The sequence below is a fragment of the Syzygium oleosum genome, unplaced genomic scaffold (assembly GCF_021117445.2).
Source record: "Syzygium oleosum isolate NSW1041296 unplaced genomic scaffold, Sole_v2.1 Sole_v2.10, whole genome shotgun sequence".
In the NCBI taxonomy this organism is placed as follows: Eukaryota; Viridiplantae; Streptophyta; class Magnoliopsida; order Myrtales; family Myrtaceae; genus Syzygium; species Syzygium oleosum.
The window spans coordinates 8,755,325-8,827,413 of NW_026607494.1; the positions used below are offsets into that span (position 1 = coordinate 8,755,325).

The following is a 72,089-nucleotide window of genomic DNA, read 5'->3' on the forward strand; positions in this document are numbered from 1 at the left end:
GAATCTCGGAAGAAGATTTAATGGTTGCGCCAGGTATAGAGAAAGCTCGAAGTGCAAATATTTCAAATGGGTTGATGCGAAATTCTCCGATCGAGCGACAAAGGTGATCTTGGAGCTACTTGAAGGACGCCATCAACGCCCACCTACATTAATGGATGAATTGGAGGATGTGGACTCAATGCAAGCTGAAATGAAGGCGTTAGCATCTCTGGCCAATCATTTGAAGAAGGAAGTTTCAAGAATGAAAATTGAAAGGAAGTGTTATCGAGCATTGATTGTGTTGTTGTTATGTTGTGTATCCTATTTTATGCTCAAATGTAAAGTGAGTGATGAGAAGAAGTTTCTCAGTCTACCATAGTTGAAGATGAGTGGAATATGTACTTGTATTGGGTAATTTGTAAGTATAGTTGTATTAGCCTATTTTTGTATGGAACAAAAGTTTGCTGCAATCTATGGTGGAAATGGAAGGTTGAAATTCATTGGTTGTGACCATTGACAAGATCTCTTGCTTAGTTGTGTATTCTCAATTCTAATTTGCTTAGTTTTGCTTGAGATGTTTGGATTGGTGCAATGGTTTCTTGGTATTCTTTGGTAATTGTTTGCGCATTATTTCTTGGTAATGGGATCTTTGGTTTTTTGCGCAGTTGTTGCCGCAAACGCTTGTCAAATGAAGGAGTGGTACCAAGTTCAGAAGTCCTTATATCAGTGTCATACGTTGTAAATAACGATTGTTTAAGTGCCAAGTTTTTCTAAAACTGATCACTTAAGTGCCAATCGTGGTGAAAACTGATCACTTAAGTGCCAGTTATTGTTCAAAAGTGAGCACTTAAGTGCTAGTTGTTGATATGTTTGTTTCACCGATACTGCACCAGCAACAATCACATAGCTGGTGTGCTAGCGCACCAGCTGCTTGCACCTCGCACCAGCATATATAACTTCTGGTGCAAGCCCTGCACCAGCCACCAAGTACCACCATCACCACTGCACCACCAATGCGCCACCACCATCACCACTGCACCACCAATGCGCCACCACCATCACTAGTGCACCACCAGCATCACTAGTACACCAACACAGCCACAGCACCACCACCACCACTACCACTACCAGCCAAGCAACACCACCACCGCTGCACCACCACAACCACAGCACCACCACCACCTATACGAGCCAAGCAACATCACCACCACTGCAGCACCACCACAACCACCGCACCACCACCACCACTGCACCAGCAACACCATCACTGCACCACTACCACCACCACTGCACCACTACCACCACTGCACCACCACCACAACCACAGTACCATGACCATCACTGCACCACTACCACCACCACTGCAGCACCACCACAACCACAGCACCGCCACCACTGCAGCACCACCTCAACCACAGCAACACCAACACCACCACCACCACCACCACTGCACCACCACCACCACCACCACCACCATCACTGCACCACTACCACCACCACTGCAGCACCACCACAACCACAGCACCACCACCACTGCAGCACCACCACAACCACAGCAACACCAACACCACTGCCACCACCACCACTGCACCACCACCGCTGCACCAGCAAAACCATCACTGCACCACTACCACCACTGCACCACCAACACCACCACTGCACCAGCCAAGCACAACTAGCACAACTAGAACATCCAGCAGAACTAGCACACTAGTAGCACAACTAGCACAACCAAAAACAAAATATGAAAATTTCAAAAGCATAGACAAAATAAATATCGGTCCATTGACATTAAACTTAGTTTTTACATGTGGTCAATATGAATAACCAACTACAACATCCACATCCAGGGAATGGCTTCCCACCAAACAAAAACATTAAACTGACTGAACGCAGTACAATGTCAATTCCACGAGTCAATATGCACAACCTCCCAGCAAAAAACAAAAACTACCATATTTAGCACCCTCCCATTAGTTAATGTGAACAACCCCCCCAGTTCCTTTTCCTGAAAATAGATGTTTGACTTGATTCATGATCCTTGCACTCTTTCTAACTATCTGGCCCGATTCTTCAACTGGCCTTCTTGTCCCATGTACCTTCTTCTTAGTAGCTGCCATTTTCTTTATAGACAGTGTCATTTGATGAGAGCTCTGAGTAGGGTCAATGTTGGTGCTAGGATCATTTGGTTGAGATGCAACTGGTGTTGGGTTCCTTGTTGGTGGCTATTTTGGAGTTGCACCTGCTGTCTTCTTTTTTGGGGCAATGGTCTTTGGCGCCGTCCCCCTTGTCTTTCTTCTTGCCACTTGGGTTCCTATTTTCGGTGAAGCCGTTGACTCTTGAGTTGGGCCATCTTGAGAGATAAGCACTTCCGAACTTCTACCAGGCTACAACAACGTAACGATACTGTCAATAAAAAGGAAATACCATAAATAAATTAAATGCAGGAGTCCTACAAAACTTACATTCAAAATAGTCATTTCGGTGCGCTCGTCTGTAAAAAGGCCATAACCATATTGTCTTAGCCTTTTCCCGAGAGCCCCTCTTGTTCGCAGTGGCGCCTCACTCTCGGCAACTTTTGCAGTTGGTCTTCTTCTCACCTAATAAAGACATATCAGTGTTAAACTTCAGCCCAAAAAATAACACAAACACCAATTGTACAACTTACAGGATATTTGTTGCGGAAGCCAAGCGATCGAACAATAAAATTGACAGAATAAGAAAATAAATCGGACACCAGATTTACGTGGTTCGGTTGTAGTGACCTACGTCCACGGGGAGAGCAGCACGGAATTCCACTATAGATCAAGCGATACAACGGAGATTACAACCACACCCGAGTCACTCAAACACTCTAAGTATTTCCCAAGCCCAATTACACCCAATAACTCACACAGTGTTTAGCCCCACAATTCCTCACGAAATAATCTCTCAATCTCGCAAAAGAATTGTACACTAATCTTAACATAAGATTTAATCGCTACGAACACTTGAGCTCTTGGTGTAATTCCACGAACAAAATCCCAGGGAGATAAACCCACGCCAAGCATTCGACGTCAACCGCGGCGCTTCAATACTTCTCTTCTGTAACTTCTCGGAGCAACCCACCACTTTATATATAATTCACTGCCAAGGGATGTGGATAATCGTCTCGGTCAAAGAAGTCAACACCGAATTTGGATAAGGAAACAAGTCTAGCCGAACTTTCCTATTTCGTTGCCTTAGCGACTCGAGAAGAAATTTTATTTCCTTCTTTGTCGACATGTGTTGATCCCGAGTCGAAGTCCAATATTTCTAGTTTGAGAATATTGACTCCAACGTGCGTTAGGAAAGTAAATTCAGATATTTCCTTTTTGCTCGGTTTCGGAGATCCGCAAAATATCCAATTCGGAATATTCAGATTTTCGCTTCGGGCTCAAACTCGAGACATATTTTTTAACAATCTCCACCTTGGCTCGACGTTTGAGCTAAGTCACAATCGCTTTGATAAAATCCGAATTTCTCTACTACTCTCCCACAGCCCCCGATGGGCTCAACCGCCATAGATGTCTTTCAAGTCCAAGCCTTGCTTGAACTTCGCCATAGCCGTGGACCTCATCAGAATGCCAACTCCATATGCACCTTTAACTGCTCCACAAGGATTTTCCGACACAACCTCCTCAATCGCAGATAAAGCAAAACCATCATTGCATCCATATCTGTTCGGAGATCGAATACGCACCTTGTCAATATCAGCAGTTACAGCAACTGTTGGCTCAATAGGTTCCACCTCGCTACAAGCACCATCCGTGTCGATTATTTCACTAGCACCCGCTACCTCAGGAGTTTCTGGTTGCAACTCCACCTCAAGCTGAACACCGTTCAGATCCGTATAAATACTGCTATTAACACTCCTAGCCAGAAGTACTGGAGACTCATCAAACGTAACTTCTCTGCTGATAATAGGTGAATTTAATTCTGGGCACCACAACCGATAGCCCTGTTCACCTTGTGCATAACCTAGGAACATGCACTTCATTGCCCTTCCATCGAGCCTACCATCATTAACTCGAACATAACATGGGCAACCAAATATTCTAAGAATAGAATAATCAGCAACGTTACCTGACCACACTTTTTCGGGAGTCCGACATTCTATCGATCGATGGGGATCTATTCTTCGGTAGCTCGCCGTACTAAGCGCGCCGCCGAGAATCTCCTAGCCATACCAGCACTAGAGAGCATTTTATGGGCCGTCTCTAGTAATGTTCTGCTCATCAACTCTGCAACATGTTGTGGTTCATTGGTACTAGTGCGATGTCTCACTATGCCTTCCTTAATGCAGAATTCATTTAATAGCTCTGAGCAAAACTCCATACTACTATCAGTCTGCACCTGCTTGATCGTTTTACCAGTCTCCTTTTTGATCAAAGCTTTCAACTGCCTGATCCTGACAACAGCATCAAACTTGTACCTTAGCACAAACACCCAAGTCTTCCTCGAATAGTCATCAACAACTGTTAGCATAAATCTGGCACTCTTCTTCAAAGGAAATCGCGACAACCTGCGAACATCTAAGTGAATTAATTCTGCAATTTCCGTGGTTTCTTTGACAACCGTACTAAACTGCACTTTCCGCCATTGATCTATATCACAGCACCTGCATACATTCAGTTCGTTAGCTACATAACCACAAAGCAAATTTCTTTCACTTAGAACCTTTAGGCTTCTCTCGCTAATGTGCCCCAAACGCATATGCCACAATTCAGACTCTCGAACTGATGCATCCGACGTCTCCGCAGCAAATTCCGTCACTGTCTCACCTTGAAGCTCATACAGGCCACTATGCTTGATTCCTTTCATTATCACTATGGCACCTCGAAGAACTTTTAGAACTCCACCTTCTGAATAATATCGACACCCAGCTGAATCCAGGGCACTCAAGGAAATCAAATTTTTCTTCAACTCTGGAACATGCCTCACTCCAGTCAATGTCCACACGATACCATCATGCATTCTAATTCTAACATCACCAACACCAATAACATCGCATTCAGAATTGTTCCCCAACTGCACTTTACTACTATCCGTGCACTGATAAGTAGTAAACCAGTTCCTGTTTGGTGTAGCGTGAAAAGAACAACCAGAATCCATAATCCATCCGCCAAACGACGAATTATCAGTGACAGACAAGACAAAATCAGCATTATTCGAATTACCATCAGCTATAGCTGCAACATCATCCGCAAGATCAATTCTAATTTCCTTACCCTTGTCGTTTTTCAGCTTAAGGCAATCCCTTCTAAGATGCCCCCTCTTGCCACAACTCCAACAAACAATACCACCAGTCTTAGACTGACTTCGTCTATTCGAGTTCGTACTACTCCTGCTAATATGTATACCAGTTCTTCCTCTATTTTCACCTACTAAAGCAGCAGATACATGTTCGCCAGATTCTCTTCTACGGATGTCTTCACTCAAAATTAAATCTCGAACACCATCAAACGTCAAACTTGTCGACCTAGAGGAATTACTAACAGCAGTAACAGTAGTACTCCAACTATCAGGCAATGAGGATAATAGAATCAAAGCACGTACCTCATCTTCAAAGTCAATATCAACTGAACTCAATTGACTAACGATCACATTGAATTCATTGATATGATTTGCAACTGATGCACCTTCGCTCATCTTCAAATTAAACAGACGTCGCATCAAATAGACCTTGTTGATCGCAGAGGGCTTCTCGTATATGTCCGACAAGGCTTTCATCAAACCCGCAGTAGTCTTCTCATTCACGATGTTAAACGCGACGTTACGTGCCAACGTCAGCCGAATAACACCCAAAGCTCGTCTATCCAGCAATTCCCAATCAGCTTGCTTCATCGTCTCTGGCTTTTCCCCAGACAAGGGCAAGTGCAGTTTCATCTGATATAGATTATCCTCAATCTGCATCTTCCAGAAACCAAAATCTTTCCCATCAAATCTGTTGATTCTCACTTTTCCTTCTTCTATCGCCATCGATTCGCTTCAACTCAGCCAAGCCAGGCTCTGATACCAATTGTTGCGGAAGCCAAGCGATCGAACAATAAAATTGACAGAATAAGAAAATAAATTGGACACCAGATTTACGTGGTTTGGTCGTAGTGACCTACGTCCACGGGGAGAGCAGCACGGAATTCCACTATAGATCAAGCGATACAACGGAGATTACAACCACACCCGAGTCACTCAAACACTCTAAGTATTTCCCAAGCCCAATTACACCCAATAACTCACACAGTGTTTAGCCCCACAATTCCTCACGAAATAATCTCTCAATCTCGCAAAAGAATTGTACACTAATCTTAACATAAGATTTAATCGCTACGAACACTTGAGCTCTTGGTGTAATTCCACGAACAAAATCCCAGGGAGATAAACCCACGCCAAGCACTCGACGTCAACCGCGGCGCTTCAATACTTCTCTTCTGTAACTTCTCGGAGCAACCCACCACTTTATATATAATTCACCGCCAAGGGATGTGGATAATCGTCTCGGTCAAAGAAGTCAACACCGAATTTGGATAAGGAAACAAGTCTAGCCGAACTTTCCTATTTCGTTGCCTTAGCTGACTCCAGAAGAAATTTTATTTCCTTCTTTGTCTGACATGTGTTGATCCCAGTCGAAGTCCAATATTTCTAGTTTGAGAATATTGACTCCAACGTGCGTTAGGAAAGTAAATTCAGATATTTCCTTTTTGCTCGGTTTCGGAGATCCGCAAAATATCCAATTCGGAATATTCAGATTTTCGCTTCGGGCTCAAACTCGAGACATATTTTTTAACAATATTTTCTCCTCGACTGTTCAACAGTCGACTCAGTGGTTGGCCCTTGGGCTGGCCCTTCAGTTGGCGCTTGCGCTGACCCTGCAGTTTGCCCTTGAGCTGGCCCTCCGGCTCGCCATTCAACTGGCCCTGCATTAGCCCTTTCAGCTGGCCCTCCAGCTGGCCCTGCATCAGCTCCTACACCTGGCTCTACAGCAGTCCCTTCATTTAGCCCTTGGGCTGGCCCTGTATCAGCCCCTACATATGGCTGTTGTTGTTGTTGATGTTGTTTCTTCAATGCACAACCCTTTTTATTGTGCCCTTCCTTTTGGCAATAGGAGCACGTCATCTTTACACCAGTCCTGCTCATCCTCTGAGTTGAAATCTCTCCCTTCTGCATTTTTCATTTCTTTTTTGGCCTTCCAATTTTCTTCTTTAGTGGCAAAGGTGTAAGGGCTTCATGGTTTGTTGGCTCCCAGAATTTGCTACTTCTGATAGGCTGCATCATGAATTGGTATGAAGCAACATATGTGCTTTTCTTGTACCAATCATCTAAGTAATCCTCTGGGTTTAGTTGCTTCAACTAGATGGCACAAATGGCATGTGCACAAGGAATTCCAGTTAGCTGGACGACATACTTATCAGCATTGTTCATGATCTCATATCCATCATCTCCATTCCAAATTGGATGACAGAACCTACTAGCAGCTGTGTTCTCATCCAATCTCTTTGCAATCCTGGGACCACATTGTCTAGTCCACTTTGTAGACTCATCTATTTGTCTCTGGAGCCGAGTCATGACCATAACTCGTATGTCTTCAAGCATGCTGATGATGGGTTTGCACCTAGCCTCTAGTACTCTGCCATTGAAAGCTTCGCTGAGGTTGTTGTCAATGATATCGCACTTGAACTCTTCGCTGAAAAAGGCCCTGCACCAATGCTTAGGTTCTGTTTCGAACAATGCTTGAAAACCTTCATTTGACAACCGAAACAACTCCTGCTTGGCTATTCTAAAATCAGCCATGTTTGTGCTCTTTGCTATATGCCAAAATTGCTTTTGCAGCTTATCCCCTTTATAATTCTTTGCCCAGTTTACATATATGTGCCTTGCACACATTCTATGTTCAACATATGGCATCAACTCAGCTAATGCAGGAACAAGTCCCTACAATAATTCAAACCAAAAAATACTTGTAAGATCAAATATGTGATTAATATTAAAAAGTCAACAGTTTTAAATGGCATTACCTTTTGTTAGTCGCTCATGAATGCCCAACCTTCCCCATTGGTTATCTCAAGGTCAGCCATTATATTTTTTAGAAACCAGGACCAAGTGTCCTTGGTCTCTACTTTGACAACAGCCCAAGCTATTGGAAACATTTGGTTATTGGCATCTCTCCCAACAGCAGCTAACAACTCTCCATTGCATAAACCCTTCAAGAAACATCCATCCAATCCTACAATTTTTCTACAACCAACCAAAAATCCCCGTTTGCATGCATCAAAGCAAACATAAAACCTATCGAACTTAGTCCCACAATCAGGCAATGGCCTCTCAATAACCTCTACATATATTCTACTAGATGGGTTTTGAAGCATACATTCGCAAGCATACTCCCAAACCTGGCCATATTCTTCCTTGTACCGACCCATCAGTGTACTCATCACCTTCTGCTTGGCTCTTTTGCACTGATTCCTCGATACATTAACCCCTACCTGCTCCTTCACCAACTGCTTTAACTGAGGACTCTTAATCTCGGGCATCACTTTGATAGTATTGAAGAAGTGCTTCGACAACCATACACTTGTTACCCTTTTATTCTAAAAAAATAATGGAACAAGTATGTTCCTCCTGCAATGATCTAATCTGGAATGACCCGCTTTTCCTACTTAGTGCACCATAGATCTTTCATGAACAATTTGGTTGTGAACACTTAGCTCTCACAATTTTTTTCGTATTTCTAATAAATTCGACACTCCTTTGTTCAGCAATGGAATTCTTGACAATAGCTTCTTTAAACAGTTTCGCATTGTCAAATTTCATTCCTACAGACAAAACAGAACATGCAGCAGTCGGATCATAGGAAGGATACTTACTTTTCCTTCTACGGACAGGTACTTCATCATCTTCAAGCTCGTTCTCGGATCTAGCACTCTCATCTTCACCGCCACTCTGTTCATATTCAGTCTGATTACCATCAACTGGAGCTTCTTGGTGGCTATTCACTGGTTGTGGTTCATGCGATTCTCTCAATGAAGCAAATTTATTTCTCAGAAAGTCTCTCTCCTTTTGCCTTGATTCTGCAAGTTCTTCATCATCATCGTCATCACTTAGGAAATTTACATTCCCCAAAACTTCATCATCCGATTCACTAGATTGAGCAAATTCCCAATTTAATTCGGTCAATTCTTCATCAGGTATGTCTTCACTAGAAACTTGGGGACATCTTCCCGTTTGCTCAACTCTCTCTATATGACTTGCCAGTGTCTCCGGCCTCAGCTGTTGCCTTTCGTCCCCAACCTGAGTACATTGTCCTACTTCTCCTATTTCAGTGCTCTCATCACCTTCATCATCTTCAGAGTCACTGTAATACTCAAAATAGACTTTAGCTTCCTCACCATGAAGATAATGGTAAATAATGTCCTTGACACCATTATCATCATGCAAAAATCTCAATCCGTCCTTCAAGCCCTTCCCATGAACACAATAATGCAATTTATCTACTTTGCATCGTAAATAATGCACTATGTCCCTCATGAATTCAATATATGATGGCCTCCTTACATCCAAAAAAATAGTACCTTCATTTCCACCACCATATTCCCATTCCTCGGTGCCAACGATAAATTCCCCACCATAGCAAACAATGATGCCGACAACATTGTCCCCTATGCCCATGCTGCACCGAAAGTAAACAAAATAATCAGCTTTTGGGACCACAACGCACAAAAGCCAACAAGTTGCTCTAATTGTCTCGTTAGACTCAGTCAAACGAAGTAAAATAACCTCAGTCGATGTCGTATAGTACAAACGAAGCAACACAGCTGGCACCGAGCCTTACTTTTGCCTTCACAATGAGAACTTGAGGTCCCACAATCACTATTTCGCAATTCCTACAGACAAAATAGTCATGCCTAGTTTATCTCTCCCCCCAAGCCTTGGTTTTGCTCTCGGAGCCACAATTTAGCCCTCGAAGCCCTAATTGTCCCCTCGGAGCCCTAATTTTGCCATCCAATGGAGCCATGGAGAGAATATGACAAACCTGAATGACTGAGGGTAAGAGACGACACGCTAGCGGCAGCCGACGACGACGACGACGGCGAGGGAGGACGGCGACGACGGCGACGAAGTACAGCGACGGCGACGGCAACGGGAACTTCCTTCTCTTGAACGATGACCAGACGAGCCCTAATTTGGTCTTCTTCGTCCATGTCGTTCAATTATCAAGAGGGAAACGACGTCGCATTCTTCTCCCAAGCCATGTAGGCGATGCGACGTCGTTTTTGAAGTCCACGTGGACTTTATTTTTTTAAAAATTTGCCAAGTCATTTACAAGATTTAATTAAAAATGCCACGTATACATTTTGGCCGGAATATCTCGCCGTTGGCACTTAAGTGATCGTTTTTCCTCCGATTTGCCGCTTAAGTGAGCCGACGAAAACTTTTGGCACTAAAGTGAGCACCGTACACAAGTTTTGGCACTTCTACTGTTCTTCTCCCGTAATAAGCCACATAGGTAAGGTGATGTAGCCCAAAGTCGACTACTTGAACAATAGGATCGGGAGAGTAACTTGCACACACGGAAACTCCGTCACAAAATCGAGCAGAAATTTCAGTTCTGCGCTAGTTCAGGAAAATGGGCATAACTTTGTCGATACAAATTGGATTGACCTGATTCCAAATCTAAAATAATTACGACTCTTAGATCTATAACTTTTATGTTTTGAGTTTTCTCAGATAAGCACTGTAGAGCTGTCGATTTCAGAAGGAAGTGGGCGGTTGTGACTGGTCAGGATGCTGAAAAGGATGGGAACTTCAATGGTTGCTCTTCTAGGCCTCCAAGGAAGTTGAAATGTCATCAATTATTTTAGATTGATGGCTGCAACTCTTCAAGGATGCAGACTTCAAAAGCTCCGACTCTTCAAGGACAGAGCGAAATCTCTTCTAGATTTTCAAGGGGTTTCAACTCTTCGAGGTTCAAGAGAATTGCACTAAGCAAATTTCATTAATCAAATTCAGTCTATCTTCGTACATAAACTTGATGGTTTTTATAGTACAAGAAAAGTAAAAAGACTAAAAGCAAATCTAGAAACTAGAAGCTATTATTAAATGCACAATATTTCCAATGCTTGTGACCATCTCAAGGAGTTTTGATGCAAGCTTCGATGCATGGGAAATGACAAAATCTTTATGACAAAGTCAAAGATGAGGCTTTTCACTTATTGATGAAACTCTTGATGTTTGTCGATCTTGAATACGAGCCGATCTTTTTAGCTAAACGAGCTGGTCTTGAATACGAGCTGCATCATATGGGCAAGAGCCGGTAGCGATTGGGACACAAATGATCAATGACTGTCATGGAAACTTCATCTTTCGATTTGTCTTGCATGGAGATGAAGTTGGAATTAATACTAAGTGATAGTCTCAATATATAGTTCATCACAGTTCATCAACGCATACGGTAACTAATGCTTCTATTGCCATTTAAATAACAAAGAAGCATGCTCGTGCTCTGGGACGGTTCCATTTGGTCCCTAACCTGTTCTCAGGAGAGCACCTTTGCTCCTCTTCCCGAACATTTATAGTAGAACTAGGGCGAGCTCCCTAGCATGCCTTTTTAAGGATGGTACTCGTGGCCATCCCCAGTGGAGCATGAGGTGATTGGCTAGCTGCGTCCCAAGGGTTTTGGAAAATAGCTTAGTTAAATAAATGGATAAGTGTACTGGAAGTCTTAAAATTTATCATAAAAGTGTAATTAAATCCTAAAACTTTCAAAAAGTACAATCAAAACCTAAAACTTGTGTCTGCAATCAAAACATAAAACTTGACACAAGTTTTAGGTTTTAATTGCACTTTTTGAAAGTTTTAGGACTCGATTTTATTTTTTTTAAGTTTTATGACTTAAATGCACTTTCATGACAAGTTTTAGGAATTGATTGCACTTTTTGAAAGTTTTAGCAATTACACTTTTATAACAAGTTTTATGACTTCTAGTGCACTTATCCCTTTATTTGACCAAGCTATTTTCCAAAACCCTAGGGTGGTGAATAAGACTTGGAAATCATGTGAACAGGAACCTTCACTTGCTTCAACTTTATTGTAGTCTGCTGCAACCTTCATGGTATCAATATGCATTTATAGAGAAAAAAAAAGGCTTATGTTAATTGACGGCGTGGCCTTCGCTAGTCCTGAGTGAGGGTCACGGCCGTCGCTCAGATTTGGCAAGGGCCTCGAAGCCCTCGCCGACCCTCGCCTATGATCGGTGAGGGTCACCCGGTGACCCTTGTCGGACTTGGAAGAAGAAAAAGAAAAAGAAAAAGAAAAAGAAAAAGAAAAGGAAAAAAGAAAAAACTTGAAAATTCAAAATAATATTAAAATATGATTAAAAATTGTCCAAATTAGCACCGGTTGTATCTTGTAGGACGATTGTCCATGTCAGCAATTGCCAGCTAAAATTGGCTAGACGGACTCAATTAGCAAAAAGTGAAAATTTTTATGACTCAATTGGCAAATTAAATTAAAATATTTATGATTGAATTGGCAAAAGTGCAATAGGTTTAGAATTTTTTGAGCAATTTTCTTTGGAAGAGTGATATGACCAGTGAACAGTGTGTGTGTGTTTGACCTGAATAAAAGTCTAAAAGAGTTTGGTTAGAGTTTCGGTGAATACTATTCATTTCTTTCTTCCTCGAATTAAATAAGTACATAAATAAGTAGATTTATTTATTTATTTGAAATTTGGGGACTAAAAGTCGTCCCACTCTACCGGTGAACGCATTCAAGCATCGATATCTCCACAATGTTCTCTACGATTATCCAAATTACTAAATATTTAGAGATTTCTAGTTTTCTTTTTGTCTGTTCTACTCAAACTCTCAACTCACTTTCAGGCTTTTGCCTTGTCTCTTTGCAAATCGTGAGAATCGAAACCTACATCTTAAACTAAATGTTCCTACTCCTAGCCCTCCCTGAGAAGGTGGGGAATTGAACTCCCCGTCTCCCCCTTCCCAAGTAGGAAGGGTGGCTATTAGGGCAAACTCCAGTGGTTAGAGATTTCTAGTTGACTTGAACTTGTTTTTGTCTTCTCCACCGTATTTAAAAATTAGTGTGGAATTATTTGAGATTAGCTCACTAATTAAGGTCAAATTATTTGAGATTAGCTCGCTTGATTTGCTCTTAATTTTGTGGATGAGTGGAGGTGTGTGCTATTGAGCTGAGTGTTTAAATTGTATGATACGTTTTCGATTTTAATAAGCTTTGATTGAGTGTAAGATCACCAGCTGAAGTTAGGGACCCGTGGTGCCTCCCTAAATATATGGTTTTCCTGCATTTATGAAAAGTTAGACAAAATATTATACATCACCCTCCCCAAACCCAAGTTTCATCGACCACATGCCATTGCTTGGAATTGTTTGATTATGATAGCTGAGGAGACCTTAATAGTCAAACATATCTTATTGGGTTTAATCTCAACACTTATTAAATTACAATCAATTGAACATTGGTGCAGTTATATCCAACGTTAGAGAATTTTCAGATTAAGAATTGGAGGTCACTTGTTTAAATCCTACCAACTGTGTGTAAATTGGTCAGGACCAGGGCTGATGCACTAGCCAAAAGTATGAATTGGACTTAACCGGTTCACGGAGCTTGCAAAGTGTTCAATGGGCCTTCCGGTAATTGATCTCCACACTCGTTCCCCTGAATTATAAAAGCAAGCCACAGTGAGCTCGATTTGTGCCGAAATGGCAAGGATGAACCCAGAATCAAGACCCTGAGGCATGATGCATTCAATTCCCAACTTCAACATCAATCTCTCATATCCCAAATTTTTCTAAACCCGAGCTCTCAATTTGAGCTTGAGCATTGCATTTGAATCTGAGTTCAACTCTACTTTTTGAAGAACATGTTGCTAGAACCCGTACTAAACTTTTAGATAGAGTCTCAGCTGTTTATGCATTAGCTTGAATAGTTCAGAGAAGGCCCCTCGTTATTAACGACCATCCGATTCCGTTAGGGGACTTTGAAAAGTTGCCATGTTCTGCTGGAAATAGTCAATATGCATCCTTCATTTGCTATATGGTTAAGCTAGCAATCATATGACTTTTTGTTAAATTATTGGGCTAGGACCGGCAATTTTCAGCATGACCCCTTTTACATAAGACATAGTGAATCGTGTTTCCATTGCGCTTAAGCGTATTTGTGTCATGAGCGAGTCAGTCCATTTATATACGAAGAATCAACATGTTGTTTCACGGATTTGGTTTTTTCGCTACATTTGTGACACGTTTAGACACGTACCGATAAATATGTTAGCATATCACACGTATCGACACTAGACATTTGGATGCATTTAGACATGTTTGATTAAACAGATTTAGCACGTCACTTAGGATAGCACAACACATTCAGATACATTGGAAAATGTTTTGCGCCAAAAATTCCGTGACTTGAGAACCACGTAATTGATATATGGAGATACGACAAAACTAATAAAACGTATCGTGTTGTTGTCAAACCAAATGTTGACACGACACCATGAGGACACAAGAACACGAACTTCAAGTGCAATCACGACCTTGAAAGAAATTCCAAATACTTAAAGAATAGCGTGATCTCTACGTTTGAACACAAAGTAGTTTTGCCCTATATGTCTACATCTAGCACTACTCCTCATGCGATGGTGGAGAACACTCTTTTTCGTTGATCATTTACTTCAGGGATTGAGGTTTCGTTTTGCTCTTTAATGAAAGCCCAGCGGAAAGATTTTCTTCGGAGTGTTTACATGGAGATACATGACCGCGCAACTCACATTTCGAATGCTTCGATACGATGACTAATAAAAAAAAAACAGTAAAAACCAACTTACATGATCTGAAGCTGCAATATCATCTGGGCCGATGTGATGCGGGAGCATCGGGCTTTGTCGACCGATCAAGTTGGAGATGTCTATTATTCAAGAGGGTTATCGATTCAATTAACAAGTTGTCGATTTCAAGATTACCGATTACGGATTGGCTACCGAGATATCAATACACAAGTTTATTGTCGATTTCGAGACTCTCTATTGACTACCTAAAGACTGGAGGGTATTCTATCAATGTTTGGTGATCTCCTACGATGATTATTTGGCTCCCAACGATGACGACCAAATTTAGAGTCTAAGTTCAATCATTTTACATTTGATCAATTATAGTTACTCTTAGTTTTAGGAGTCTTAAGTGTGTTGTAGGATTCAAGAGTCCAAGTTTAGGTCTCTAGGTGTTTTAATACATTTTCTAGTTACTAGGTCTTTATTGTATTTTCAAGTTCCATGTTATTAATATTGGGTAGTTCCCATGTCTCCAATGCTTAAGCTATTTCATATGTAATAATCCCTCTATATAGCGAGGCGAATTCTCAAATATACGGAAGTGGAATTTGAAAATTAAGAATATATGAGACTTTCCTCTATGTGAGCGAATATCTTTGGAAAGTGAATAACTCCTATCTCGGCATCTGTAAATTTGAAAAGTGGATTCTTCCTTGGTGGTAAGCCAAAGAAATATTGTATCCTCGGCTAGTGATATTTTGTAGGCCTTGATGTGAGCTTTTCCTATCATGAAGTCCTGTATTCACGGATGGTGATTTTTTATAGGCCTTGGTGATAAACTTCATCAATCCCGATCGAGATCCTTGGTTAGTGGCATGTCCTATATACCTTGATTCTGGTCGTATTTTATCCTACTTCTATCCGTTCATCCATCAACACACATTCCAGAACACTCTTATTCCATTGACATCACTCAAAGCGACCTTGCCCACCCCCGCAATCGCATCACGATGCAAGAGGAGAAATACGTCAAAATGAAGTGGTGACAGGAAAGATACCTTTTTACTTGTGCCTAATAAACGCTTGCTGAAAAATTCTGATTCGTTCATATGATTGTGTGAAGACATACTTGTGACAAATTCAACATCGATTTTTTCCAAAGGTTACCTTCTCTTTTGTATTTATATCTCATAATCTAAATTTGAATAATAGAGAGCAGACTCATTTATCATAATTGAAATTCATAGATATGTATATCACTCTTGCCCAAGGAAAAAATTAAAAAGGCACTATTTATTAGTTGTGGTATGAACCCACAAAGGCATTACACAACCCAATTGTCTTGATTTAATTATTGAAAAGGAAAATTTTCAAACTTTAGCGCAATGGATAGGTCTTCTGGCAACCCCGAGAGCATGAATCCGCACAAGCTTCAACCTTCTTCGTGTCCAGTCTAGCTTTTTTGGTGTCTGTATGAGTTCAAATATGAAACAAGAAATTTAAAAAGTCACATCAAAATTGAAATTGAATTTTTTAGCAAAAGCATATGTTGAAGTCCAAGGAAATGAAATGATTTAGTACGCAACCAACCTCTCCTAATTAAAACATAATAATGAAACACTGATAAAGAAACAAGATTATACAATGACTTTCTTGGTTTTAGGGATCTCAAGAAGTTACGTTATATTTTTGATCTCGAAACAAAGATTATTACCTAGATGGTAGTTAAGGCAAGTAGATAAGAAACAACCAACATCGCAATGCTCTGATGCCAGGGATGTCAAAGACACTTTAGGGCATTTCTTGAGGCATTTGGGAATGCATACAAATGGCAAGGGATCGCCAGCACACAACAATGCACAGGTCGTTTTGCACGATGCGGATGCCACGTCGACATTGATGGATGACCACAGTCTCAGAGCTGTCACAAGCATCGTCGACCCCATTCTCTTGGATGCTGTTACCTCCATGGCTATTCCCACTTAAACTATTTGTAACCTCTCTCTCTCTCTCTCTCTCTCTCTCTCTCTCTCTCTCTCTCTCTCTCTCTCTCTCTCTCTCAATGATTCTTAACAGCTTTGTGAGCTAGTGCAGGATGCATTAAGATGAACAAGTCTGCCACCAATAAATACTCAGAGATGCATTCAAGTCATTGAATAAGTATATGACAGGTCGTCTTGCACGATGCGGATGCCACGTCGACATTGATGGATGACCACAGTCTCAGACCTGCCACAAGCATCGTCGACCCCATTCTCTTGGATGCTGTTACCTCCATGGCTATTCCCACTTAAACTATTTGTAACCTCTCTCTCTCTCTCTCTCTCTCTCTCTCTCTCTCTCTCTCTCTCTCTCTCTCTCTCTCTCTCAATGATTCTTAACAGCTTTGTGAGCTAGTGCAGGATGCATTAAGATGAACAAGTCTACCACCAATAAATACTCAGAGATGCATTCAAGTCATTGAATAAGTATATGACTATACGGTAAGAAGAGGAGAAATACTATCCTTTTCATTTATGAGAACATGCTTGATATGACATCTAATTCTTACCAAATTTCAGGTCCTGTAAAAAGGTGACGAGTTGCTATCTATTGCGAGAATTTCTTTATATGCGGGTACTTGTCAAATTTGATCTCATTAATAAGTTTCTTTCCAAAGGGTCCTAATTTTCTAAAATAAATTTAATTTAATCCTTGACAAATTATTTGATTCTAGTGTTATCATACCGATTGATACTGTGATCCTATATTCAATTTATTATTGCTCACATCAATTTCGTTGATGTTTTATTATCCGTGTTAAGTTGCGTGATAACTATGGTGATCACCCAATATTAAGATAACTGTCTTGATGGAAAAAGTTATCCAAAGGGGTGCGAATGGGAATATAAATAGGTCTAAGCCAAACTCCTTAGTATATAAAAAAGAAAAACTATCAACATTGAGAGGGCAATTGGCTATAAGTACCATTCACCGATCGTTCAAGTTTCTGTAAATCTAGTTTTAATCGAACTTCATTGATGGCTGGAGGTTAGTACAAAATTTTTCATGTTTCCACATTGGAATGTGTCCATCCATCAATAATCAGAATCTTCGGTCTTTCGCAAATTTGTACCATCTAGTCAAAGAGAGCTCCTTGAGGAAGTCACTTAAGTGAGAAAGGTGTTTTTTTTTTTTGGCTTTTTTGCTTTTGAGTCCTAGACACATCATCTTATCCTTTGAACACTATATAATTTGCATCAAGGACTAAATTGAATTGATTTTACAAAACTAGGACTTTATCGGTAGAGGCCTAGAAAATATCGTTGCATTTTGAAATGGGGTGCATCATTTTTTTTTGTTTTGTATTCACACTGTGAAAGTCTTATATTAAGTAAATTTTCATTATTTAATACAAAGTGAGGAGCCAGACAAGGTAGCATATCAGATCTGAAAATAGGGTAAGTGGATAGGTGGTTGCTATTACTGCCCTAATCAATGTGATCTTGTCTCTTCAACTATGGTAATAAGCCACATACGCAAGGGCAAAAGCCAGTAGTGATTGGGACACAAATGATCAATGACTGTCAGGGAAACTTCATCTTCGATCTGTGAAAGTTCCACCGCGAGAGGGGGTGGCTTGAAGAGAAACTCTTGCATGGAGATGAGGTTGGAATTAATGCCAAGTGATAGTCTCAACAAATAGCTCATCATAGTTCATCAACCAATACGGTAACTAATTGTCGCGACCTAAAAAAATCGGGTTTTCCGATCTTAGGCTAATGGATTACTAGATCAATTAAATTAACTAACCTAGCTCGAGTTCTCCCAAACTCTACCAATTCGCAACTTAGGTCCAATTATGAGCATGCAAATATTTTCAATGGGAGTCGCCACTAATCATTTAAGGTAGGTTGATTAGAAACCTAAATAAAATAGCGGGAGTACTATTTTATTTCTGTGAACCAGAAATTATGGATTCGGGGACTTGGTTACGCTAGATTCCCTAACGCCCTTTCGGTACCAATTTCAAGAAAAATACTTAATTTGACAATTTTGATAAATCCTGACTTAGAGTTCAAAGGTGCAGAAATTTTCTTTTTTGATTTTTTTTTATTTATTTAAATGAAATCTAACCTATATGTAATGGCGTGTAAAAAAATTGACATACGATTAATGCAACCTAACATGCAAACTATATCTCATGCGACGACGTGACCTATTTCTAATGACGGGCATATTATTTTTTTGTATTTTTTTTAATGAAATTCGGAATTAAAAATGCCAATTATCTAAACATGCAATTTTAAACTCAAGAAATTAACCTATTCTAGAGTAATATTTTTGGCATTTTTTTTATCAAAATTCGAAATTAAAATCAAGTAAAAAAAAATATAACCGTTAAATCTTTCGAATTAAGTTTCGATCTGAAGCCTGACAGATCGATCCTAAAATTCGAAATACCCGCTATGGAAATAACTCTATCTAAAGCCTGATAGATAGATTTATTCCCACGTGTGCGGTTGCGGATTAGGAAATTTTCCTAATCGGTCACATCTTGAAAAAATTTAGATATCTCAAATATCTTGGATATATTCAAAAGATTTTGAAAATTCTAAATTCTATCCAAATTTGAAAAGTAATAGATATCCAAGATTTCAAAAAAAGGAAATAAAATCCTAATTGGAATAATGCTTATTATCCAAATATGCAAAATTAGATATCAATAAGCACAAATTAGGCAACCAAATATTCGAATCAAATCGGGATATAATAATTACCTGATCTGCAGATTTCTTTCCTAATTTGAATCTGAAGCGGATCGGGATTGCGGATTGGCGGTGCGTCGGGAGCGGCGGCGTGACGTCAGGAATAGTGGTTGCTAGCGACGGTGACACGACGGGAACGGCGGCGCGGCGGGCGTCTCCGGGCAGCGGCCAACAGGCGGGGACGGGCAACTCTCCGGCGGTTGTGCGGCCCGAGCCCAGCGGCGGCCACGAGCGGTGGGCTAACGGCGGTGCGAGCGGCTACGGGCGCGGCGGCGGTGCGAAGCTTCACAGGCAGCGGCGGCGGTGCGGGGCGGCTCTCCGGCGGTGTGTGGCAGCGAGCAGCGGCGACACAGGTGGGCGCAGCAGGGATGTCCAGGCGGCGGTGGCACCAGCGCGGCGGTGGTGTGCGACGAGGCAGCTGCAGGGGTGCAGCGGAGGTGGCACACGGCGGGAGACGGCAGCGCGCCGCAGGAGGCAGCGGTGCACGGCGGTGGCACGCAGCGGGTGTAGCAGCGCGCGGCGGGAGAGGACGGAGGCTTCGCAGGCGGGCGGTGGCGCGGCAGGCGTGCAGTGGCTGAGGGGCGGAGCAGCTCTCCGGCGTAGTGCGGCGGGCGGTGGTGCGGCGCGGCGGGCGGTCTCCTTCTGTCTCTCTCTCACTTTTCTCAAAATTCTCTCGTATGTCTCTCTAAAAATCCGATCTGAAAAATTATGAGAGGCTCCCCCCTTTGATTATGAGACATAAACATATATTTATAATGTAAACCTAGGTCAATTAGCTGGGCTTTCTAGTCCTAATTGGCTTAGGTTTAGGGTTTAATTTAATTCTAAGTGGGCTGAATTAATTTGGGCTTTTCTTTAATTAAGCATAATGGGCTAATTTAAGCTCAAATTAAGACAACCAAGCCCTTTTGTGTGTGATTTTCGGCCCATGCTTTCCGAGTGAGCCGAGTCTCGTTCGGTGCCCGAGCTCGATTTACGTGATGAATTTTAAGCTCGCTTACCACCGCCGATCCGATGTGAAATGCAGTTAATCTATATGAACCTAAACTTTATGCTATGCGATTTGTAATATTTTTGTTCAGGGGTTAAATTTTAATCCGTAATTTTCTATGCAATTAACCACTAAATGATGCGCCGAAATTTAGGTGTCAACAGCTGCCCCTCTTTGAGTGGAGGCTCGCAGAGGTTTTGCTCAAAGACTGAGACCTAAATTTAAACTATGCAAAATGATGAATGATTTTTTTTAATGCAATGATGCATGATATGCAAACAATAAAGAACGTATGCTAAGGCTTCTCACTTCGTGTAGAGCGGTGAAAGAGCCTTACATACGGATCGCACAAAAAGCGTCCAAGCGAGGGAAAGCTTTATAATGCTTTGACTTCCCTCGATCTCCAAACTTCTGGTCCACTGGAAGTAAGATTCTCGAGGTACTGGATTGCCTATCTGTTACTTGTAGTTTCCTACAGATGCGAAATAGCGCATGATATAAAGAAAGAATGGGATGTGTTGCCCAAACCACTGGGCAATCACTAAAAGGATCATGTCACCTCTTCCATTGGATGAACATGAAATGGGGTGTGCCGCGTACTCCACTTTGCAACACCAAATGAGAAATTATGCTGCCTGTACTACTGGGCAAACATGAAATGGGGTGTGCCGCGTACTCCACTTAGAAACACCAAATGAGATATTATGCTGCCTGTCCTATTGGGCGAACATAAAATGGGGTGTGCCGCGTACTCCACTTGGCAACACCAAATGAGATATTATGCCGCCTATCCTACTGGGCGAACATAAAGTGCGGTGTGCCGCGTACTCCACTTGGCAACACCAAATGATATGTCACCTGTTCCACTTGGAGAACATATGAAAGAGATCATGTCTCACATTCTGGGAAAAGAGAAACAATGAAGAATAATTAGTAGACGTACCTGATTTCTTCTTGTGTTATAAAAATGGCAAAGCCAATTGCATTGCACTTGTTTTTACCTGAAAAAAGGTTAAAACAACACATGCACAAGGGCAGAGAAAACATAATTCATGAATCTGCTTACATTACCAAGCTTCACTGGGGAATTTATCAATAAGAACAACCATTTCGTCATTTTGACAATTTGATCACATTAAATGAGAGACCTTTAATCAGAAAGGACTTTCTACTCACTCTCAATGAAAGGCTTTTGACCCGACCTTTGATGCGGGTATAAGAATCACTCAAACTCTCTTCATCGTGCTTGACAAGGGTTCGGATATTCTCAAAATCAGTATGACTTGACCAATCTGAGAGGTCTTTATAAGGACTAAAACATGGGTTTGGTCAATGGCTTAGCAAAAGGGAATCTTCGAGTCGAGGCTATTGAAAGAATTGATATCACCAGCTGCTCCGGGTTTACAAGTCAGGAATGCTGCAAAAATGAGATAGAAAAATCTTGCTCGCACTTCTTCGAGCAACATTTATAAGCATTTGAAACTCTATATTAACTCAAGTGCCCTATGCTGAAGAGACTTCGGTAAGGGTTGTAACGTAGGTTCGGGTAGGCTTGAAATGAATGGCTTATTTCATCAAAGGGGGGTATTATGAATATGGAGATTGGTGATCATCCAATTATGCTACTGGTACCATTGCTCCACAAATGAACCTTCAAACGGTCTTTTCCTTGAAGAAAAATCTTGCATATCGACTCAGTTCTTGCTGAAGCCTTTCTTTCTCTCTCTTCTCCCTTTTTTTTTCGAGAGTTTTTTCTGAGAGAGAGAACTTCGATTTAATGGAGTCCTTTTGTGTCCTTTCTGATGAATTTTCTTTCTAGCTCCCATTTGCCTCAAGTCACCTTGAACTTGCTTTGAGATGATTTCATTTGTTTATCACCAGAATGATCACCAATCGGGTTGAAATGAATTCACCGCTCAAATTGGGTATGCAAAGGGTATAATGTGTAGGGATATAGAAAGAAATGCTCTTCGTCATATCTAAGGCACTCGAGCTAACACAGAACTTGCATGCAATAAATATACTTGAAGATTGATGCAAGTGAAAGCAAGAAAATTCTAACCATTTTGAACTTTCTAAGAAATTGCCCCGGTATGGGGTTGTTCCTGACAGGGGTAGGAAATGAAACTCCGTTCAAAGGGGTTTAAGCAAATGATAACCTGTAGTGTTTAGATAGAGGAAATGAATGCCTCTCATCATTTTGGTCATCATACTTTTCGTGAGATAATCCTTTACCTTGCCAGCACGGAATTTTCACTCAACTCGCACTAGGGATTATTATTCAGAACGTGTATGGAAATGTCTTGCCTTTCGTCATCTTGAAGTCTCTCATGCAATATGATCACTTCATTAGGATAGAAACAGATTGCCAAATCAAAAGCCTTCCTCAAACAAAACTTAGTAACATAACAAGAAAATCAATTGATTCATGAAACTCAATTTGAGACTTGATAGAAACAAAGTCGAATGAGTACAAATCAAGTGTAATACTTCTTCACGTAATCGAATTAAGCTGGATTTGGAAAAACACGACCATCCATCTCGGCCAAAATCAAAGCCCCTCCTGGAAGGACTTTCTTCACAATGTACGGGCCGCCATAATTTGGGGCGAATTTTCCTTCTGCAAGAGGAACTATCGGCAATAACTTCCGCAGGACAAGGTCACCTACCTGAAAATGTCGAGGCTTGACTTTCTTGTTGAAAGATTTAGCAACTCGTTGTTGGTAGCACTGGCCATGATATAGAGCTTTAAGCCTTATCTCATCGATCATGTTCAACTGGTCCAACCTTTGCTGGATCCAATCTGCTTCTAACAATTGTACCTGTGAAAGAATACGCAACGAAGGAATTTCAACCTCAACAGGTAGAACTGCTTCCATACCGTACACGAGAGAACATGGAGTTGGCCCTGTAGATGTCCGGATAGAAGTTCGATATGCCATAAGTGCAAAAGGTAATCTCTCATGCCAATCACGATAGTTCTCAGCTGTTTTAGCCAAAATTTTCTTGATATTTTTGTTGGCTGCTTCGACCGCTCCGTTCATCTATGGACGATATGGAGAGGAATTCAAATGCTTGATCTTGAACTCCTTGAACAGATCATCCATCAATTTATTATTTAGATTCGACCCATTGTCAGTAATTATAGTCTCAGGTGCACCATATCGAGCAATGATGTCTCGACGAATGAACTTCACCACAATCCGGGCCGTCACTGTCGTATAGGACATAGCTTCGATCCACTTCGAAAAGTAATCGATAGCGACCAGGATAAACCGATGCCCATTTGACGCTTTAGGATTAATTGGGCCAATCATATCAATGCCCCACATAGAAAATGGCCATGGTTCAGACATTTGATGCAATTCATTCGGAGGAGTTTTAATCTTGTCACCATGGATCTGACATTTGTGACAACTTCGGACATGCTGAATGCAATCACTTTCTAGAGTGAGCCAGTAATAACCCATCCTCATTATCTTCCTTGCCAGCATATGACCATTCATGTGCGGACCACATACTCCCTCATGTACTTCTAGCATCAAATGAACAGCCTCGATTAAATCAACGCACCTTAATAAAACCGAATTATAGGACCGTTTGTATAAGCATTCTCCGCTCAAGAAGAACTTCGACGCCATTTTCCTGATATATTTTTGGTTAGATGCGGTACTTTTCTCAGGAAACTCCTGTGTTTGAAGATATGTCTTGATATCATGATATCACGGCTTGCTGTCAGGCTCTTCTGTTGTGGCCATGCAATAAGCCGGTTTCTGTAAGACTTCTATCTTCAAAGGTTCAACTTCTAAACCGCTTGTCACACGTAGCATTGCTGATAACGTAGCCAGAGCATCGGCAAAACTGTTTTGAGTTCTTGGCAAGTATTCAAATGAAATATCTTCAAACTCTTCCACCAACTCCTCTAGATAGACGTGATAGGGCTGCAACTTAGCATCTCTAGTTTGCCATTTACCAACGGTCTAAAGAATAATGAGGGTTGAATCCCCGAACACCTTAAGTCGAGCTACTCCCATTTCAATTGCAGCTTGTAACCCGAGGATGCATGCTTCATATTCGGCGATATTGTTCGTACAAGGAAATATCAGTTTCGCTGCGACCGGATAATGTTGTCCGCCTGGAGATATTAAAATTGCCCCGATACCTGATCCTGACAAGTTTACGGCTCCATCAAAATACATGGTCCATACATACTCATCAATTGGCATGACTCTATCCTCTAACGGATCAAGATCCTCATTTTTCCCAGGATTTTCAGCCAAGATATCAGCAATTACTCGTCCTTTGACTGATTTCTGGGACATGAATCGAACATTAAATTCTGAGATGAGAATCTGCCATTTTGCCAGTTTTCCAACCAAAGCGGGTTGATTGAGCAAGTATTTGATGGGATCACACTCTGTCACAAGCAATATCTGATAGTGCAAAGTGTATTGCCTCAATCTGTGTAGTACCCAAACCAATGTTGTGCACGTTCTTTCTGCTTCGGAATAATTCATCTCAGAGGCGGTGAATTTCTTACTCAAATAATAAATCGCACGCTCCTTTCCATCCTCTTCACTTTTCTGAGCAAGCATGGCACCTAAGGATTCACTGTAGATTGTAAGGTACAGGATCAGAGGTTGCCCCGGCGTTGGTGGAACAAGCACCGGCGGATTCATCAAGTAGTGCTTAATCTTGTCAAATGTCAGTTCACACTCTTCATCCCATCTAACCAACGCATTCTTCTTGAGGAGTTTAAAGAAAGGCTTCGCTGTCTCAGATAGCTGAGAAATAAATCTGGCAATATAGTTTAGTCTGCCCATTAAGCTACAAACTTCCTTCACCGAAGAGGGAGATTTTATTTCACAAATGGCTTTCACTTTTGACGGGTCAATCTCAATCCTTTGTTACTAACAATGAAGCCGAGTAGTTTGCCAGAGGCTGCCCCGAACACGCATTTTGCCGGATTGAGGCGCAATTTGAACTTACGAAGCCTGTCGAATAATTTCGTCAAGGTTTCTATGTGATTTTCTCCACGTCGAGTTTTTGCAATCATATCGTCAACATAGACCTCGATCTCATTATGCATCATGTCATGGAACAACGTGACCATTGCCCGCTGGTAAGTTGCCCCAGCATTTTTGAGACCGAAGGGCATCACCTTGTAATGAAATGTCCCCCAAGGAGTAGTAAATGCTGTTTTCAACCTATCATCCTCATTCATTAAGATCTGATTATAACCTGAGAAACCATCCATGAAGGAGAATAGTTCGAATCCAGCTGTACTGTCCACAAGCACATCAATGTGCGGGAGTGGAAAATCATCTTTAGGACTAGCTTTGTTCAGATCTCGATAGTCAACACATACTCGAACCCGACTGTCTTTCTTCATCACTGGGACTATATTAGCGACCCATTCTGAGTATTGGGTAGTCTCAATAAATTCCACGTCAAGAAGCTTCATGACCTCTTCCTTGATTTTCTTCGCCAGTTCTGGCTTAGCTCTTCGCGGCCTTTGTTTCACAGGCTCAACCGAAGGATCAGTCGGTAGACAATGTTCGACGATCGATCGATCAAGACCCGGCATGTCAGCATAAGACCAGGCAAAGATGTCTTGATAATCCTTCAACAACTGGGTCAAGTGTTTGGCCACATCTTTAGGAAGACATGCCTCAATCTTCACCTCTCTAAGATTCTCCGTGTCGCCAAGGTTGATCACCACGGTTTCTTCGGCGGTCAGAGGCTTAGATTTCTCATGGATTTCCAAGTTCCGTCGTATCTCTTCATCATTCGGATCATCTGAGTCATCGGATTGGCTTGCATCACATATATGAGGGTCCACGATTCCCGTCCCTTCGCATGCCTCGAGATTAGTCCTAAAACATGAAAGAAAGGGATCAAAAAGACAAGACAGGGCTTAACTACATGCAATTTTTGAAAATTGTTCTTTGCTTTTTTGAAATTCATTTTGCTTTCGAAGACCTCGAAACGAGAATTCTTGAGAAGCCCAACCTTCAGTTCTTACCGTAGATGACAAATTTTTCAATCGTTGGTTATCGTCATCGGGTTGGTTTGGAACACTTCAACAAGATTCAAAGTGCTAAAAAACGCTGTAATTTTATTGATATTGAACCAATGAATTACATCTTATTGGATTGAAAAACCTAAGTGCAACATGAATAGGAATGACAATCGAAAAAAGCAATAAAGATTCCCATGCAGGGGAGATACGAAAACTAGAAATGATTACTCTTGAGGGCTAGCGCCCATCCCTTCAAGTGGTCCTTCAGTGATTGCACAAATGGAGGTCTCAGCAAACCAACCGACGAGGTAAGGTATACCATCATCAAAGTCCACCACCCTCGACTCCGGCTTCTTGAAAATACAGGGTGGCTGGTCATCGTCAGAATCGTCAGACAAACTGACCAGAATCGCTTTACCGTGCTTCTTAGGTGAGTCAGTTAGGGCTTGTGGCGACTCAGGAAAGATAAGCCCAAGATCATCCTCAGTCGGGCTTAGATTTAAATGTTCATATCCTCTCACAACTCCAGCCCAGTGAAAGGTGTCGTAGATGGAAGGTGGTAAGGGACTTTGACCTGCTCCTGTTCGGCTTCTGCAAGAATCGTTGCTTTGTTCGCGGCTTCCCTGCCCATGATATCCCAAACCAGCTTTGTAGGATTGTCCATTTGTCTCGATCGGGGCATGAATGCCTTGGCCTTCCTTCTTTTGGTCACCGATCGAGTATTATGAGGATGAGGGGGATCCGTGGCAAATTACTTGCAAAAAGCAACAGTGGAATAAATACGACAAGTAAGAATAACGAGTCGGTCCATGACATCCTCTAGACCCTCAAGATGAAATTTCCTTCGAACGACCGATTCGTCCAGTAAATCCCGAAATTCCAAATTGCTTTATTCAATAAAAACCTGGACTGATTCCAAAATTTACAAATTATAGCTCAACGTTTTTCATGGAAAATGTCTCAAAAGAATTCTTATAAAAATCGTTCAGCAACATTTATTACCAAAAACATCAATAGCATGAAGTACAAATGTAAGCTAACATTCCATCCTAAAAGAAAGACAAACTCCCTAAACCAAACTAGAAATCAGATAGTCTTCCTCTTTTTAGAGGCTACGTGATCTATAGACGAATGGGCCTTCAAGGCGCGCCGTAATCGTGCATTCTCTTCAGCCAGAGCATCTGCCTTATCCTGGGCCTTCGTCGCCTTTTCTTCGCTGATTTTGATTTGAGTCTGAAGGGTATGCCGTATTGTCACGACCGGGATCTTCGGGAGTATCTCAGCAGGGATGGTATGATGCTGAATATACCGGGCTGTGGCAAAGTGACTTCTCATCCTTCCGGTGGGCTCATCCGCGGGCCAAATCACTTCTGAGTGGAACAATTCTGCCAAGCCTTAGAATGACGCCTAAGCTCGACTGCGTAGGACTCGTCCTTCTCGAGGCCCGGACTTGAAATTCATTGGGCACAGTGGAGGTGGGACATCTGCGGAACTCGGAATTGACGTGTAACTCGAAGGGGCTGATAGCAGGTTGCCCCATAAATGCCCATCAAAGGTACGGGCTTCTGATCGCCATGGTATAGTCGAGCCTCAACCTCCTGAAACTACACAGCTTGCCAAAGGAAAATCTTAGAGCTTGGATCCTTGAACAGATGGACCCATTGTGTATAGTGCAAGCTCTTAGTTTGATCTTGTATTTGTTTGAACCTTAAAATAGGGTTATCAGTCATGTCCATTTCAAATACGGTCATATTTTCCCCCAAATTGAGAAAGGTGTGAGAAAAGCCAGATTTGTAAAAGCTCAATCGGGGCTCGAAAAGCTCTATCTTTTCCTTTCTTGAATCGTGTCAGAGATATGAAAGTTTCTGCCAGAATTGTGTTTATAAAACTAACTCCACCACATATTTGTTTTACCGTCCAAGCTATCACCGGATCAATAGCATTTTGACGGAATGGAAAAACGATGAGTCCAAAAAAAACTAAGATAAAAATTTTAGATCTCATAAGGACGGAGTTATTTTCGAAACATTCAATAAGAAAGATAATGGGCATGCTTGACAATTACCCTTTAGCACTTTTTCAATTTCCTTTTTAGTCAAATTCAAAAATTCAGCAAGCACTACCACAGGATCTACCTTAATTGTGGTTCGACTATATCCAACTCAATCGATTTCCCAATGGCAATACTGTATTCTTCCAGAGTCGATGTGAGCTCAAACTTACCTCCCAACACAAATGTGGTTGTCTCGGGACACCAAAAATGAGCGAGTGCTTGCATGATCCCGCTCTGAACATCTATGTCTAGGATTGGCAGCATGAATCCAATACGCTTGAGAACGTACTGCTGACCATTTGGCTTCAACTGGCTCCATAACTTCTTGAGCTCTAGCTTCGGAGTAGGCACGAAACGGATATCTAGGCGACCCATTCTTATATAGACCACGTGCCAAAAGACTCAACCTAAACCATGGACCGACTCAAAATAAGATACAGAAAACCAAAGATAAAGCTCGAGAAATTACCGTCTTTGGGGAAAAAATGTCAATCACAGAGACATGCACATGAATCGTGAGTTTAAATCTTAATCCATCTATCCTAATGGCTTTTGCAAAGTGAAATGATGAACGGAACGACACGTCGCAGCCTCGCGTACAATCATCATGACTAGTCGCAGCCTTGCATACCATAGTCATGACTAGTCGGGTCCAATCACTTCGGCTCGATTCGGTCGATAAGGGCAACCTCCATGCGTTGTAGCCTCACGTGCATGAGGACGACCCTTAAGCCATTTTTTGAAAAAATTTTCGGGATCCAAATGGGATAACCTTTAGCGAAGTCTTACCGCCAAGGTTAAAGAACCATCCAAATACGATCTTAAAACTATGGGTGTGACCCAGGTCCGGTCACAGGTTGTGTGTGGTGTAGTGCAAATACTGTAAATCATGCACAACAATTATATGCAAACACCACTTCAATAGTACAAAAATTAAATCATAATTCCACTCCACCAAGCCTGCAAAACAAAGGGTTAGCCAATCACTACTCCCCTTATAACTCCCATCCTGCAAAACCATTTAACACCTAAGAATGAGAATTCAATCAAATTTTGTCAAATGGAGTGATTTTTCCATAAAAAAATTTTTGGCCTAAGTCCTCCTTAAATTTTTTTTTTTAAAAAAATTCAAGTTAATTTCCCCAGCGGAGTCGCCAAGCTGTCGCGACCTAAAAAAATCGGGTTTTCCGATCTTAGGCTAATGGATTACTAGATCAATTAAATTAACTAACCTAGCTCGAGTTCTCCCAAACTCTACCAATTCGCAATTTATGTCCAATTATGAGCATGCAAATATTTTCAATGGGAGTCGCCACTAATCATTTAAGGTAGATTGATTAGAAACCTAAATAAAATAGCGGGAGTACTATTTTATTTCTGCGAACCAGAAATTATGGATTCGGGGACTTGGTTACGCTAGATTCCCTAACGCCCTTTCGGTACCAATTTCAAGAAAAATACTTAATTTGACAATTTTGATAAATCCTGACTTAGAGTTCAAAGGTGCAGAAATTTTCTTTTTTGATTTTTTTATTTATTTAAATGAAAGCTAACCTATATGTAATGGCGTGCAAAAAATTGACATGCGATTAATGAAACCTAACATGCAAACTATATCTCATACGACGACGTGACCTATTTCTAATGACGGGCATATTATTTTTTTGTATTTTTTTAATGAAATTCGGAATTAAAAATGCCAATCATCTAAACATGCAATTTTAAACTAAAGAAATTAACCTATTCTAGAGTAATATTTTTGGCATTTTTTTTTATCAAAATTCGAAATTAAAATCAAGTAAAAAAAAATATAACCGCTAAATCTTTCGAATTAAGTTTCGATCTGAAGCCTGACAGATCAATCCTAAAATTCGAAATACCCGCTATGGAAATAACTCTATCTAAAGCCTGATAGATAGATATATTCCCACGTGTGCGGTTGCGGATTAAGAAATTTTCCTAATCGGTCACATCTTGAAAAAATTTAGATATCTCAAATATCTTGGATATATTCAAAAGATTTTGAAAATTCTAAATTCTATCCAAATTTGAAAAGTAATAGATATCCAAGATTTCAAAAAAAGGAAATAAAATCCTAATTGGAATAATGCTTATTATCCAAATATGCAAAATTAGATATCAATAAGCACAAATTAGGCAACCAAATATTCGAATCAAATCGGGATATGATAATTACCTGATCTGCAGATTTCTTTCCTAATTTGAATCTGTAGCGGATCGGGATTGCGGATTGGCGGTGCGTCGGGAGCGGCGGCATGACGTCGGGAATAGTGGCGGCTAGCGACGGTGACACGACGGGAACGGCGGCGCGGCGGGCGTCTCCGGGCAGCAGCCAACAGGCGGGGACGGGCGACTCTCCGGCGGGCGTGCGGCGAGCAGCGACAGCACACGAGCGGTGGGCTAACGGCGGTGCGAGTGGCTCCGCTGGCGAGCGGCGGTGCGAGGAAGCTCGGGCAGCGAGCGGCGGTGTAGAGGCAGGCTCCGGCGTGCTGTGCAGCCGAGCAGCGGCGACACAGGCGGGCGCAGCAGGGACGTCCAGGCGGCGGTGGCACCAGCGCGGTGGTGGTGTGCGACGAGGCAGCGGCAGGCAAGCGTGCAGCGGCGGTGGCACACGGCGGGAGACGGCAACGCGCGGCAGGAGGTAGCGGCGCGCGGCGGTGGCACGCAGCGGGTGCGGCGGACGAGCGGGGGAGAGGATGGAGGCTTCGCGAGCGGGCGGTGGCGCGGCCCGGGCGTGCGTGGGCGAGGCGGAGCAGCTCTCCGGCGTAGTGCGGCGGGCGGTGGTGCGGCGCGGCGGGCGGTCTCCTTCTGTCTCTCTCTCACTTTTCTCAAAATTCTCTCGTATGTTTCTCTAAAAATCCGATCTGAAAAATTATGAGAGGCTCCCCCCCTTTGATTATGAGACATAAACATATATTTATAATGTAAACCTAGGTCAATTAGCTGGGCTTTCTAGTCCTAATTGGCTTAGGTTTAGGCTTTAATTTAATTCTAAGTGGACTGAATTAATTTGGGCTTTTCTTTAATTAAGCATAATGGGCTAATTTAAGCTCAAATTAAGACAAACCAAGCCCTTTTGTGCGTGATTTTCAGCCCATGCTTTCCGAGTGAGCCGAGTCTCGTTCGGTGCCCGAGCTCGATTTACGTGATGAATTTTAAGCTCGCTTACCACCGCCGATCCGATGCGAAATGCAATTAATCTATATGAACCTAAACTTTATGCTATGCGATTTGTAATATTTTTGTTCAGGGGTTAAAATTTAATCCGTAATTTTCTATGCAATTAACCACTAAATGATGCGCCGAAATTTAGGTGTCAACACTAATGCTTCTACTACTATTTGAATGACAAAGTATAGTTCACAAACTAATGCTTGTGCTCTGGGACAGTTCCATCTGGCCCCTAGCCTATTCCTAGGAGAGCACCTTTGCTCTTCTCTTCCCCCGAACATTTATAGTAGAACTAGGGCGAGCTCCCTAGCGTGCCTTTCTAAGGACAGTACTCGTGGCCGTCCCCAGTAGAGCATGGGCTCATTGGCTGGCCCCGTCCCTAATGAAAGGGAGGGAGACGAGATTTTTTGCTTTAGTGATCGGCGTCTCCGTCGCGCAGGAGATCTTTTTTAAGTGGTGGTTGGTGAGAACCGACCTGATGAGAAGTCATTTTGCCCCGAGTCTCATTGGGGACCTATGGTGCTTCTCTTAATTGATGGACAATAAGTTAGCAGAGGAGTTCAATTTGTTGTCTTTAACCTTTACTTAGCGAGTCCCCAAACATCATTGTCAAAAGGGTGGACCATTTTTTTAAATATATTTCTACCTTCAAACAATAAATATATTAGCCATTTTATTTGCCTCCCATATTAATTTAAGGGATAAGTGTATTAGAAGTCCTAAAACTTATTATGAAAGTGCAACTGAGTTATAAAATTTTCAAAAAAAGCGCAATCAAGTCCTAAAACTTGTCACGAATGTGCAATCGAGTCTTAAAACTTCAAAAAGTGCAATCAAGTCCAAAAACTTGTCAAATTGGACTTTTTGGAAGTTTTAAGACTCGATTGCAGTTTCGCGATAAATTTTAGGACTTGATTGCACTTTTTGAAAGTTTCAGGACTCAAGTGCATTTTCGTGATAAGTTTTTAGGACTTCCGGTGTACTTATCCCTTTAATTAACTAAGCTATTTTCTAAAACCCTAGGGTGGTGAGTTAACTTGGCAATCGTGCGAATACGAACCTACACGCGTTTCCACTTTATTGGAGGCTGCTGCAACCTTCATGGTATCAATAAGCACTAACAGAAAAAGAAAAGGCTCATGTTATTTGCCAAAAATTTCAATGAATTTACATGCATAACATGCTTTATCCTCTAAAAACAATCTTTTAGGGAGTTTCATTAGTTTAGAATTAAAATTTTAAAGTTACTTACTTCAAGCAAGGATCTATATGTAAGATGGGGTAGAAGTTATATCTAAATGGTGATTGAAGAACTCGGACACCACACAGCCAAGATTGCATTACTCAAGCACTATCAGGACAGATGATTTGCCATCATGAAACCCTCACACACAAAGGCCGTAACAAATCCACAGCAAAATGGTAATCATACAAGCAAGAGCACACATTTTCTTGGATTCCTCATATGTATCGTTGAGGAAAGCACAAGATAATTGCCTTGCCATTGCTATACCTAAATTTTGGTTTTGCTACTTAATCAATTATTGCATAAAAAAATTAGGGATCAACCCTGACCTCTAAGCAAAAATACCATTAACATAGTTTATATTCGCGCTTTATTTGAGTGATGCATCACATGCAACTCACATGGTCTTAACACAATGCTACTACGGACCATCGCATGCGTAATTGAGAGCTATAGCTGGCCATATCCATAGAAGGAGTTTAAAATCCATACTCAACTCCTTGTTGATGAAGTTTGATCCCAGTGGTTACTCGAATCAATTTTTTTAGTATTTCAAATTTCAAGGTTTCGTTTGTTTTGGTCGAAATTTTTTTTGAATTTGCAAGAAGTTAGATTTGGAAAGTCATACGAATATGGAAAAGCAAGGAAAATTATCGAAAAAGTCCTAAATCTATTGCACATTTGCCAATTCAATTCCGAGCCTTTCAATTTTGCTAATTCAATCCTAAACATTATCACGTTTTGTCAATTGAGTTCATCTAGGCAATTTTAATAGGAAATTACCGACATGGATGCCAAAAGTGCTATGTAGGATGGCCGGCGCTGATGTAGATAATTTTTAATAATTTTTGAATTTTTAATTAATTTTATGTTTTTCTCTTTTTTTTTTCTTTTTCTTCTTCAAGTCCAGCGATGGACGACGACCCTCGCCAACGCGGCCCTCACCCAGATCTGGCAAAAGCCGTGAAGCCTTTGCCTATGACCGACGAGGGTCGGCTGGTGACCCTTGCGAAACCTGGAAGAAGAAAAAGAAAATAGAAAGAAATAAAGAAAAGAAAAGGAAAAAAATAATGCAAAAATTCAAATAAACATTATTAAAAATTGTTCATGTTAGCGTTGGCCGTGTCACGTAGAACGGCCGGCGTCCACATTAGTAATTTCAAGCTAAAATTGAGCGGATTGACTCAATTGGCAAAAAGTGAAAAGATTCATAACTCAATTGGCAAATTGAATGGTTTAGGATTAAATTGGCAAAAGAGTAATAGATTTAGAACTTTTTAAGCAATTTTCCTTGGAAGAGCATATGACCAATAAACAGTGTGTATGTGTGTTTGACCTGAATAAAAGGCTGAAAGAGTTTAGTTAGAGATTTCGGTGAAGACTATTCATTTCTTTTTTCCTCGAATTAAATAAGTACATAAATAAGTAGATTTATTTATTTATTAAAAATTTGGGGACTAAAAGTCGTCCCACTCGACCAGTGAACGCCTTCATGCATCGATATCTCCACAATGTTCTCTACGATTATCCACCATCTCTGAAAGTTAGTGTGGAATTATTTGAGATTAGCTCACTAATCAAGGTCAAAATATTTGAGATTATCTCACTAAAAAAGGTCAAAATATTTGAGATTAACTCGCTTGATTTGCTCTTAATTTCTTGGATGAGTGGAGGTGTGTGCTATTGAACGAGCATTTAAATTGTATGATACTTATTCAATTTTAATAAGCTTTGTTTGAGTTTAAGATCACCAGCTGAAGTTGGGGACCCGTCGTGCCTCCTTAGATATATAGTGTTCTTGCATTTTTGAAAAGACAAAATATTATACGTCACCCTCCCCAAACCTAAGTTTCTTCGACCACATGCCGTTGCTTGAAATTGTTTGATTATGATAGCCGAGGAGACCTTAATAGTCAAATATATCTTATTGGGTTTAATATCAACGCGTATTAAGGATCTATTTGTTTCGCGGAAAATGTGACATTTTTGAAAAGTGTTTTTTACGAAGTCTTGACAATATTTTCTAGTGTTTGGTTGAAAATAAGGAAATTATTTATAGAAAATATTTTTCCGCAAATTAAATGGAGCCTGACTTACTATGAGTTGAGTCTAACCTTTTAGGATTGGTGCAATTGGTTCGAACGTCGGAGAATTTCCAACTAAGGAACCGAAGGTCGCTTATTTAAATCCCACCAATTGTGTGGGAATTGCTCTGGACTAGGGCTGCTGCACGGGGCCAAAAGCCTAAATTAGACTTAACCGGTTTATGGGGCTTATATGGTGTTCAATAGATCACAATGAGCTCAATTCGTGCCCAAATGGCACAGACGAACCCCATAAATCAAGACCGTGAGGCATGCGTCCGATTCCAGACTTCAACATCAATCTCTCAAATTTTTGATTTTTCTAAACACTACTCTCTCGATTTGAGCTCGAGCATTGCAAATTGCTCTGGACTAAGGCTACTGCACAAGCAAAAAGCCTGAATTAGACTTAACCGATGCAAGTGGCTTGTATGATGTTCAATAGGTCACAATGAGCTCAATTCGTGCCCAAATGGCAAGGACGAACCCCAGAAATCAAGATCGTGAGGCACACATCCGATTCCCGACTTCAACATCAATCTCTCAAATTTCAGATTTTTCTAAACATGACTCTCTCGATTTGAGCTCGAGCATTGCGTTTGAATTCGAGTTCATCTCTACCTCTAGAAGAACATGTTGCAAGTACTCGTACTAATTGAGATATTTTTGACATGGGAACGAAGGCTATGGATTACGGCAATGCATGCATGCAATTTGGTTTGGAATAGCTGGCGCTTTGACCAGGCTTTTAATGTAATAAGAGAGAAAGAGTTCCAGCTGTTTATGTATAAAGCTTTGAATAGTTGAGAAATTAGGAGACTTTGAAAGCTGGCACGTTCTGCCGGAAATGGTCGTATGCATCCTTCCTTTGCTACATAGTTTAATATAGCAATCATATGACTTTTTCGTCAAATCAAAGGGCTAGGACCAGCAATTTTCGACATCCTTTTACATGAGGCGTAGTTAAGCGTGTATGTGTCGTGAGCAAGTCGATTTGTTCATATGCGAAGAATCAAAGTGTCATTTCACATATTTGATCTTTCCGATATATTTATGACACGCTCAGACACATAGTTACGAAATATGTTAAACATATCACATGTTTCCACACTACACATTCGGATATTTTAGACATGTTCTGTGAAATAGATTAACATGTTATCTATGACAGAACGTGGCATTTAGATAGATTTGAATATGTTTATATAAAAAATACCGTGACTTGTGAATCGCATGATTGACATACATGACAAAATATTAAGTGGTTTAATATCACAACGTCATCCGCCTACATGACGTGCTTAAACTTACGTGACTTCACTTAAAACGGGACACTTGTCCTCCGACGTGGAATTAAAAAAGTGAACCCGGAAGCTCTCTTGTCTCTCTCGCTCTCTCTCCTCTGGCCGAAAGGACTGACACACGCAACAATCAATGTTGAATTTATTGCCTCTTTTCTCTCTCTCCCCTCTCTGTAGAAGAACTCATTTCAAGTCTTCCTTCGATATCCCTCTGTTCTGCAACTCTCTTCCCCTCCCGAATCCCTTTCCCTGTCCCTCACTCACCTCAAGCCCTCCCCCTCCTCCTCCTCCTCCTCAGCCTACGTCTTCGTTGCCGCCGTTGCCTTTCCGGCTCTGGCACTGGCCTCTCTCTCGAACTCTTCTTCGTCTTCTACTCTAGTCCGTTCCGTATTTTCGGCTCGGTTACGTCAAGAATATTGTGGCGGAGGAGAGAGAAAACTATGGACAACAAAAACAGGCGTAAAGATACATAATGTGGCTGGAAACTTCTTGTTTGTTTGCTTCATCATCTGTTGGTTCCGCGTTTGCAAGTGGTCCATGTTTGATGCAAAACAGTTCTAGCCCTTCCATTTTTTTTGGTCGGAGTCCTAATTTTTATTTTTTTCTCCTTTTATGTTCGCTTTTCTTTATCTCATTGTAAGGAATTTACAGAAAGAATCAACTTTCCTGCCCAAATGTTGGGGAGGAAGTGCATCTAAGTAGGATGAAATCACTGAGCTTGATTTTGGGACTTATATACAAAAATGCTGAAAATGATTCGGAATTCGCTTGCACTTTGCCTTAATTTTGAGGGCTAGTTATGCTTCTACAGCAACAAGAGCCACCAAAGTGATGCTCAAAGTGGATGATCAGTAACTTCAAGTTGATAGCTTCGGCCTTCCACAAGTTAATCTGGATTGAAATTTCACCGATGATACATGATTAAAAAGAATAATTGAGTTTTATAATATTTAAAATATTACAGTTTACAGATTAAGCTAACGACCAGTAAAGGTGATAGTTGGGGAACGGTCAAAAAAAGGAGGACAATTGGGTGGATTCTTTTTCATTAATGATGGACTCTCGAATTTAAGGAAGGCATCATTTTTTATTTTGGTTGGCAAGGAACGCGTCTTTGGAGATTCGATTCGACAAATATTTTTCTCGAGAATATGGGCTAAATTTGTGGGCACGTCTCAATCCTTGGCGAAAGTCAAGGATTTGGGTATATAAATACGGTCGAGCATATTGCGACAAATTATCTTCAAAAGACGAGCGTACATGGAAAGGATTCATTATTGAACAAGGTAAAAGCAAACTAACAAGCCAAGTGTGTAGGGGCCGTTTACTCAATGGCGGAAAAGAGAAGAGTTCTTTCCAACTTTCGAAAGGTAGAATCTCAGCAATAAGGTACAAAATTCCAAAAAATAAGGAAAAGATATTGCCAATATTAAACGTTCACTATGCCCTGTCATTGCCGCCGTTGAGCCTTGACGGTCACCGCGCCCTGCCGCCACGACGTCATTGCTCCTCCCAACCAAGCCAAGTCCGCGTCATTCCCTTCAGTGCCCTCGACGCGGCCACCGACGCAGCAACAAGTCCAAGCGACGCTAAACATAAGTTTCCAGCAAAATCGGAGAAACCCGCCAGTCCGACCAACTCCTGCAGCTGCTGTTCCCCACCAACATTAGTTAACCAGCACCTCGGGCGAGCATCAAACCTAGTTGAAGGCTAATGGCTCTGCCATACTCCTCCCTCTCATCCGCCCAAAAAAACAAGGACAGGATAGAGAGTTGTCTCACAGTACTCATAGTTTCTCTCTCCTCCACCACAATATGCCTCGCGGCCGTCGGTTGCGTCAGTGGAACCCCTACAACTCAGCACCACCACCGGAATATCCAGCCTCGCAAGTCTCTTTCGCTTCAAAATCGTTGGCAACGTAACCAAGCCGCCGGAAATAGGGCACGGACTAGAGTAGAAGATGAAGAAGGGTTCAAGAGGCCAGTACCGGTGCTGGAAAGGCAACGGCGGCTACGAGCTGTAGGTGAAGGAGGAGGAGGAGGAGGAGGAGGGGAGACCTTGAGGTGAGTGGGGGACAGAGAAAGGGATTGGGGAGGTGAGGAGAGTTGCAGAATAGAGGGGCATCGAAGGAAGACTTGAAATGAGTTCTTCTACAAAGAGGGGAGAGAGAGAAAAGAGGGCATAAATTCAACATTGATTGTTGCGTGTGTCAGTCCTTTCGGCTAGAGGAGAGAGAGACAAGAGAGCTTCCGGTTTACTTTTTTAATTCCACGTCGGAGACCAAGTGCCCTGTTTTGAGTGGAGCCACGTAAGTTTAAGCACGCCATGTAGGCGGATGACATGATGATATTAAACCACCGGATATTTTCTCGACAATAAGAGATGTGACACGATTAATAAAACGTGTCGTGTCCTGGTTAAACCCAAATTTGACACGAAACCATTTGGACATGAAAACACAAACCGCCACGAGGTGCCGGCCTCAAGTACAATCACGATTACTTAAAAAGAAAATAAAAATTAAAACAATTAAAGAATATCGTGATCTATACGTTTGAACACAAAGTAGTTTTCCCCTATATGTTTACATCTAGCGCTACTCCTCATACAAAGGTCGAGAACACTCTTCCTCGTACATCATTTACTTCAGGTATTTAGGTTTCGTTTTGCTTTTCAATGAAAGCCCAGCGGAAAGATTTTCTTCAGAGTGTTTATATGGAGATGCACAACCACGGAACTCACATTTCCAATACTTCGATACGATGACTAAAAAAAATAAAATAAAAACCAATAAATTCTTCTTTGCCACAAGTTCAGCAGAAAGTTTCTTCGACAAATTCTTCTTTTAATGTCATGTGTGTATGTATGCACACACATTTCCTAGTTTTCATGTATAGCAAGGATCCTTACTCACAACATAGGTTGTGATCTAGATTTGAATAGATGTACATTGGGAAAACTCTGCGCATTGCAGCGTCGGACGTGAAGGAGGAGAATAAGAAAAAAGGGGAAGCCTAGTTCGAATTCCATAACAGCAATTGTAGTAGAGTTCATAGCTTTTCTCGTGGTCCTTAGTATAAGTTCAAACAGCTCTATGCAAATCAAATCCTAATATTTGCACAAAACATAATTGCCCATGACTTTAAAACAAGATGATTTTCACAACATCATAAGAGACGAGAGACATACCTTGATCCATGATAATTCCTTGTGAAGAATTCAATTATAGATGAGAAATCTTTGAAGAAATCGATTTCTCTCTCTTGACCCCTTTTCGCTTTCTGACGTTCTTGATGGAAAAGAAACTGTTGTTCTGTTCTAGGGTTGAGAGAGGACCAGTTTTTAATTGGGTATTTTGTAGTCACACCATCTATCTGGGTATATAGTAATTAGAATACACCTCTCAATTGACCAATAGGAATTTAGCACATAATAATTATTAAACTTAAATCACATATGGGCCGGGTCATTAATCACGTGGGCCATAATAAAATCCAACATTCTCCCACTTGGCCCATGTGATATTATTCAACTTTAAGGTTTAACAATAAAACATAATGCGCAAAGTATAAGCTAAATCCTTTCTCAAATTGGCCAAATCATAAATCATCATTAAGTAAGAACTTATAAGAATCATGGCAGTTGTATGTCATTAGTTTGACACAGTCTCTTCCATGTATCACAGTATCATTCCTATACTTAACATGATCAATAATGAGAGATAACATAATGGTCCAGTGTTGCGACCTAAATTTTCTCAGGCTAATGGATTATTAAGACTAAGCCTAACTCGGGCCCTCCCAAGCCCTACTAATTCGCAACTTAGGGTTTAAGTTTGTAACATGCAAAAGTTTTCATGCTTGGAGTCGCCACTAATCTATTTGTGATAGGTCGATTAGAAACCTAAATAAAACATAGGGAGATATGTTTTATTCCTACGAACCAAAGATTCTAAGCTCGGGGACTTGATTACGCTAGATCTAGTCTAACGCCCTTTCGGTACCTTTTCTTTTCAAAAAATGTTTATGCATGCAGTCTGGATCCATTTTAACTTAATCACTAGCATGTGAGGTGATCATGCGGGTGCGCAAATCACCAAAGTAACACCCAATAATCAAAACATTAAATAAATTGTAAGATTGGGAGAATTACTTACCTCGGAGCAACGTAAGCATCTGCATTATTAGCTAGAAAATCACATCAACAATCCTAATATGATTTCTAATTAACAAGCAGTTCACTCAATATTTTTTAGGATTTTCACTTATTTAAATGAAAACTAACCTATATGTAATGACGTGCAAAAATTAACATGCGATTAATGCAGCCTAATATGCAAACTATATATCATGCGACGACGCGACCTAATTAATGACGGACAAATGATTTATTTTTGAATGAAATTCGGAATTAAAAAAAATGCCTAAATTAACATGCAATCTATTCTAAAATAATTTAATCTATCCTAAAGTGACTTCTTTTTGGTATTTTTATGAAAATTCGAAATCAAGAATTACCCTAAAATGAACCGTCAAGATCAGGATAATATCTAAATTAAACTAGGAAATAAATTACTGTAATTCCTAATTTAAATTAAAAAGTTATCCTATCGACTTATTCAAAGAAAGTTATTCTAAACCTATCCTAAACATGCATCATTATCTTCTAATAAAATCAATTCAAATCCTAACTAATCTTTTTTGGAATTTTCTTTTTAAAGGAAATAAATCAAACAGATAGATAACCACCACAATCAAAACCAATCCACGCGATCCGCAAGATTTGTTTTATTATATTTGAATTAGGGAAACGATATAAACCGACGATCATATCCATGTGGTTATGGATATTGATGGAAGGCTATTCGTTTGAATTTGGGAACAAAATAAAATCTACTATCGTATCCAAATAGTTATGGACAGGATAAAGATTTTCCGTGCCAACGAGTATCGTGTCTCATGGTTGAGATCGGATAGTCGTCCCGACACGTTGTTAAGTTAGGATTTCCTAACTTAGTGTATTTTTTTGAATCTTGCGAATATGCCATGCATCATTCAAATATATCTACTAACCAACAAAAGACAATAAAATCACTCGAATTAGGAATTTAAATATTTGAAACGATATCGGATAAAGTTTCTTACCTAATTTACGGATAACTTCCAAATTCGAGCTTGATGCCGGATCGGGTTCGCGGATCACAGGACGGCCAACTGCAAGTGGCGACAGCGGCGCAGACTCAGCTCGCAGCGGTTTCCGGCTCAATTTGCGGTGGTGCTCGCGAATCACGGGAATTGGCTGACAGTGGTACTCGACGGCGAGGACGGTGGGATGATGAGGCGATGCTCGGCCTTGGCGTGAAGCTTTCTGGTGCTGTGGCTTTGCTTGAGGGACACCTAAAGGAGCAGAACAGCGACAGCTTGATGGAGAAGCTTGTAGGAGTTAGGTCGTTGATCAGAATCTCCACCGAGTATTACTGATATTGGAAGAATGACGTCTGGGAAGCTGCTGGAGTTGACAAGTGGCTGCTTTGACAAGGATGGGACTTCAATTGCGTTAGGCCGAAGTCCACTGGGATTGTTCGATCAAGCACCAGAGTAGCTGCAAGGATGTAGCACCAAGATGGGAGGCGTAGCATGGGATTGCCATGAAGGAACGTTGCCGGAAAACCTGCAAACACCACTTAAGAAAAACTCCGTGATATTTGATGTTTTAAGTGACTGTGAGCACTGATTCGCCGGTGCAGATGTTCGAGCCCGAGGTGGCTGGCTGTTCGTCAGTAAGGCTCGGCAAGGCTGCTTCGTCGTCGGACGGTGAACAGAAACGTTGTCAAGGTCAGTGTCAAGCACGCAGGGGCAGATCAAAACAACTTGCCGTCGTGGAAGGAGCGGCGGTCAGCTGGCAAGGGGTGGCGCCGAAGAAGGAGTCTCGGCCAGAAGGTCTTTGGCCGAGAGACCTCTTCTCTCTCTAACCTCACGTACGTGTGTCTCTCGTGTTTCTTGCGTGTGATTAGATCCTAAAAGAAAGCCCCCACCACGTATTGCGCTATCGTCTTTTTTATATGCCAAGAAATGGAGCCCACCAAGGAAAGAAAATATACAATGTTTTCCTCTTTCCAACCACATATTGCACAATCTAGCTATGCAATTTCTTTCCTCTTCTCCCCTCTCGCACATATCTCCTTTTATATTTGTTTTGTCTTCTTCCCTCGCCAAATCAGAATATTGTCCGTATTTCAGCCAAGATTCCATGCCTAAACCAACAAGATTACGCCTTTCAAGACTCGGAAAAGAATCTCTCTCTTTGTTTTTTCAAATCTTGATCGAGAATTATACACCAAATATATGGCAAACATATAATATGCACACAATCAAGAATATAACCTTTTGCACGATTTATATGTCGCTCTTGATCGCATGTCCCTAGATCGTGAACTTACGAAAATTCTTTCTAAGTGTAGGACCCCTCGCGCAAAAATAAATGGGCTAGGCCAAAATCTTTAATCCACGCGGGTTTAGTCCAATTTCCATTGAGTTCACAACCTCTGCACTTGAGTCCATCCGCCGCCAGTCCAATGCAAATGCAACTATATGAGTCTAAATACAAATTCAAATGCTTCTAATCTATATGCTAATTTTTTGTCTAGGGATTGGGATCGATCCCTAATTGTTATGCAATGAACGACTAACTGGATCGTCAAAATTTAGGTGTCAACATCCAGCAATAATGTTTCTTTTCAAAAACAAATCCTGTTAACATTCACATAAATCATTCATGTATATACCAACATAAGGAAACTGGATGCATAAGTGTATTAGAAATAATACATAAGTGATATTGGAGTGTTAAGTACATAAAGAGCATAAAACTTTAACATATTGTCAATGATGGTTTTCAATAATGCCCATTCTTTCGACATGTTCACTAAATGTCTTTGGTGGCAACCCTTTAGTTAATGGATCCGCAACCATAAAATTGGTGCTAATGTGCTTAATTGACACTCTTCGTTTCTGAACTTTTTCTTTAATGGCAAAGTATTTCAATTCCATGTGTTTAGCACCCTTCGAATACTTGTCGTTTTTAGAGAAGAAGTGTGACATTTTGAAATCCGACCCACTTGGAATTTATGAAATGAGTAGTTTATAGACGTGCTTGTAGTTAGATTTCGCCCAGAATTGATCACTTCGAGAATACTAACTGTTAGGGAAAGGCTAATTAGGGATTTAAATTCGCGCGATCAAAGAACTCGATCGTGAACCGACTTTCGACCATGAAAATCGTCGAGGTGACATTTTGAGCCACTGTAGGCCGATCCAAGGATAGCCAGGGATCAGTTCGCCACTATCAAAGTAGTGGATCGCGGGTGATTCCGCTGGACCACGAAATGAATTGACGAATGACCCTAAACCTATACCAAACGATCGTGCCCGTCGGATCTAGCGATCGATCCTCGCGATTAAGTGACAACCGAGGTCGTCACGACCCTAGTAAACTTGTACGTGGCATGATTCAGTATCGGCCACGGGTCAATAATGCGAATTTCCCCAAAAGCCGCCCGTTAGTATGAGATATACACAAGTTACGTTGTTCAGAACTTAGTCATTAAATTAGAGACCGAGTTGGGCATTGGAAATTTAGAAAGTCACGACAGGACATTTGGACGATGTTGTCATTTGCCCGGGTATCCTCTGATTTGCCCGAATCCTTCAAAAAAATTGGATTTTGGCTAGAAATGGAAAATGACCATTTTACCCCTGGAAATTTGTTAAGGCCAATGCAATTTGGGAAGGGCATTTTGGTAATTTCGCCCTAGCCTTAGAATTAGAAATTTTTGAAAAATTTTGCCCTTAGAATTTTTGAGAAATTCCCAAATTACCCTTGGATATTTTGGAAAAGATTCTATTCGGACCGTCGATCTCAAGATAAGATCGAATCTAGGCCGTTGATTGGATTTGTGAGAGAAGGGCAAGATGGTCATTTGGCAATTCAAATATTGGCCTTGACTATTTAGACCAAATTTCTCTCTCTTTCTCTCTCTCTCTCTCTCCTCATTCTCTCTCTCTACCTCTCGGCTCCCTCTCCTCCCTCACCGAACCGACTGCCCCTCCCCCTTGCCGCGCCACCGCCGTCCGGCCGCCGTCCGCCCGATCGCCGCCGCTCGGTCTCCGAGCCACACCACCACCCTTACGCCGCCGTCCCTCTCTCTCTCCCTCTCGGCGATTTCTTTCTCCCCTCCCGTGGCCGTGAGAGACCGCGGCCAAGGAAGCCGCTCGCCGCCGCCGCCGCCGAGCCTCCCTTCGCCGCACGCCGCCGTGAGACCACCAGCCGCCGCCCCCCCTTTCCACTCTAACCGAGCTAGTCTAGAGTTCGGGTAAGTCACGCCCTAAACTCTATTTAGGACTTCGGGTATAGACGGACGAATCAGGGATTAAATTAGATTACTTAGTGTCGGTTTAGGGGTTAATTGAGGCCGTTTAGGGGTTATGTTGGCATTCTGATTTGGAAATGGAGATGGACTGATTTGAGGTTGAAATTGTAATGTTCCAAGGCTGAATTGGTGCTGGATTGAATGCTGGAAATTGGGATTCATAGTGACGAGTATTTGGCTCGATTTAAGAGAAAATGGTGCCAGTTTGGTGCACGGTATGGTTGCTGGAATGTGATGTTCGTTATGGCTTGAATTGAGTGAGGAAATGCTGAAATTGTGCTTGTTATGTGGCTGTGATTGTGGGCCCGTTAGTGACCTTGTATGTTTGTTGGATCGTGTTTTGGTTAATTGAATTGTGAGTCGTTATGTGCGCGCTTGGGCCGAATTGAATTAATTTTCAATTGGCTGTGTTAGATACTTATTGAGCATGAGAAATGTGTGTGAATTGGTGCGTGCATGGGCCACGTGTGATTGGCCAATTTATTGGCAAATGGGTGTTGAGCATGTGAACGAACGAGAAATCGTGTGTGACACGGTATGTGTGGTTGTGGAAATCCCTGAGGCGGTATCATTACGAGGGGAATTGATCCGTCCTGAGGCGGTACCATTACGCGGGACGATGCCCGGTATTACCGGAGGACGGCCAACCTGAGGCGGTACCATTACGCGGGTTGTGTCGTAGGTGGTGGGTGTTGAGCCTGAGGCGGTACCACTACGCGGGCAAGATACCTGCTTGCGGGTACCATTACGCGGGCCTTGAAGTGTTGTTATGAGTTAGTCGCAGTGAATCTGAGGCGGTACTACTACGCGGGTCACTGGCGAGTTGAGTATGAGATGGTCGCAGTGAACCTGAGGCGGTATCATTACTCGGGCCACTGGCGAGTTGTGTGGAAAGAATGTGATGAGGCCGGAACGAATGCATGAAATGTAATTAGAACGTGCATGTGATTGGAAATGGTGTTATTGTGACTAATGTGCAGGTGCACACTGGAAAGGCCCAGGTAAGTATGAATTGTGTGCCTGCTATGTCGTGGCTGAGTGTGATTGTGATTGTCTGGAGGTACGTGATAGCCTAGGTGGGGTTTAGAGGTGTACTTATTGAGATGTAATCTCATGGTTGTTTCAACCAAAAATTTCAGAACCCCGGCCTGAGTAATGAATCTCCCGCCGCCGCCACCTTAACGTTTTGGAGTACCGATGCACACCGACCACGACGTTATAGAGTACCCTATAGATGATCATATGATCTGGATCAAACATACCACGGTAGTCTGGGTAGACGTAGGATTACCCCTTTGGCAGGCCCATACATATACCGCTTGGTTCTTTAGAGACGGGGTAGATGAGTTTGGCCCTGTCCGCGGATTTGATGTCCTCTTTGACGGAGTTGGAGATTGGGACCCGGCAGCCATACCCCCTCCCGACGGTGAGATGACGAGTCTAGAGACTAGCCTGGCACAGTCCGGACTCCATCAAGCGCCTGCAGCACCTGAGCCTTAGGGGGCCGAGCATGAACCAGAGCCTGAAGAATAGCAGGCGGGGTACGATCCGATGGACGTGGATCTCGAGGCGATCCTAGAGGAAGAACCCGAGGCAGAACCTGAAGAGGCCCTAGAAGAAGAGCCTGAGGATGAGCCTGAAGAAGAACCGGAGCACATACCCGAGTATGAGCAATGGCTCGACCCCGAGTTTGTGCCAGAGGACGAGTCTGATGGGGAGCCAGTCGAGGAGGATCGGGTCGAAGCTCCAGCGAAGTCGGGTGATTTAAACAACCCGATTGAGATCGAGGTCGAGCCGGAGTCCTCAGAGGAGCAGACAGTTCATGGGGATTCAGAGTCGGAAGATGAGGAATCAGATTCTGAGTGGACGCCAAGCAGAGGGCATAGGGGCTAGGTTTAGGGGTTGGGAATAGGCTTTTTGATGTGTACCATTTTTGGTGATAGGGTACCCAGGCTATCGATCATTTTGGATATCGGTGGTTTATAGTGTAGAAGTTCGGTGTGCTTGTGTATATGGTGGTTTGTAAATTGTGAATATTATATAAGTTTGGATGAGCAATAAATATGTTTATTCTCCCCTGTTTACCCCAGTTGTTATTGTCCGGGTTTTGATTGTGGCTTTCGCTGATGGATATAAATCTCTGATGAGTTAAATTGGGTCGACGATACCCTGGGATGTCGCATCATTCGACCAAAGAGGGATGTCGTGTGCTTGATAGGGTTCGAGGCGTGACAAGAAGACTACTGTTGCATTATCACAATAAATTTTCAGCGGCTTGGCAATATTGTCGACAATTCCAAGTCCTGAAATAAAGTTCCACAGCCATAATCCATGAACAGTGGCCTCAAAGCATGCCAGAAACTCAGCTTCCATAATGGATGCAGTAATGACAGACTGCTTTGCACTTTTTCATGAAATTGCTCCTCCAGCTAAAAGGAACAAATATCCATATGTGGATTTTCTGATATCCACACACCTAGCCCAGTCCGAATTTGAATAACCTATCACCTCAAGATGATCGGACCTTTTAAACGTGAGCATATGATCTTTTGTCCCTTGCAAGTATCTCAATACTTTCTTTGCAGCTTTCCAATGATCCAATCCTGGATTACTTTGATACCTGCCCAGCATTCCGATAGCAAAACTGATGTCTGGCCTGGTTCAAGTCTGAGCATACATCAAGCTCCCAACAATAGATGCATAAGGAATTTGTTCCATTTGTTTGCTTTCCAATTCATTCTTTGGACATTGCATAAGGCCCAATTTATCTCCTTTCTGAATTGGAATAGCACTTGTAGAGCACTTTTCCATCTTGAATCTCTCTAGAACTTTATTAATATATACTTTCTGAGACAATCCTAACAATCATTGTGATCTATCACGGAATATTTCAATTCCAATCACATAGGATGCCTCACCCATATCTTTCATTTCAAAGTTCTTAGAAAGGAATTTCTTGGTCTCATGTAGCAAAGCAAGATCATTAGTAGCAAGCAAGATATCATCAACATACAAAATTAGAAATATAAACTTGCTCCCACTAACCTTTAGATATATTCACCAATCAACAGTATTTTCCTTTAATCCAAAGGAAGTGATACTATCATTGAACTTAAGACACCATTGTCAGGAAGCTTGTTTAAGTCCGTATATTGACTTCTTAAGTTTACACACCATGTGTTCTTTTCCTTTAATTGAAAACCCCTTTGGTTGGTCCATATAAACTTCTTCATCTAAATTCCCATTCAAAAAGGCAATTTTCACATCCATTTGGTGTAACTCTAAGTCGTAATGAGCCACCACAGCCATAATAATTCTCAGAGAGTCCTTCTTAGATATAGGAGAGAAGGTCTCTTTATAATCAACATCATTTTTCTGAGTAAAACCTTTGGCAATGAGTCTAGCCTTGTATCTTTCGATATTGCCACTTGAGTAGCGTTTGCTCGTAAAGATCCATTTACAGCTGACTCTTTTACAACCTTCAGGCATATCAACAAGGTCCCAGACTTCATTGTGATCCATTGATTTTAACTCTTCCTTCATGGCGTCAAACCACTTAGCAGAATTAACACTTTCCATGGCTTGTGAAAACGAAACTGGATCTTCATCAATTCCTAAGTCAAATTCAGATTCATGTAAATAAACCATATAATCATCAGAAATGGCAGATCTTCTTTGCCTTTGAGACCTTTTTAATGCCACTTCATGTGATTCATCTACTGCAGGTTCATTAGTAGCAACTTCATCATGGAGTGTTTGGTCATATATTTGTTGTTCTTGTATGTTGTCAAGCCATTCGACAACTGTAGGAATAGCAACCTGAGAATGAGTTATAGGTAAAGGTACTTGTATCTTAACTTCTTGAATTTCCACTTTTCGTGGTTCTATACTCCCACTAGTTTCATCATTTTCAATGAACCTAGCATTTCCAGTTTTCAACAATTCTTGTACTATGGTTAGGACAGTAAAATCTATACCCTTTGGATTTTTCTGGATAACCAATGAAGAAACCACCGATTGTTCTTGAGTCCAGTTTCTTTTCATGAGGATTATAAATCCTTACTTCCGCTGGGCAACCCCAACCAAGTAGGTGCCTCAAATTGGATTTCCTTCCTGTCCACAGTTCAAAAGGAGTCTTTGGAACTGCCTTACTAGGAACCCTGTTTAATAAATACATTATGATTTTCAAAGCATGCATCTACAATGATAAGGGTATAGAAGAATTACTTAACATATTCCTAATCATATCCATTAATGTACGGTTACGCCTTTCTGCAACACCATTTTGTTGCGGTGTACTTGGCATAGTGTATTGAGCACAAATGCCACGCCTTTTAAGGAATTTAGCAAATGGACCAAGGCATTGTCTAGTTTCTTCATACCTTCCATAATACTCACCACCTCTGTCAGATTTGACACTTTTCACCTTTCTGTCTAGCTATCTTTCAACCTCATTGATAAACACCTCTAATGTGTCTACCGATTGAGATTTTTCATGCAATAGATATATATATATATATATATATATATATATATATATATATATATATAATGTGAAAAATCATCAATAAAGGTGATAAAGTACTTTTCTCCACCAAATGATGGAACATCAAAAGGTCCACATATATCAGTGTGTATTACTTCAAGGAGCTGTGTACTTCTTGTGGTTGCTTTCTTAATTGTGTGTTTTGTGTGTTTTCCTTTAATGCAATCCACACAAATACCAAGATCAATAAAATCCAAATCATGAAGGATTTCATTCTTTACTAATCTTTGTATTCTTTCTTTGGATATATGACCCAAACGTTTATGCCACAAGTAAGCTGAACTTTCATCCACTAAGCCACTTTTCGATCCAACATTATGATGCAGGGTCAATAGAGTCTTAGCAAATAAATTATCAAGTTTTAATGTGATATTCCGAAATTCCACCAATTGGAATTTATTAAATAACTGAGTTTTATGAAATGTGCTCGTAGTAAATTTCTCGCCCGGAACTGATCATTCCTGGGAATGCTAACCATTAGGGAAAGGCTAATAGGGGAATTAAATTCGCGCGACTAAAAAAAATTCGACCGTGAATGGACTTCGACCATTAAATCGCGGAAGTGATATTTTGAGCCACTGTTGGCCGATCCAAGGATAGTTAGGGGTTAGTTCGCCACTGTCCTAGTAGTAGATCGCGGGTGATTCCGTTGGACCACGAAACGACTTGACGAATGATTCTGAAATTATACCGAACGATCGTATCCCTCGGATCAAGTGATTGATCTTTGCGATTTTAATGACAACCGAGGTTGTCACGCACCGAACGGACTTGCACGTGACTCGATTCAGTATCAGTCATGAGTCGATTCTGCGAATTTCCCCAGCAAGCCGCCCGTTAGCTCGAGAAACGCTCGAGTTGCGTTTAATAGAATATAATTATTGGATTTTTGCCCAAATTGGACACCGGAAAATTAGGAAGTCGCGACGGAACGTTAGGATGACGTTGCACGTGACACGTGTCAATTTTTGGTGCGCTCAAATTCTTCGGAAAAATTCGATCTGGACGAGAAATGGAGAAAGTGACGATTTTGCCCTTAAGGATTTATAAAGGATTAGTTTTAGGGGCAAGGGGCATTTTGGTCATTTGTGCCTTAGATATTTTGGGTCAAAGTTACTATTTAGTCTAGACCACTCTTCTCTCTCTCCTCTCTCTCTCATTTCCCATTCGGTTCTCTCTCTCCCCGTGAAAATTTCCCCCAAATTGCCGTGAGCTTCCCCCTCCTCCACCGTGGGCTTTCCTTGGCCGTTCTTCCTCCACCGCCGGCACCACCACTCGCCACCACCGTCCGGACCGCCCTCAAGCCGCCGTACCAGCCCACAAGCCACCACCACCAGCCGCCGTTTTCTCTCTCTCTTCCTCTCGGTTCCCCCCCTTTGGTCGTGAGCCTTGCCGGCCACCGCCCAAGTAAGCTGCGCCGTCGCCACTCAAGCCGATCGCCGCCACCCGGGAGCCGTACGTCGTCGCCGCCGTTCCCGATTAAGGGCCGCCGCTTTCCGTTCTAGCCGCGATAGTCTAGAACGCGGGTAAGTCGCGCTCTAAACCCAATTTAGGACTTCGGGTATCGACGGGCGATTTTGGGCGAAATCTGTATAAAGTTAGGTGCGGAATTGTATGAATTGGTAGTGGAAATTTTATGGCGGGCCTTGGGATTTAATTCGGGCATTAATTATTGGAAATTAGAAAATAACAGTGGCTGTGATCTACTGTTCATGGGGCTGTGATGGGCCAATCGGGACACAAGTTGGATTTTTAGAACCAAGAAATTATGGCGAAAAAGTCCCGTGAAGGACCGAAATCGATTTGACGTCGTTTGGTGGAAGAAAAATAATGATTTCGGTATTAACGAACTAGTGTTCGGCAAATTTTGGGGTTTGTTTCATGGACGAATTTATCGAGTTCACCTTGGGTGAAATTATGGCTGGAATTATGATGGTTTGGGGGTTATTTAGAGAGTACATAAGGGCTGTCTATGAGAAGTATACATGCTGGAATTTGTGGTTCGGAATAATGTGTTTATGGCTTGATTTGTGGTGTATATGTGTCGGATTGTTGTGTGATGTCGTGGCTGAATTGTGAGGGTTCTTGTGACTGAAATTACTTGCGATTGTGATGGTTATATGTGTGTTTATAAGCTGCGAATTACTGTTCATAAGCTGTGATTTACTGTTCACGGGGCTGTGATGATTTGTTCGGGACACAAGTTGGATTTTTAGAACCGGCATTTAATGGCGAGAAAGTGTCGTGAAGGATCGGAATTGATCCGACGCCATCTGGTTAGAGAAAATTGGCAATTTACGCGTTTTAGGCGCGTTTGGAATTATTCTGGATGGAGTTGATTTAATTGGGTGCTTAGTTGTGTAATTATATAATAGAATTATGCATGTTTGGTGCACGCGTGGGCCAGATTGAATTAATTGTTGACAGTGGCCATGTGAATTGCTGAGTGAGCGTGTTTTATGTGTGAAGTGATGCGTGCACGGGCCACGTGTGAAGGGCCAGTTGCGTGTGATAAATGCATGTGGAGCGTGGGCATGAGGGAGAAGGAAATTGTAGTGTGGCAAGTGATGGTGGGAAAGTGTGTGAAAGTGCGAAAGTGTGAATTTGGGATCGGGCCGAGTATCAAAAACTCGGGCCGCGATCATGTAGGTATGTTGCATTTAGCACATGCTAAGGCTTGAAAAAGCAAGAATGAGAATCGGTCCGAGGCACGATCAACTCGGGTGAGATCGGGATTGGACCGAGGCATTATAAGCTTGGGTTTCGATCATGTAGGCCTGTCGCATTTGGCGCGGGCCGAGGAAAGTGTGAATGTGGGATCGGACCGAGGCGTGTGATGCTTGGGGCGCGATCGAGTGTGAATGTGGGATCGGACCGAGGCGTATGATGCTTGGGGCGCGATCGAGGGTGAGTTGGGATCGGGCTTGGGGCGTGTGATGCTCAGGTCGCGATCGGGGCCTGAGGCGTGAACGAGTACGTAGGCCGGAAGTGTGGTGATGATTGGTCGCAGTGTACCTGAGGCGTGTACTTCAACGCGGGTCACTGGCGAGGATTGTGAAAGTGGAAAATGAGAATGGAAGGAATAATGGGATGAGAACGGTATATGCGCGTGTTGCATACGACGTGATCGTGATTGAGTGCAAGTGTGTGCATTATTGAGCCTGACCGTCTTAATTGATGTGCCTGTGATGTGATTACTTGATGTTCGTGAATGTGTGTGATTGCGTAATTGTCTGGAGGTACGTGATAGCCTAGGTGGGGTTTAAGGGTGAACTTACTGAGAAGTGTTCTCACGGTTGTTTCAACCGACAATTTCAGAACCCCGATAGGAATCATGAATCCTCCACCGCAGCCACCAGAGCGTTTTGGGGTACCCGTGCACTCCGAGTTGGACGTTGCAGAGTTTCCAATGGGAGATGGGATGACCTGGATTAGGCATACTACTACCGTTTTCGTAGAAATAGGCTTGCCCCTGTGGGAGGAACAGAAGTACACTGCCTGGTTCTTCCGGGATGTTGACGGGGATGAGTTCGGGCCCGTTAAGGGTTTCGATGTTCCCTTTGATTTAGTTGGGGATTGGGACCCGACGGCCGTACCCCCGATAGACGGAGAGTTGACTAGTGTGGATACTAGTTTAGCTCAGTCGGGTTTGCATTCAACGGCCGCAGCTCAGGGATCTTCAGGGGCTGAGCATGAACCTGAGCCCGAAGCGTCGCAAGTTGAGGACGACTCGATGGACATAGATTTAGAACCGATCCCCGAGGAAGAGCCAGAGGAAGCGGAGGCCGAGGTAGATCCCGAAGTGGAGCCCGAAGTGGAACCCGAAGACGAACCTGGCGAGTTTGAAGAGCCTGTAGGAGATCCGGAGTATATACTCCCGTTCGAGTAGTACATGGATCCCAATTATGTGCATGAGTATAATTTCTTCGATTTCTTGGCTGAGGAGTATCAGAACGCAGCTCCAGCTAAGTCGGGCGACATCAATCACCCGATTGTGATCGAAGCAGAGTCAGAGCTCTCAGAGGAGCAAGCTGCTCAGGTGAGTTCGGAGTCAGAAGATGAAGAATCATACTCAGAATGGACGCCTAGTAAGGGGCGTTAGGGGTTAGTACGGGGGTTCCTAGTAAGTTTTGGAAAGTAACATTTTTGGGATAGAATGCCAGGTCATCGGTCTTTTTGGTATATCGATGGGTTGTAGTACGGGGTGCAAGTGTATGCGATGGTGGAAAAATGTGGCGGTCGTAAGTTGTGATTATTTTATAAGTTGGTAATGAAAAGAAATATGTGTATTCTCCTTATTCTCCCCAGTTTTATTTGTCAGGGATTATTTATTAGTATCCGCTGTGGTTGTAAATCTCTGATGGCGAATTGAGGTCGGCGACATTCCTGGGACGTCGCACAAATCGACCAGGTGAGGGTGTCGCGTGCCCGATGGGGTTTGGGGCGTGACATTTAATTTGTACAAACCATCACAAAGCACACCAGAACCAATAAAATGATTATGTTTAAATAAACTGAAACATTTATTTCCAAACTTAAAAGAATATCCAGCTGTATCAAGTTTCGATAATGAAACTAAATTTCGAGAAATTAAAGGAACATAAAAAGTTTGAAAAAGATCTAAATGATGTCCAGTGTCCAAAATCAAACGGTACGTTCCAATGGCTTCAACTAGAGCTTTGACTCTATTTCCCATGAAAATAAACTTTTCATTTGGACTTATGGTTTGGGTCGTAAGGAATCCCTGCATTATATTCGAAACATGAGTGGTACAACCAGAATCAATCCACCAAGTATTATAAGGAACTTCTGCCAAGTATGATTCGAAACGTACAAAAGCACTAGGCTTACCTTTCTTTTCGAACCATGCCTTACATTTCAGGCAGTCTTTCTGATACTGTCTAGGTTTTTTGCAGAAATGACACTTATCATTCTTTTGTTGCTTCTTATGGATTTGGGTAGATGACTCATTAATCTTTAGTGGTCCTTCATTGCCCTTTCCATTCTTCCTTCCTGGTTTTCTTTTTAGCTCCGGGATGACCCATGAGGTTGACAGAGTGGATTCCTTGCTTCTTAAGCCTTGCTTCCTCTTGAATGAGCATACTTTGCAGCTCAATCATATTCCACTTATCCTTTATAGTATTATAATTTATTTGGAATGGACCATACTCAGGAGGCAAGGAATTTATGATAAACTGCACAAGGAAACTTTCATCCGCTTTCATTCCCATAGAACTCAATCTTGCTGCTATATTTGCCATTTCAGTGACATGCTCATGCATGGTACGAGAACTATCGAACTTAATGGTGGTTAATGTACCCATTAATGACCCAGCAACTGACTTATCAGTAGAAACAGACTGAGAACGACTTTCCACTAACTTCATAAATTCCTTAGCATTGTCAGTTTCAGGAATGGTTGACATAATGTTGTTTACTACTGTCATCCACATGAACATTAAGCTCAATCTGTTTGATCTTTCCCAAGCCATATGGAAAGACCTTTCTTCAGTGCTGCTAGAAGCAGTAAGAACAGTGGGCTTGTCATTCATGAGTGTTAAATCAAGATCAATAACACCTAGATGAGACTTGACTTGTTCACTCCATTCAGAAAAGTTAAGCCCATTGAACTTCATCATAGATGAAGCTTGCGAATGAAGAGAAACAGAAACAGATGCTGCAAAATACATCGAATGCTCACATATTAATGCTTTGAGTCATAACTTAAACACATAACATTAACTGTACATCGAAGTTCTCCTTTGGGTGATACAACAATGTACAACCATAAAACATAATTGATGCTTAAATTTAAGTTCACATAATTGGTAATTATATATACTCCAATTAGACACGTTTGCTATCTTTGGATATGCTAAACATATCTAACCAAGTATACTAATTAACCACTATTATGTTTATGATTATAAAATTAACCGGTCAGCCTTTGGGTGATCCTTAAATATTTTACAATCAATGAACTTCAAATTACCCATGATAAACAATATATATAACATCATGTCATCTCATTACTAGCATCACATAACATGGGAAATTGAATTTTATTTAATTTGACGTCTATTAGAAACTTTCTAATTCGGCCACTTTGGTGACTAACGAATTATACATAATATAGATATCAAATTAAATAATCATAACAATAATTATTTCAATTTAATGAAAAAAAATTAATGTCCGTTTACTATATGTGATCCAAAAATTCTTAATGTATATAATATAAGATAATTAGAGTTGCTGTGGTTAATCTCTAATCAAGCAAAATTATATACGGATCACAAGACATTTAATTTTACGGATAAAACATTCATATAATTGCCTACAAGGGCAAAATAGTAAAATTCATGCGGCAAGGACAAAACAGGAATTTTTCAATGCGGAGAAGGGCAAAACGGTAAATTAAATGGACAGGGGCAGAATTGTAATTTCTGAATGGAGGCCGCAGGATCCCATTGCCATGCACGTGCCCCTTCCACTGCGAGGGCGCGTTTGGCTCACGCGCTTGGCGCTGCACGCCGGCGTGCCTGGCGCTGATGTGGGCGTGTGGCTGCACGCGCCTGCCTTCATGCGCAAGTTGTAGCCGCGCGATCTTTTACCACCCGATTGTCCTCCGGCAGCCCACGTTAGACCAAAATAATTTGTGGGTTTTTGAGATCATGCCGGCGCGACCACATAGAACCAAGAATCAGCGCAAACGGCCAATAAATTTCCCCGAATCAAGCAAAATTCCGTTAAAACGTAAACCCTAATCATCACGACTTCCACATACGATCTTAAAAAATCGATAAGGTGAAATATTAGTTTGCAAGAGGTACAGTTTACCGTATTTGTCAAAATCTCATATTTTACGACAAACATCAATAAACTTTTCTCATCAATCAAACAATCAATGGAAAATCACCGATTCTCAAACTATTGCTCTGATACCACATGTAAGTTCAAATAGCTCTATGCAAATCAAACCCTAATATTTGCACAAAACATAATTGCCCATGACCTTAGAACAAGATGATTTTCATAACATCATAAGAAACGAGAGACATACCTTGATTCATGATGATTCCGTGTGAAGAAATCAATTGTAGATGAGAAATCTTTGAAGAAATCAGTTTCTCTCTCTTGACCCCTTTTCGCTTTCTGACGTTCTTGATGGAAAAGAAACCGTCGTTCTATTCTAGGGTTGAGAGAGGACCAGTTTCTAATTGGGTCTTTTATGGTCACACCATCTATCAGGATGTACAGTAATTAGAATATACTTTTCTATTGACCAATAGGAATTTAGCACATAATAATTATTAAACTTAAACCACATATGGCCAGGCCATTAATCACGTGGGCCATAATAAAATCCAACGCTTAGTGTGTCACTGGTGACTATTAGGACGAGACGGTCTGCTCATTCAGCCAACGATCATTTCATTCATTTTGAATACCGAGTTCTGAAGAAGGCGATAAGGAACTTCTGCGAGAAAATGGGGGAAGGCGGGTTTAGTTTTGTTTTCCGAGGAGCACTGCCAGACTCAACTCCTATAGCAGTGAAGAAACTCGTCAACCAAAACCAAAGTAAAAACATTTCCTTGCAGAAGTTAGAACTATTCGAAATATACAGTGCGTCAACGTCGTTCGTCTGTGCAGTCACAATGCAGAAGAGACAAAAAGGTTCCTAGTATATGAGAACCTTGTAAATGGTTCGCTTCCGACCAAAAAATAAATAAATGGTCCGCTCGCGGCTAATTTCTATCAAAAAGGTTCCGACACATGCCATGTCATCATTCCCGCGTCATTATATTACTACGTCATTATTTCCACGTCATCATATATCCATGTCATTTATTGATTGCATGCTTGGACTCGTATAAATTAGAGTTGTCATGCTACATTACTTCATAAATTTTGCCCGTCATTAAAATTAGGTCATGTCACAAGTCATTAGTTTAACAATTCATGCATGTTAAACTTAAATAAAAATTGCATATAATTTAGTTTTCATAAACAAAAAAAACCCAAAAAGAATTATGTAGAATTGCATAAGCATTTAGAAATCATGTTTAGGCTATACATGCATTTTTAATTAACACCGTGCAGATATTGGGGAATTAATTATAATGAGGTTACGTGTTGCGTTGCATTGAGACAAGCCCTATTTCTAGCAATTTATTTATTACTTTGGTTTATGGAGTGTTACATTTTTTTATTGTTTACCCGTATGATCACTCTTGCATGTTAGTGACTTAGGCTTAAAATCAACCAAGACCGCTTACAAAATATTTTTGAAAATAAAGCTAAAAGGTACAGAAAGGGAGTTAGATTAATTTAGCGTAATGAAGTCCCCGAATCCATTGAATCTTTGGTTCGTAGATGTAAAATGTACTTCCGCATTTTACTTGGTGCCTAATTGACCCTAACTGATTAGTGACAGCTCCAAAAAGTAAGAAATTGCATATTAAATCGAGTACAAATTTGCGGTTGGTAGGCTTGGGAGAATCCGTGCTAGACGTTTCATTATTGTTTAGTAGTCCATTAGCTTTCATTTAGGTGGTTTACCTCTGAAAAGGTCACAACAGAGATGAACATTATTGTCACCTCTCTCGTCGATGATTTAATCTGTTGCTTCGATACAAATGAATACCGAGGCTTGTGTTTGACATAGTTTCCTTAAAACAGATTCGTTCCCTGCAGCACGCGATCGAGGTTTCATGAACGTCTGTATCCCAGGATACAACGGTTGACAGCGAAGAAGAGATCACAGCAGCGAACTTGAACAATCTCGAAATGAACACTACCGAAAAACAGTGCAAATGCAGAGAATGTAAACCAGAGGAAGAATGCTGCCGCACGTTATGAAATCCGTAACAGTTTGAGTTGAAAAAAAAATAAATCAGAAGGCAAAATTGGGCTCACCGCGAGGCCCACTTTTCGGTCCTGCAATCTTGTACATGGGACGTGCGCTCGCGCCCAAGTTTCAGCTCGTCGGGTGTCGGATTCGCACCCCCCCTGCGCCTACGCACGAGGCATAGTATTTGTGCTATGATAGTTACCACTTCAAATAAGTATAACTGTATATAAAGCACTCCATAGCCTTTTTTCTTTTCCAATGTGGGACTAGTGTTTTTCCACTTCCCATTTCCAACTCAAGGGTGTTCTTTGAGTATCAATTTCTCATTCATTCACCCATCAATTTACCCCATATTTCCTACATAATCTTCATGTGGTTTTTTGCCTCTCTTTGTGTTGTCTCGCTAATCTTGTGCTCAGGAGTGTGTTTTCAAAGTGGGGAAAAATATTGTCATTTTTAAGTCATTAAATGGTTAGCTAGCTACAAAGAAGACAACGGGATGTTGTATTGTCTCGTGGGATGTGAATAAGTTTTGCTCCCCCACCATTTGACTATGTGTTAAGACTCGTCAAAGAGTTGACAAAAGTGCATCCTTTATTTAATATAATGGACAACATTGATTTTATGAGGAGAGACTTTCTTGCCTTATTTTAGGCTATATCTACATTAGCGTGACCATAAAATATTCGATATTCTGTTGCATTGCAAATTGCCATCCGTTCATATTCCTCAAAGTTAGCTTTTGGTGAATGGTATATACGGCTCTCTTTTCGCATAAGCACATGCTCATAAATTAACTTTCGATCGTCTAGTTTGCAACACCACTGAATTGTGCTCTCATGTCATGTCGTGTCAGAGATTGGCATTCTTTTGCACATCATGTGATTGTGTGACGACATACTTGTGACAAACCCAACATCGATTTATTCTAAAGTCTTCCTTTTTTTTTGTATTTATATCTCATAATCTAAATTCGAATAATAGAGAGCAGACTCATTTTATCACAGTTGAAATTCATAGAAATGTACTTCGCTCCTGCCCAAGCAAATAATTGAAAAGGCACTATTATTAGTTGAGGTATGAAACCACAAAGGCATTACACAACCCAATTCCCTTCATTTAATTATTGAAAAGGAAAATTTTCAGACTTTAGTCCAAGGTCTTCTGGCAACCCTGAGAACATGAATCCGCACAAGCTTCAACCTTCTTCATGTCCATTCCAACTTTTTTGGTGTCTATATGAGTTCAAATATGAAACAAGAAATTTAAAAAGTCACTCACATCAAAATTGAAATTGAATTTTTTTTAGCAAGAGCATATATCGAAGTCCAAAGAAATGAAATGATTTGGTATGCAACCATCGTCCATCCTCTCCTAATTAAAATATAATAACGAAACATTGATAAAGAAACAAAAATTTATACAATGACTTTCTTGGTTTTATGGATCTCAAGAAGCTACGTCATATCTTTGATCTCGATAGGAAGATTATTACCTGGATGGTAGTTAAAGCAAGTAGACAAGAAACAACCAACATTGCAGTGCTCTGACGCCGAGGACGTCAAAGACACCTTGAGGCATCCCTTGAGGCAACTACTCATGCATTGAGATGCCAAGCGGTCGCCAGTACACCTCCGTGCACATTTCGTCTTGCATGACACCGCGGATGCCACGTCAACACTGATGGACAACCATAGTATCAAAGCCGCCACGAGCATCATTGACCCCATTCTTTTGGATGCCGTTACCTCCATGGCTCTTCCCACTTAAATAATTTGTAGCCTCTCTCTCTCTCTCTCAATGAGTCTTGACAGTTTTGTGAGCTAGTGCAGTAATGTATTGAGATGAACAAGTGGAGCACCTTTATATACTCAGAGATTCATTCAAGTACTTGATTGAGGATCTGCTTGATATGCCAATGATATCTATTCTTACCAAATTGCAGGTCTTGTAAAAAGGTGACGATAAGTTGCCATCTATTGCGAGAATTTTTTTATATGCGGTTACTTGTCAAATTTGATCTCATCAATAAGTTTCTTTCTAAAGGGTCCTAATTTTCTAAAATAAATTTAATTTAATCTTTGACAAATTATCTTATTCTAGTGTTATCATACCGATTGATAATGTGATCTCACATTGAGTTTATTGTTGCTCACATCAACTTCTTTGATGTTTTATTATATGCATTAAGCTGCGTGATAACTATGGTGATCGTCCATTATTAAAATAATTGTCTTGATAGAAGAAGTTATCCGAAGGGGTGCGAATTGGAATATAAATAAGTCTAAGCCAAACACCTCAGTATACAAAAAAAAAAAACACACATACACGCACACACACCATCAACGTTGAGAGGGCAATTGGCTATAAGTATCCATTCACCGATTGTTCAAGTTTCTGCGAATCTAGTTTTCAATCGAACTTCATCAATGGTTGGAGGTTAGTACGGAATTTTTCACATTTCCGCGTTCGATTCTGATTATGCATGATTTGTGTTCATCCATCAATAATTGGTACCTTCAGTCTTTCGCAAATTTCTACCATCTAGTCCACAAGAGAGCTCCTTGAGGAAGTCCCGAGAAAGTTTTTTTTTTTTTGCTTTTTTGCTTTTGAGTCCTAGACGCATCATCTTATCTTTTGAATGCTATATCATATGCATCAAGGACTAAATTGAATTAATTTTACAAAATTAGGACTTTATCGATAGAGGCCCAGAAAATAAAGTTGCATTTTGAAATGGGGCGCATCATTTTTTTTGTTTTGTTTTTTATTCAGACTGTGAAAGTCTTACATTAAGTAAATTTTCCTTATTTAATACAATGTGATGAGCCAGCCGAGGTAGCATATCAGATCTGAAAACGGGGTAAGTGCATAAGTGGTTGCTATTACTGGGGGTGTCAGAACCGAACCGAAAAACCGAACCGAGATACAAACCGAACCGAACCGAACCAAAAATTTTGTGCATTTCGGTTCGGTTCGGTTTTCGGTTCGGATACTAAAAAAAACCATTCTTTTTCTTTCAGTTCGGTTTATTTCGGTTCGGTTCGGATCGAACCGAACTGAAAATACACCCTTTGCTTTTTACCCTAAAAGGCTCTTCAGACCGGTGCTACTCTCTCTGGCTCTTCGTCTTCCTCAGCCTTACTTCCCAGATCTTCCGGCCCCGTTCCGTCAAGAAGAGCTGGGACACTATCAACCTCATCCTCGTCCTCTTCGCCATCATCTGCGGGTTCCTCAGCAGATCCAACCACGGCGGAGACGCGGGATCGTCGGGCTCGTACCCGAGGTCGGACTCGCGGAAGTCGTCGTCGTCGTCGAACCCGGCGACGCCGTACAAGTGGTACGACAGCTACGACCGTCGGAGCTCCGATCGGGGCGAATATGGGTTCTCCTCGAGTTCGTCTGGGAGGATGAGAAACAGCAGCTCGTACCCGGATCTGAGGGACGCTTGATTTACCTTTGTGTCTCTTCTTCCCTCTACTTCACCAAAGGGTTGCGGAGGTGGAGGGGCTGAGGGAGTGGGTTAGGCAAGCTGGTGGATGGCCTCGAAATGGAGAGGGCGGCTTTGAGCGACGAAAACCTGCAGCTCCTTCCTATACGCTGAGTCCATCGACACATTTTTCTCCCCCAACACACTCAGCAGCTCCTTCCTATACGCTGAGTCCATCGACACATCCCTCTCGTCGACCCAAACCCTGAATCCCCTTAATATCATCCTCACGGCCTAACAATCCTCGAACGTCCTCCGAACTGGTGAAATACACCACAATCCTATCCTCCTTCCCCGGCAACCTAAACGAGCAGCCGTGATTGTACCCACAATCGACCGACTTCGCGGGTTTCAGCTTGGAAGGGGCATGAGCAACCACTACGGTTTGAGCCTCATCAGGGCCCCGAGACGGGGACTTGGCGGATTCGAACAAGCTGCAGAGCCTCTGGACCTTACCTTTGATGGAATCGCCGGTGGTCATGAACGATTCGAACGAGCTGTAGATGCACGGAACCAGCTCACTCGAAAGAGGGCTTACCGCCACAGGGCTTTTCCGCGGGCTCCGCGCACATGGTGACCGACCGGTTGAACGGAGGCGATCTCCGCTTCCGTTCAGAACGAGAAGTTGAAGTTGCAGAATGAGAAGTTGGTCAGGGAGAAAGAGGAAGGGGAGAGAGCGAGCGATCCAGGCGGCGATGAATAAAAAGCAAAAAAAGAAGAAGAAGAAATCGAAAACTGATCCGAACCAAACCGAATTAAACCGAACCAAATTGATTTTTCGGTTCGGTTCCAATTCGGTTCGAGGGGGTTTTGGTTCGGTTCAAGAGGGCACCCTTAATGGTTCGGTTCGGTTCGGTTTTTCAAGAAAACCGAACCGAACCGAACCGTTTACACCCCTAGCTATTACTGCCCTAATCAACGTGATCTTGTCTCTTCAACTATGGTAATAAGCCAAATACGTAAGGGAAAAAGCCAGTAGCGATTGGGACACAAATGATCAATGACTGTCAAGGAAACTTCATATTCGATCTGTGAAAGTTCCGCCGCGAGAGGGGGTGGTTTGAAGAGAAACTCTTGCATCGAGGTGAGGTTAGGATTATTGCCAAGTGATAGTCTCAACAAATAGGTCATCACAATTCATCAACCAATACGGTAACTAATGCTTCTATTACTATTTGAATGACAAGGAAGTGTGCTCGTGCTCTGGGACGGTTCCATTTGGTCCCTAGCTTGTTCCCAGGAGATCACGTCTACTCTTCTCTTCCCGAACATCTATAGTTGAACTAGGGCGAGCTCTCTAGCGTGCCTTTCTAAGGATGGTACTCGTAGCCGTCCCCAGTAGAGCATGGGGTGATCGGTTGGCCCCGTCCGTAATGAAAGAGAGGGAGACGAGATTTTTTGCTTTAGCGACCGGCGTCTCCGTCGCGCCAGAGGTCTTTTTTAAGTGGTGGTTGGTGAGAACCGACCTGATGAGAAGTCATTTTCCCCCGGGCCTCATTGGGGACTTATGGTGCTTCTCTTAATTGATGGACAATAAGTTAGCAGAGGAGTTCAATTTGTTGTCTTTAACCTTTACTTATTGAGTCCACAAACATCATTGTCAAAAGGGTGGACCGTTTTTTTTAAATATATTTCTACCTTCAAACAACAGAAATATTAGCCGTTTTTATTTGCTTCCCTTATTTATTTATTTAAGGGACAAGTGCATTAGAAATCCTAAAACTTGTTACAAAAGTGCAATTGAGTCCTAAAACTTTCAAAAGTGCAATCAAGTCCTAAAACTTATCACGAAAGTGCAATCGAGTCTTAAAACTTCCAAATAGTGCAATCAAAACCTAAAAATTGTCATGAAAGTCCAATTTGGCAAGTTTTAGAACTTGATTGCACTTTTTGAAAGTTTAGGACTCGATTGCACTTTCGTGACAAATTTTAGGACTTAATTGTATTTTTTAAAAGTTTTAGGACTTAATTGCATTTTTGTGACAAGTTTTTAGGACTTCCGGTGCATTTATCCCTTTATTTAACTAAGCTATTTTCCAAAACCTTAGGGTGGTGAATAAGACTTGGCAATCGTGCGAACACGAACCTACACGCGCTTCGACTTTATTGGAGTCTGCTGCAACCTTCATGGTATAAATATGCATTAATAGGAAAGAAAAAAAGCTCATGTTATTTGAGAGAAAATTCTATGAATTTACACCTAAAACATGCTTTATCCTCTAAAAACATTCTTTTAGGGAGTTTAATTAGTTTGGAATTGAAATTTAATGTTACTAACTTCAAGCAAGGATCTAGATGTAAGATGGGGTAGAAGTTATATCTAAATGGTGATCGAAGCACTCGGACGCCACACAACCAAGATTGCATTGCTCAAGCACTGTTAGGATAGATGATTTGCCATCGTGAAACCCTCGCACACAAATGCCGTAACAAATCCATAGGAAAATGGTAATCACACAAGCAAGAGCACATATTTTATTTGATTCCTCATATGCATCGATGAGGAAAGCTCAAGATATTAGCTCTGCCATTGTTGACGGCTAATTTTGGTTATGCCACTTAGTCAATTATTGCATAAGAGAATTAGGGATCCATCTTGACCTCTAAGCAAAAATACCAATAACATAATTTATATTTACATTTTATTTGAGTCATGCATCACATGCAAGTCACATGGTCTTAACACAATGTTACCATGGACCATCGCATGCACAATCGAGAGCTATAGCCGGCCATATCCATAGAACGAGTTTAAACTCCATGCCCGACTCCTTATTGATGAAGTTTGATCCGGTGGTTACTCGATTCAATTTTTTTAGTATTTTAAATTTCAAGTTTTCGTTTGTTTTGGTAAAAAATTCTTGGAATTTGCAAGAAGTTAGATTTGGAAAGTCATACGAATATGGAAGAGCAGGGTTAATTGTCCAAAAAATCCTAAACTTATTGCACTTTTGCCAATTCAGTTCTAAACCTTTCAATTTTGCTAATTCAATCATAAACATTTTCACGTTTTGCTAATTGAGTTCATCCAGCCAATTTTAATCGGAAATCGCTGCGTAGGTGGCCGACATTAACGTAGATAATTTAAAATAAGTATTTTAATATATTTTTCTCATTTTTAATTATTTTTTTTTTTATCTTTTTCTTCTTTTTTTTCTTTTTCTTCTTCGAGTCTAGCGAGGGTCACCGGTGACCCTTGCCGGCATGGCCCTCGCTAGTCAAGGGCAAGGGTTGTCGGCCGATGACCCTTGCTGGACTTGGAAGAAGAAAAAGAAAAAGAAAGAAAGAAAGAAAGAAAAGGAAAAGGAAAAAAAGAAAAAATAATAATTAAAATATTAAAATATTATTAAAATTGTCTACTGTGACATTCTGAAATTCCACCCATTTTCGGGATTTATGAAATGATTATTTCATCGATGCATTTTAGTTAAATCTCACTCGGAATTGATCACTCTCGAGAAGACTAACCATTAGGGAATGACTAGCTAGGAATCAAGTGCGTGGACCTAACAACTTAGCCGTGGATTGACACTTCGACTATAAGGATTGATGAGGAGATATTTTGGGCCATTATAGACCGATCCAAGGATGGCTATGGGACGATTCGCAAATGTTATACAATTAGATCGCGGATGATTCCGCTTGACCATTGTATGAATTTCGAACGATTCTAAACTTAATCCGAACGATCGCGTCAATTGGAACTTGTGATTGACCCTTGCAATTACATGACAACCGAGGTCGCCATGGCTCGAGTAAACTTAGATGTGGCTCGATATCGAATCGGCCACGAGTCAATACGCATAACTCCTAAAAGCCGCCCGTTAGTTGAGATACACTAAAGTTACATTTAATCGAATTTGATCATTACTTGGAATCCGGACTTGAGAATCGAATTTCTCGAAAGCCATGACTAATTCATTGGACGACGTCACATTTGGCATGGCCAATCTTTGGGCCACTCGGATTTGTCGGAAAAGTCAAATTTGGATCGGGAGTGAAAAATGACCATTTTGCCCTTGGGATTATTTTAGTTCATTTGAAAAGTGGAAGGACATTTTGGTAAAGTTACTGCCCCCATGCTGGTCAAAAATATTAGACCACCCCTCACCGTGACCATCAGCTTGTGCTCGCCTCAGTTGTGGACCGCTGTGACCGGAGCCACCGCCGTCCTTCTCGTCCGGCTGCCGAAACAGCAGCTGCTTGCTAGGTTGATCTTGCTAGTTTTAAGCTTAGGCTCCTAATAAGTGCTCCCTAAGCCTTGATTAGGTTAATGGGTTATCAATGACATGTTTAGGGGCTGATTAGGGGTGGATTAGGGTTGGTTTGATGGCTGGTTGTGCTTGATTGATGATTTGTGGTTGCTGAAATGTTTCTCGGATTTGCTTGCTGAGGTGCCCTGTTGTTTTGTTATTTTTGTGGAGATCAATGTGGACCGAATTTGAGGAAGTGTTCTTCATGTAAGTTGACCCTAACATCTTGACGTATGTCATATATTAAATCTGGAATTTTTTTAGATCATTTTTGGGTATTCGGAAGTCCATTTTCAGACTGTCACCACTCTGTCGGATTTACTGTTCACCTGACCGGCATGTCTTTCTGAATTTTTATAAAATTTTTCAGACCTATTTTCAACAAACTTCCTTCATGAAAGTTTTCAAGGACATTTTTTTCTATGACATATAAAAATTTCAAGATTTTTCAAGGAGATTTGGGTATTGATTGAAAGGGGTTTCTAAGGCCGAACTGTCTGCCCTAGTGGGCAAATTTTTGATACGAATTTGGGTGATAAAAAGAGCAATTTACAGTTGGAATTGGATTTCGTATCCTTCATGAAAAATTTCATCAAGATGTTTCCAATTACATATCCAAAATTCAGAATTTTTGGAATTGATTTACTATTTATTTCAAAAGAGTTTCGATTACTATGCAATTGCCAATTTTAAGCCCGATGCAAATTTGGTTTCTCTCTCCCGGGAACTTTTCGATGTTGTTGTTGCACGAGAGAGCGTGGCTGGTTGTGAGCTGAGCATGAATTGAATGGCAATTGGCTAATCGAAAGATGAGAAATTGGCTGAGTGATTGAATGCCGTATGAGCACATAATACCTTGAGGCGTGTTACGCAGGGTTAAGTTGAGAATTGGTTGAGTGATTGAATGTTGTATGAGCACATAATACCCTCAGGCGTGTTACGCTGGATTAAGTTGAGAATTGATTGAGTGATTGAAGGCCCGTATGATCACATAATACCCTGAGGTGTGTTACGCGGGGTTATAACCTGCCTTGATGCGTTTTACGCGAGACGATGCCTGATTTATCGGATGCCAGGGAAGCCCGGATGCCAATCGTGGTGGAGGCCGGATTGATGCTTCTCATGGAATGCGTCGCCGACGTAGCGGGATGATGCCTGGTTACGCCGGAAGCCCTATGACCTGATGCGTTTTACGCGGGTTCAGGGAGCCCGATAATCTGATGCGTTTTACGCGGGTTCGGAGAGCCCGAGGGATTGCTAATAATCTGGACCTTGTGATTGTGATATGCATTGTGGTATGCTATGTGAGATTATTATTGGGCACGTCCGGATTATTAAGTGTGCTATGCATGTGCTTGCCCCGGTTCGGGTTGTTGTGTGTGCGATGAATGGTTGCCATGTTGTGGCTATATATTAACGTGCAGGGCTTGTGTGTGTGTGTCAAGGCGAGGTAAGGACGCCTGTGATTGTTGTGGCACGTTGAGTGATAAACCTTGCATGCTCTGAATTGTCCTGCGGTACGCGTTAGCTTAAGCAAGGCTTAGGTAGTGACTTATTGAGATTTATTCTCATTGTTGAATTATAAACATTTCAAAACCCTGAGCCCCATGATGATATGGAAGATCCGGGGCCGCCGCCAGGGTACCACGGGGATTGAAGATAGGTCTAGTCCCCCGTCTTTTGGATACCCCTTTTGATAGAGAAGCTAGGCTAACCAACCACCGATCCTTTTTGTTGTGTGTGGTGCCTAGATAGTGGCCTCTAGTAAGGCTTGTACTTTATGCAATTGTATTTTGTAAGTAATGCTTTGTTTATAAAAGTGTTTTTGTGGATGTGATTCCATTGTTTCTTTACTATTCCGTTTAATTGTTTGTTGTATGGAGAGTTCGATTTGCTTCCGCGTGTATTGCTCTTCAGTTCGTTAGTTTGGGTTGGCGATAAATCCTGAGATGTCGCATTTCTTATCGGCCTAGTCGGGATGTCGCGTGCTCGTAGGGATCGGGGCGTGACATCCACGTTAGCGTCGACCATGTCACGTAGGACGGCCGGCGTCCACTTCTGCAATTTCCGGCTAAAATTGTCAGATAGACTCAATTGGCAAAAAGTCAAAAGGTTTATGACTCAATTGGAAAAATAAAATGTTTATAACTAAATTAGTAAAAGTGTAATAGGTTTAAGACTTTTTTGACAATTTTCCCTTGATGACCGTATGACCAGTGAACAATGTTTATGTGTGTTTGACCTTAATAAAAGTCTAAAAGTGTTTGGTTTGAGATTTCGGTGAAGCCTATTCATTTTTTTCCTCAAATTAAATAAGTACATCAATAAGTAGATTTAATTATTTATTTGAAATTTGGGGACTAAAAGTCGTCCCACTCTGCCGGTGAACGCCTTCATGCATCGATATCTCCACAATGTTCTCTACGATTATCCACCGTATTTGAAAATTAGTGTGGAATTATTTGAGATTAGCTCACCAATCAAGGTCAAAATATTTGAGATTAACTTGCTTGATTTGCTCCTAATTTCTTGGATAAGTGGAGGTGTGTGCTATTGAACGAGTATTTAAATCGTATGATACGTTTTCAATTTTAATAAGCTTTGATTGAGTTTAAGATCACCAGCTGAAGTTAGGGACCCGTCGTGCCTCCTTAGATATATAGTTTTCTTGCATTCTTGAAAACTGACAAAGTATTATACATCACCCTCCCCAAACCTGAGTTTCTTCGACCACATGCCATTGCTTGGAATTGTTTGATTATGATAGCTGAGGAGACCTTAATAGTCAAATTTATCTTATTGGGCTTAATATCAACGCGTATTAATGGTCCATCCATTTCGCGGAAAACGTGACATTTTTGGAAAATGTTTTTTAGGAAGTCTTGATAATTTTTTCCGGTGTTTGGTTGAAAATGAGGAAATTGTTTATAGAAAATATTTTTCCGCAAATCGAACGGAGCCTGACTTACAATGAGTTGAGTCTAACCCTTTAGGATCGGTGTAGTTGGTGCGGACGTTGAAGACTTTCCAGCTCAGGAACCGAAGGTCGCTTATTTAAATCCCACCAACTGTGTGCAAATTGCTTTGGACCAGGGCTGTTGCACAGGCCAAAATCCTGAATTAGACTTAACCGGCTCATGGGGCTTGCATGGTGTTCAATAGGTCACAATGAGCTCAATTCGTGCCCAAATGGCAAGGATGAACCCGAGAAATGCGTCCGATTCCCGACGTCAACATCAATCTCTCATATTTCAGCTTTTTCTAAACATAACTCTCTCGATTTGAGCTTGAGCATTGCGAATTGCTCTGGACCAGGGCTGTTGCACGAGCCAAAAGCCTGAATTAGACTTAACCAGTTCATGGGGCTTACATGGTATTCAATAGGTCACAATGAGCTCAATTCGTGACCAAATGGCAAGGACGAACCCCAAAAATCAAGATCGCGAGGCATGCGTCCGATTGCCGACTTCAACATCAATATCTCAAATTTCAGATTTTTCTTAAGCATAGCTCTCTCGATTTCCTTACCAAAAAAAAAAAAAAAAACTCTCTCGATTTGAGCTCGAGCATTGCGTTTGAATTCGAGTTCAACTCTACCTCTTGAAGAACATGTTGCTAGTACTCGTACTAATTGAAATATTTTTGACATGGGAACGAAGGCTATGGAGTACGGCAATTGCATGCGTGGAATTTGGTTTGGAAAAGGTGGCACTTTGACCAGGCTTTTATTGTGTATTAAGAGAGAAAGAGTCCCAGCTATTTATGTATAAAGCTTTGAATGGTTCAGAAATTAGGAGACTTTGAAAGTTGGCACGTTCCGCCGGAAATGGTCGTATGCATCCTTCCTTTGCTATTTGTTTAAGCTAGCAATCATATGACTTTTTCGTTAATCAAAGGGCTAGGACCAGCAATTTTCGACATCATCCCTTTTACAGGAGATGTAGTTAAGCGTGTTTGTGTCGTGAGCAAGTCGATCTGTTCATATGCAAAGAATCGACATGTCATTTCACATATTTGATCTTTCCGATACATTTATGACATGCTCAAACATGTAGCTACGAAATATGTTAACCATATCACATATTTCGACACTACACATTCAGATATTTAGACACGTTCTATGAAATAGATTAATATGTTATCTGACAGCACGACGCATGTAGATACATGTGAATATGTTTATGTCAAAAATACCGTGACTTGTGAATCGCATGATTGACATTAAGAGATATGACACGACCAACAAAACGTGTTGTGTTTTGGTTCAACGTAAATTTTACAGTACACCATTTGGACACGAAAACATGAACCGCCACGAGGTGCTGGCCTCAAGTGCAATCGCAATTACTTCAAAAAAAATAAAAATTAAAACGCTTAAAGAATAGCGTGATCTATACGTTTGAACACAAAGTAGTTTTGCCCTATATGTTTACATCTAGCGTTACTCCTCATATAATGGTGGAGAACACTACCTTGTACATCATTTACTTCAGGTATTGAGGTTTCGTTTTGCTTTTTAATGAAAACCCAGCGGAAAGTTTTTCTTCAGAGTGTTTACATGGAAATAAACAACCGTGCAACTCACATTTCAAATGCTTCAATACGATGACCAATAAAACAATAGAAAAACACCAATAAAAACCTACATGATCTGAAGCGGCAAGATCATCTGGCCGATGTGATGCGGGAGCATTGGGCTTTGTCGACCGATCAACTTGAAGATGTCAATTTTTAAAGAGAGTTATCGATTCAATGGACAAGTTTTCAATTTCAAAGTTACCGATTGGCTACTGAGATATCGATACACAAGTTAATTGTCGATTTCGATGATGGGGGGTGTATTGCTAACCAAATCAGAACGATCACGCAGAGAATAAAAGAAAATTAAATTATGCATGAGTTTATCCAGGTTCACTCCCGAATAGAGTTACGTCCTGCAAAGGGATTATACTATAATTTTTAGGGTTGACAATCACAACCACTCATTACAATGATCCCTCATACGAGTACAATATATATAGAACTTAAATGGGCCCAAAGCCCAAGCCTATCAAAATCCCTTTGATCCCACAACAAGCGGGGCCGCCGTCCGCTCACCGGGGAACGGAACCCCCGCTCACTATCCGGTCAGCGGGACCCTCGTGTTGGGGGCGCTGCCCCCGAACCCCCGCATTCCGTGCGCAAGGGTCACATGTCGTTATACTTTGGTTTCCCTAAGCTCAAGTGGGCGTGCCCGGTATGAGAAACAAGGGTCTTCGAAGTATTCGCCAACTCCAACATTCTCCCACTTGGTGGATACTTCGCGCAAATGAGAGCCTTTCCAACATCACTCCTCTTCAATCCAATCGCAGCAGAGCACCATTCAAACTTCGCAACCGTGACGGTTTTAGTAAGGAAGTCTGAACTATTTTTCACAGTGTCGATCTTTTCAAGCCGAACCACTTTCTTCTCCACCTTCTCTCAGATAAAGTGATATTGAATGTCGATGTGCTTTGTACGTGAGTGAGACGCTGGATTCTAGCTAAATAAATGGCCTCTTGATTGTCGCATCTCACCTCCACGGCACCTTGCTCAAAACCAAGCTCCAAGCACAACCATCGTAACCATATGGCATCTTTTCCGGCATGAGTAAGAGCCATGTACTCAGCCTCTGTAGAAGAGAGCGCTATCACGCTTTGCCTCCTACTCATCCAACTCATCGCAGCCCCAAATAATGTGAAAACATACCCGCTAGTGGACCATCTACTATCAATATCTCCACCCCAATCTGCATCTACATGGCCTACGATATCAAGGATGTTTCCATTCCCTATATCTTCAAAACATAAAGAAAAATTCCAAGTTCCACGAAGATACTTGAAAACCCTTTTTATTGCATTTTAATGTTCTCTACCCGGGTTGGACATATATCGACTCAAGACTCCCACTGCTTGGGCTATATCCGGATGCGTGCACACCATAGCGTACATCAAGCTACCCACTGCACTTGCGTATGGAGCTCGGGCCATCTCTTCAGTCTCCTCATCTCTTTTAGGACACTGTTCCATAGATAATTTGATCCCTAAAGGTATGGGGGTACCAGGG

At 41.5% G+C, this 72,089-nt stretch overlaps 2 protein-coding genes and 1 pseudogene across 2 annotated transcripts; 1 reads left to right on the top strand and 2 right to left on the bottom strand.

Moving 5' to 3' along the window:
• Positions 1-7,347: 7,347 nt before the first annotated feature.
• LOC130139174 (uncharacterized) lies at positions 7,348-8,144 on the bottom strand (annotated as a pseudogene).
• A 7,926-nt stretch (positions 8,145-16,070) lies between these two features.
• Positions 16,071-16,808, bottom strand: LOC130139206 (uncharacterized). The gene is made up of 2 exons (XM_056315686.1): positions 16,512-16,808; positions 16,071-16,266 (listed from the first exon to the last, which is right to left on the bottom strand). The coding sequence occupies exons 1-2, from the start codon at positions 16,765-16,767 to the stop codon at positions 16,175-16,177; spliced, it is 348 nt and encodes a 115-aa protein (XP_056171661.1). The 5' UTR covers positions 16,768-16,808; the 3' UTR covers positions 16,071-16,174.
• A 35,461-nt stretch (positions 16,809-52,269) lies between these two features.
• LOC115692407 (uncharacterized) lies at positions 52,270-53,297 on the top strand. Its single transcript, XM_030619247.2, has 2 exons — positions 52,270-52,315; positions 52,978-53,297. Exons 1-2 carry the CDS (start codon positions 52,270-52,272, stop codon positions 53,295-53,297), a joined length of 366 nt encoding a protein of 121 aa, XP_030475107.2.
• The last annotated feature ends 18,792 nt before the right edge of the window (positions 53,298-72,089 follow it).

Bases quoted from the DNA above. Each gene is read 5' to 3' on its own strand.
- LOC115692407 (XM_030619247.2), top strand. From the start codon at position 52,270: ATGTGGGATCGGACCGAGGCGTATGATGCTTGGGGCGCGATCGAGG. The intron at 52,316-52,977 runs GTGAGTTGGGAT...CCTTTGATTTAG, and splicing joins TGCTTGGGGCGCGATCGAGG to TTGGGGATTGGGACCCGACG.
- LOC130139206 (XM_056315686.1), bottom strand. From the start codon at position 16,767: ATGGAGGTAACAGCATCCAAGAGAATGGGGTCGACGATGCTTGTGACA. The intron at 16,267-16,511 runs GTAATAATCTTT...GAACTCATACAG, and splicing joins TTGCCTTAACTACCATCTAG to ACACCAAAAAAGCTAGACTG.